Genomic DNA, 72,089 nt, shown 5'->3' with positions numbered 1-72,089 from the left:
TATCCTGCCAATGGATTTGCAGGATTTTGCGGAGGCAGCACTGGTGGTACTTCTCCAGTGCTTTGAGGTGTCTGCTGTACATAGTCCATGTCTCTGAGGCATATAGGAGGGCGGGTATCACTACTGTTCTGTAGACCATGAGCTTGGGGCCGGGTTTGAGATCCTGGTCTTTGAACACTCTTTTCCTCAGGTGGCCGACGGCTGCACTGACACACTGAAGGCAGTGTTGGACTTCATCATCGATGTTTGTCCTTGTTGACAGCAGGCTCCCAAGGTATGGAAAGTGGTCCATATTGTCCAAGGTCTCATCATGGATCTTGATAATCAGTGGGTAGTAGTGTGTGGCAGGACCATAGCTAATGTGCCTTGGATGACAAAGGAAATAAAAGTTAAAATAAAACAGAAAAAGGAGGCTCATGACAAATGTCAGGAGCAAGATTCAGTTAATAACCAGGAAGATTATGGAAAGTACAGGAGAAATTTAAAAAAGTTAATATGGGAGGCAAGGAGAGATTACGAGAAAAGATTAGCAGGCAACATTAAATTGAACCCTAAATCATTTAATAAACATATAAATTGTAAAAGGTTAGCGAGTGAAAAAGTTGTGCCTATTAAAGACCCAAAGGGAAATAGTCATGTAGAGGCAGAGGACTTGGCTAAAGTATTAAATGAGTACTTTGCACCTGTCTTCACAAAGGAAGCTGATGATGTGAAGGTTACACTAAGAGAGGGAAGTTATGGACAGGATAGTAATAGATAGAGAAGATATACTAAAAAGATTAGCATTAGTGAAAGCTAGTAAGTCACCTGGTCTAGATGGAATGCATCCTAGGTTACTGAAAGAAGGAAAGATTCTGTGCTGGGGCCCCAGCTGTTTACATTGTACATTAATGATTTAGACGAGGGGATTAAATGCAGTATCTCCAAATTTGCGGATGACACTAAGTTGGGTGGCAGTGTGAGCTGTGAGGAGGATGCTATTAGGCTGCAGAGTGACTTGGATAGGTTAGGTGAGTGGGCAAATGCATGGCAGATGAAGTATAATGTGGATAAATGTGAGGTTATCCACTTTGGTGGTAAAAACAGAGAGACAGACTATTATCTGAATGGTGACAGATTAGGAAAAGGGAAGGTGCAACGAGACCTGGGTGTCATGGTACATCAGTCATTGAAGGTTAGCATGCAGGTACAGCAGGCGGTTTTGAAAGCAAATGGCATGTTGGCCTTCATAGCGAGGGGATTTGAATACAGGGCAGGGAGGTGTTGCTACAGTTGTACAGGGCCTTGGTGAGGCCACACCTGGAGTATTGTGTACAGTTTTGGTCTCCTAACTTGAGGAAGGACATTCTTGCTATTGAGGGAGTGCAGCGAAGATTCACCAGACTGATTCCCGGGATGGTGGGACTGACCTATCAAGAAAGACTGGATCAATTGGGCTTGTATTCACTGGAGTTCAGAAGAATGAGAGGGGACCTCATAGAAATGTTTAAAATTCTGACGGGTTTAGACAGGTTAGATGCAGGAAGAATGTTCCCAATGTTGGGGAAGTCCAGAACCAGGGGTCACAGTCTGAGGATAAGGGGTAAGCCATTTAGGACCGAGATGAGGAGAAACTTCTTCACCCAGAGAGTGGTGAACCTGTGGAATTCTCTACCACAGAAAGTAGTTGAGGCCAATTCACTAAATATATTCAAAAGGGAGTTAGATGAAGTCCTTACTACTCGGGCGATCAAGGGTTATGGCGAGAAAGCAGGAAGTGGGTACTGAAGTTTCATGTTCAGCCATGAACTCATTGAATGGCGGTGCAGGCTAGAAGGGCTGAATGGCCTGCTCCTGCACCTATTTTCTATGTTTCTATGTTTCTATGTTTCTAGACATAGCAGAGGCATTGGTCACAATCTTTCAATCCTCATTGGATACAGGAGTAGTGCCAGCAGATTGGAGGATTGCTAATGTTATACCACTATTCAAGAAAGGGGAGAGAGATAAACCAGGAAACTACAAGCCAGTCAGCCTAACATTGGTGGTGGGGAAGTTATTGGAAACCATTAAGAGACAAAATAAACTGTCATTTGGAAAGGCATGGGTTAATCAAGGAGAATCAGCATGGATTTGTTAAAAGGAAATTTGTGTCTGACTAACTTGATTGAATTCTTTGATGAGGTAAAAGAGAAGGTTGATCAAGGTAGTGTAGTAGGTATTGTATATATGGACTTTCAGAAGGCATTCGACAAAATGCCACACAGGAGTCTTGTTAAGAAGATGGAAGCCCATGGGATTAAGGGGAAAGTGCCGATATGGATACAAAATTGGCTCAGTGACAGGAAGCAAAGCATGGTGGTGGATGTTTTTCAGACTGGAAGGTGATTTTGCAATGGTGTTCCCAAGGGTCGGCTTTGGGTCCATTTACTCTATTCAATTTTTATAAACTACCTGGACTCGGGTGTAGGAAGCAGCATTATAAAGTTTGCAGATGATACGAAACTTAGCAAAGTAGTAGATAGTGATGAGGGTAGTTATAGGCTTAAAGATGACAGGATGGTGAAATGGGCAGAAGCATGGCAGAGTTCAATGTGGAGAAGTGTGAGGTGATGCACTTTGGGTGGACTAACATGGAAAGACAGTACAGGGTAACTATAAACGGCCTGATATTGAAAAGTGTAGCTGATCAGAGAGACCTTGGTGTAGATATACACAAATCCTTAAAGGCAGCAGGGCAAATTGATAAAGTGGTTAACAAAGCATATGGGTTACTTGGGTTTAAGAATAGAGGAATAGAATATAAAAGCAAAGAGATCATGCTAAAACTTTATAAATCACTGGTTAGGCCTCAGTTGGAGTATTGTGGACAATTCTGGGCACACCAGGAAAGATGTGAAGACTTTAGAAGTGTACAAAAGAGGTTTATCAGGATGTTATCAGGGATGAGGGATATCAGTTATAAGGAGAGGTTAGAAAAGTTAGGACTATTCTCCTTGGAACAGAGGAGGCTAAAAGGTGATCTATTAGAAGTTTTCAAGATGATGAGAGATTTTGAAAGAGATAGAGTAGATAGAGAAAAACTATTCTCCATGGCGAGTGGGTCAATAACCAGAGGTCATAGATTTAAAATCATTGACAAGTCTAGAGGGGAGATAAAGAGAACTTTTCTCACTCCGAGTGGTTGGGATCTGGAATCCTCTACCTGAAAAGGTGGTGGAAACTGATTCCATAAATAATGTTAAAAGGGAATTGGACAGGTATTTGAGGAAGAAGAACTTACAGGGTTACAACAACAACAACTTTTATTTATATAGCACATTTAACTTAGTAAAACGTCCGAAGGTGTTTCACAGCAGTGTTATAAGGCAAAACAAATAAATTTGACACTGAGCCACATAAGAAGAAATGAAGGCAGATGACCAAAAGCTTGGTCAAAGAAGTAGGTCTTCCATATATTTAATTGGAGAAAATTTCTGCTCATCCAGTACTGGATGTCGGTCAAGCAGTCTGACAATTAAGAGACCATGGAGGGGTCGAGGGAAGTGGTGGAGAGGTAGATCTGGGTGACATCAGCGTACATGATGAAACTGACTCCCTGTTTTCAGATGATATCGCCAAGGGGCAGCAGATAGATGAGAAATAGGAGGGGGCCAAGGATAGATCCTTGGGGGACACCAGAGGTAACGATGCGGGAGTAGGAAGCGAAGCCACTGCAGGAGATTTTCTGGCTACGATTAGATGGATAAGAATGGAACCAGGCGAGTGCAGTCCCACCCAGCTAGACGATGGTGACGAGGTGTTGGAGGAGGATGGAGTGGTCAACCGTGTCAAAGGCTGCAGACAGGTCAGGGAGGGATAGTTTATCTTTGTCACAATCACAAAGGATGTCATTTGTGACTTTGATGAGAGCCTTTTCAGTACTGTGGCAGGGGCGGAAACCAGATTGAAGGGATTCAAACATGGAGTTCCGGGAAAGATGGGCAAGGATTTGGGAGACGACAACACGTTCTAGTACTTTGGAGAGGAAAGGGATGTTGGAAATGGGGTGGTAGCTAGCAAGCACAGTGGGGTCAAGGGTTTTTTTTTCGAGGAGAGGGGTGATGACCGCAGATTTGAAGGAGAGGGGAACAGTACCTGAGGAGAGAACCGTTAACAATGTCGGCTAACATGGGAGCCAGGAAAGGAAGTTGGGTGGTCAGCAGTTTAGTGGGAATAGAGACAAGAGAGCAGGAGGTGGGTCTCATGGACAGGATGAGCATGGAGAGGTCAAGAGGAGAGATTAGAGAGAGACTAGAGAAAGATGTGAGTTCAGGGCTAGGGCAGGGGTAGCCTCAGATGAAGTTTGGCCCTGTGGGCTAGGGGAAAGAAGGGAAGTGGCAGAGGCAGCTGATCGGATGGTCTCAATCTTTGAGACAAAGAAGTCCATGAGCTCCTCACAGTTGTTGTTTGAGGTGAGTGTGGTGGAGACAGGGGAGAGGAGTTTAAGGAGATGGTTAGCAGTAGATAATAGTAACCGGGGGTTATCTTTGCATTCCGAATGATCCTGGAATAGTGAGCAGTTTTGGCAGACAAGCGTTGGACCCGATAATGCTTTAAGTGGTCCAGCTAGATCTGGCTGTGAATGGGTAAACCAGTTATCCGCCACATGTGTTCAAGTCTGCACCCCTTGGACTTGAGGGAGTGACAATGAGGGCTGTACCAAGGGGGAACGATCAGGGTGAGAGAGAGAGTAATGGTTTTAATAGGGACTAGAGCATCAAAGGTGGTGGTGAGGATGTGGTTGAGCAGATCGGTAGTTGCAGAATGTCATGGTGAATGGAGGGCAGTTTGGAGTTGATAAATGCAGTTGCAGAGAGTTCGGAGATAATTTTTTTCCAGGGGTGGATGCAGAAGAAGTAGGGTTATTTGGGGGAAGAGGGATGTGGGTGGAGAGCGATACAAGGAAGTGGTCAGTGATGGCCTTATCTGTAATTGACACAGATGTAGTGAAACATCCCAAGGCGCTTCACAGGAGTGTTATAAGACAAAAAAAATTGACACCGAGTCCACATAAGAAGAAATTACGGCAGATGACTAAAAGCTTGGTCAATGAGGTAGGTTTTAAGGAGCAATCTTAAAGGAGGACGGAGAGATAGAGAGGCGGAGAGGTTTAGGGAGGGAGTTCCAAAGCTTAGGGCCCAGGCAGCTGAAGGTACAACCACCAATGGTTGAGCAGTTATAATCAGGGTTACAGACAAACGGTGGAAATGTGGGACTAAGCACGACTGCTCTTTCAAAGAACCAGCAGAGGAACGACGGGTCAAATGGCCTCTTTCTGTCCTGTAGCTTTCTATGATTCTATGACATGATTTCAGTTGTATTTAAAGGGACAGTCCATAAATGGTAATTGGAGGTGTTCCAATAGATGGTGGACATTACAACAGTGACTATACTTCAACAGTACTTCATTGGCTGTAAGTGCTATGTGACGTCCTGAAGTCATGCAAATCACTAAGAAATGCAAATTATTTCTTTCGTTCTGTAGAGCAAGGGCAGCACCCAGTTTTAATGATGCCTCAGTGGAATTATTGCTGGGTTCAGGCAGGAGCAGGAGGGCCATACATTTCCAAAGCAATGGGAGGGAGAAACCTGCTGCTCTCTCCAAAAAGGTGTAAATGAAGGTAGCTGAGGAGGTGAGCAGCAGGAGTGTTGTGCCCAAGTCATGGATGCAATGTAGGAAGTGGTTTAATGACCTCACCAGGTCAGGAAAAGTGAGTCCATTTTGCTGATTCAACTACATCCTGTGCATTATGCCCTCGTCTTTCACTCTGTCTTTTCTGGCGTGACATTTGCGATTTTCCAATCCACTGGGACCTCTCCAGAATCCAGGGAATTTTGGTAGATTACAACCAATGCATCCACTATTTCTGCAGACACTTCTTTTAAGACCTTAGGATGCAGGCCATTAGGTCCAAGGGACTTGTCCATCTTTAGTCCCATTAGTTTGCCTAGTACTTTTTCTCCAGTGATAGTGATTGGTTTAAGTTCACCCCTCCCAATAGCTCCTTGATTATCAATTATTGGGATACGTTTAGCGTCTTCTACCATGATAAAAAAATATTGTTCAAAGTTTTTGCCATTTCTCTATTTCCTATTATTAATTCCCCAGACTTATCCTCGAAGGGACCAATGTTTACTTTAGCTACTCTCTTCCTTTATGTGTACCTGTAGAAGCTGTTACTGTCTGTTTTTATATTTCTTGCAAGTTTACTCTCATAATCCATCTTCTCTCTCTTTATTTATTTTTTTGTTGTCCTTTGCTGGTCTCTAAAATTTTCCCAATCCTCTGGCCTACCACGAATCTTCACAACATTGTATGCCTTTGTTTTTAATTTGATACTATCCTTTACTTCCTTAGTTAGTCATGGATGGTTCATTCTCCTCTTAGAGTCTTTCCTACTCACTGGAATATATCTTTGCTGAGAGTTATGAAATATCTTCTCAAATGTTTGCCACTGCTTATCTATTGTCTTATCCTTTAATCTATTTTTCCAGTCCACTTTAGCAAACTCTGCTGTCTTACCTTTGTAATTGCCTTTATTTAAGTTCAGGACACTAGTTTGCGACCCAACTGCTTCACCCTCAAACTGAATTTGAAATTCGACCATGCTATGATCACTCTTCCCAAGAGGATCCTTTACTATGAGATTACTGATTAATCCAGTCTCATTACACATTACTTGGTTGGTTCCACAATGTATTGTTCTCAGAAACCATCCTGAATACACTCTATGGGCTAGAACCTCCACTTTTTTCCCATGCTTAACGCCCACTTAATGTCCATTTTACTGCTGAAATGACGTATGACGAACCAACTAGGGGGGAGGCCATCTTAGACTGGGTGTTGTGTAATGAGAGAGGATTAATTAGCAATCTCGTTGTGCGAGGCCCCTTGGGGAAGAGTGACCATAATATGGTGGAATTCTGCATTAGGATGGAGAATGAAACAGTTAATTCAGAGACCATGGTCCAGAACTTAAAGAAGGGTAACTTTGAAGGTATGAGGCGTGAATTGGCTAGGATAGATTGGCGAATGATACTTAAGGGGTTGACTGTGGATGGGCAATGGCAGACATTTAGAGACCGCATGGATGAACTACAACAATTGTACATTCCTGTCTGGCGTAAAAATAAAAAAGGGAAGGTGGCTCAACCGTGGCTATCAAGGGAAATCAGGGATAGTATTAAAGCCAAGGAAGTGGCATACAAATTGGCCAGAAATAGCAGCGAACCCGGGGACTGGGAGAAATTTAGAACTCAGCAGAGGAGGACAAAGGGTTTGATTAGGGCAGGGAAAATGGAGTACGAGAAGAGGCTTGCAGGGAACATTAAGACGGATTGCAAAAGTTTCTATAGGTATGTAAAGAGAAAAAGGTTAGTAAAGACAAACGTAGGTCCCCTGCAGTCAGAATCAGGGGAAGTCATAACGGGGAATGAAGAAATGGCAGACCAATTGAACAAGTACTTTGGTTCGGTATTCACTAAGGAGGACACAAACAACCTTCCGGATATAAAAGGGGTCAGAGGGTCTAGTAAGGAGGAGGAACTGAGGGAAATCTTTATTAGTCGGGAAATTGTGTTGGGGAAATTGATGGGATTGAAGGCTGATAAATCCCCAGGGCCTGATGGACTGCATCCCAGAATACTTAAGGAGGTGGCCTTGGATATAGCAGATGCATTGACAGTCATTTTCCAACATTCCATTGACTCTGGATCAGTTCCTATCGAGTGGAAGGTAGCCAATGTAACCCCACTTTTTAAAAAAGGAGGGAGAGAGAAAACAGGGAATTATAGACCGGTCAGCCTGACCTCAGTAGTGGGTAAAATGATGGAATCAATTATTAAGGATGTCATAGCAGCACATTTGGAAAGAGGTGACATGATAGGTCCAAGTCAGCATGGATTTGTGAAAGGGAAATCATGCTTGACAAATCTTCTGGAATTTTTTGAGGATGTTTCCAGTAGAGTGGACAAGGGAGAACCAGTTGATGTGGTATATTTGGACTTTCAGAAGGCTTTCAACAAGGTCCCACAAAAGAGATTAATGTGCAAAGTTAAAGCACATGGGATTGGGGGTAGTGTGCTGACGTGGATTGAGAACTGGTTGTCACACAGGAAGCAAAGAGTAGGAGTAAATGGGTACTTTTCAGAATGGCAGGCAGTGACTAGTGGGGTACCGCAAGGTTCTGTGCTGGGGCCCCAGCTGTTTACACTGTACATTAATGATTTAGACGAGGGGATTAAATGTAGTATCTTTAAATTTGCGGATGACACTAAGTTGGGTGGCAGTGTGAGCTGCGAGGAGGATGCTATGAGGCTGCAGAGTGACTTGGATAGGTTAGGTGAGTGGGCAAATGCGTGGCAGATGAAGTATAATGTGGATAAATGTGAGGTTATCCACTTTGGTGGTAAAAACAGAGAGACAGACTATTATCTGAATGGTGACAGATTAGGAAAAGGGGAGGTACAACGAGACCTGGGTGTCATGGTACATCAGTCATTGAAGGTTGGCATGCAGGTACAGCAGGCAGTTAAGAAAGCAAATGGCATGTTGGCCTTCATAGCGAGGGGATTTGAGTACAGGGGCAGGGAGGTGTTGCTACAGTTGTACAAGGCCTTGGTGAGGCCACAACTGGAGTATTGTGTACAGTTTTGGTTTCCTAACTTGAGGAAGGACATTCTTGCTATTGAGGGAGTGCAGCGAAGGTTCACCAGACTGATTCCCGGGATGGTGAGACTGACCTATCAAGAAAGACTGGATCAACTGGACTTGTATTCACTGGAGTTCAGAAGAATGAGAGGGTACCTCATAGAAACGTTTAAAATTCTGACGGGTTTAGACAGGTTAGATGCAGGAAGAATGTTCCCAATGTTGGGGAAGTCCAGAACCAGGGGTCACAGTCTAAGGATAAGGGGTAAGCCATTTAGGACCGAGATGAGGATAAACTTCTTCACCCAGAGAGTGGTGAACCTGTGGAATTCTCTACCACAGAAAGTAGTTGAGGCCAATTCACTAAATATATTCAAAAGGGAGTTAGATGAAGTCCTTACTACTTGGGGGACCAAGGGGTATGGCGAGAAAGCAGGAAAGAGGTACTGAAGTTTCATGTTCAGCCATGAACTCATTAAATGGCGGTGCAGGCTAGAAGGGCCGAATGGCCAATCCTGCACCTATTTTCTATTTTTCTATGTTTCTATGTTTCTATGTATAACGCCCATATATCGCCCATTTTAGCACAAAATGGAAACTGACGGGAATTTTTCGGAAACTTATCGGCAAGCGTTACTTTCCCCATGTGGTTAACGCCGGGAAAAAATATTACCACCCGCCCACTTTTTTTGGGCGAAATCAGCAGAACGGGCGAAATCAACACCCATAATATCGCCCAGCGTTAATTTCTGCACTGTTTTAACGTCCAAATTCAATAATCATGCCCGCCCACTTTTTTTTGTCGTAAAGAACATATTTACCGAAACTAGCGGCCATGAGATCGCCCAGTGCCAACTTCACCACCTTGCACACATTTCGCCCACAATATCGCTTGCCCCAAAAAAACGCCCAGAAAAAGTGTAACTAACTGGAACTAATCACAGCGTTATGGACGCCATGTTGTAGATCACATGTCGCATCCTTTAAAAGGCTGCTCTGCTTCAAGCTCGGCGGAGTTCGGATGTACTCTGCAGGTCGTTGGAGTTGATGTGAACATCTCTACAAACATCTTGACCATACTGTGACCGATTGGAATTGAATAGGTGTCTTCGTCGGGACATTCCTTATTTGTGACCAATCGGTGGAAAACAGAGAGCCACTGCAATGGGGCCTGTCCTTTCTCACCCTCTCTTGGTGACCAATTACATGCAGTAGACTCGAGGTTGCCGAAGGAACGCTCCACTGCATTATGTGCCCAATGTAAGACGTGACAGACTGATAAAGAGGACCAGACGTTACACCCCCCACAAGTACAAGGAGAAGCATTCTTACGTCGACTTGCCCGACACTACCTGCCTTCGGAGACTGCACTTCCACAAAAAGGTTATCACTGAGGTATGCCAGCTGATAAGGGCAGATCTGCAGCCTGCCAGCACCATCAGAACTGCACTGTCCGTCGAGGTCAAATCACCGCGGCATTGTCGTTCCACGCCTCGGGTTCTTTTCAGGCCACAGCTGGAGACATTTGTGGACTTTCTCAGCATGCCACACATCGCTGCATTAGACAGATCACTGAAGCCCTGTATACACGCAGGAGGGACTTAATCAGCTTCCCTATGACCAGGGAGGCACAGAGTGAGAGGGCTCTAGGATTCTTCAGAATTGCAACCTTCCCCAAGGCAGGGAGCAAGAGACTGTACGCACATCGCGATGCGGGTACCTTTTCAGGATGCAGAGGTTTTTAGGAACCGCAAGGAATTCCACTCCCTGAATGTCCAACTGATTGTCGACCACCAGCAAATTATACTGGCAGTGAATGCTAAATTTCCGTGCAGCGTCCATGATGCTCTCATCCTGCATGAGATCACTGTATCTGACTTGTTTAACAATCATCCACAAGGTCAATGCAGGATGCTTGGTGACAAAGGATATGGCCTCGCCACCTGGCTGATGACCCCCCTGTGTGACACCCACACCGAAGCCGAGAGGCGATACAATGAAAGCCACAGAGCCACTCGCAATATCGTGGAGAAAAACATTGGAGTGCTGAAGCAGCGCTTTAAATGCCTGGACCACTCAGAAGGTGAGCTCCAATACCACCCTGAGCAGGTAGCTCAATTCATGGTGGTGTGCTCCATGCTGCACAATTTGGCTATCAGGAAGGGACAAGAATTGCCTGATGAGTCTGACAGTCCACCTCACCAGAGAGAGGAAGAGGAGGATGAGGAGGCAGACGCTGACATCGGCCCAGACAATCAGGCTGACGCTGAAGCCATGCGCCCCCCCCCCCTGTAGGCCACATGATAGGGCCCATGGTGGCATGATAGCTGCAAGAGCCTTATGTCAGGAGCTCATCAATGATCAATTTGCCTGAAAGAACGTTGCTGTTATTTACAAGGCTGACACAATGTGCAGGTGATCCATCAATGGTGGGCATCACCTTGGTGACAGTTAAAGTTTAAGTTGATTGAAGTTTAGTGTAATTATACCCTTTGATTTTAAAGAATCACCAGCGTGTAATGGTGCAGCTATCTGAGCCACAAGGTTTTGTTAAATAAAAAAAACATTTAAACCGAACATTAGTCTGAAATCATCAGTATTTCTGTACAAACCAACCCTTCACCCCCCCCCCCGCCCCCCACTGCTTCTCTTCCCCACCTCTACCCCTTCCCCTTCCCCTCCTGACTCCAAGCCGCCTGGCCGAGGTTCTAGCCCTATGACTTCTTCGTCAAGGCTATGTTTGCCAGTTTGATTTGTCCAATCTATATGAAGATTAAAATCACCCATGATTATTGCCGTACCCTTCTTACAAGCATCCATTATTTCTTGATTTATACTCTGTCCTATAGTATAGCCAGTATTAAGGGGTACATGTGCAGTAGACACCTCAAGTCGCTGGAGAAATACCACCAACGATGTCTCCGCAAGATCCTACAAATCCCCTGGGAGGACAGACGCACCAACGTTAGCGTCCTTGGCCAGGCCAACATCCCCAGCATTGAAGCACTGACCACACTTGATCAGCTCCACTAGGCAGGCCACAACGTTCGCATGCCAGACGTGAGGCTCCCAAGCAAGCGCTCTACTCAGAACTCCTTCACGGCAAGCGAGCCAAAGGTGGGCAGAGGAAACATTACAAGGACACCCTCAAAGCCTCCCTGATAAAGTGCAACATCCCCATTGACACCTCGGAGTCCCTGGCCAAAGATCCCCCTAAGTGGAGGAAGTGCTGAACACTTCGAGTCTCATCGCCGAGAGCATGCAGAAATCAAGCGCAGGCAGTGGAAAGAGCATGCGGCAGATCAGTCCCACCCACCCCTTCCCTCAACGACGATCTGTCCCACCTGTGACAGGGATTGTGGTTCTCGTATTAGACAGTTCAGCCACCTAAGGACTCATTTTTAGAGTGGAAGCAAGTCTTCCTCGATTCGGAGGGACTGCCTATGATGATGATGATAGAAACATAGAAAATAGGTGCAGGAGTAGGCCATTCGCCCTTCGAGCCTGCACCACCATTCAAGAAGATCATGGCTGATCATTCACCTCAGTACCCCTTTCCTGCTTTCTCTCCGTACCCCTTGATCCCTTTAGCCGTAAGGACCATAACTAACTCCTTCTTGAATATATCCAATGAATTGGCATCAACAACTCACTGCGGTAGGGAATTTCACTGAGTGAACAAGTTTCTCCTCATCTCAGTCCTAAATGGCTTACCCCTTATCCTAAGACTATGTCTCCTGGTTCTGGACTTCCCCAACATCAGGAAAATTTTTCCTGCATCTAACCTGTCCAGTCCCGTCAGAATCTTGTTTCTATGAGATCCCCTCTCATCCTTCTAAACTCCAATGAATACAGGCCCAGTCGATCCAGTCTCTCCTCATATGTCAGTCCTGCCATCCCGGGAATCAGTCTGGTGAATGTTCGCTGCACTCCCTCAATAGCAAGAACGTCCTTCCTCAGATCCAAGGAAGAGGCAATAAATTGGCCAGAAAAAGCAGCAAACCTGAAGACTGGGAGAAATTTAGAATTCAGCAGAGGAGGACAAAGGATTTAATTAGGAGGGGGGAAATAGAGTATGAGAGGAAGCTTGCCGGGAACATAAAAACTGACTGCAAAAGCTTCTATAGATATGTGAAGAGAAAAAGATTAGTGAAGACAAACGTAGGTTCCTTGCAGTCAGATTCAGGTGAATTTATAATGGGGAACAAAGAAATGGCAGACCAGTTGAACAAATACTTTGGTTCTATCTTCACGAAGGAAGACACAAATAACCTTCCGGAAGTACAAGGGAACCGAGGGTCTAGTGAGAAGGAGGAATTGAAGGATATCCTTAGCAGGCGGGAAATTGTGTTAGAGAAATTGATGGGATTGAAGGCCGATAAATCCCCGGGGCCTGATAGTCTGCATCCCAGAGTACTTAAGGAAGTGGCCCAAGAAATAGTGGATGCATTGGTGATCATTTTCCAACAACCTATCGACTGGATCAGTTCCTATGGACTGGAGGGTAGCTAATGTAATGCCACTTTTCAAAAAGGGAGGGAGAGAGAAAACGGGTAATTATAGACCGATTAGCCTGACATTGGTTAGTGGGGAAATTGTTGGAATCAATTATTAAAGATGAAATAACAGCGCATTTGGAAAGCAGTGATAGGATCAGTCCAAGTCATAGAAAATAGGTGCAGGAGTAGGCCATTCGGCCCTTCGAATCTGCACCGCCATTCAATAAGATCATGGCTGATCATTTGCTCAGTATCCATTTCCTGCTTTCTCTTCATGGCCCTTGATCCCCTTAGCCGTAAGAACATAATAAGAACATAAGAATTAGGAACAGGAGTAGGCCATCCAGCCCCTCGAGCCTGCTCCGCCATTCAACAAAATCATGGCTGATCTGGCCGTGGACTCAGCTCCACTTACCCGCCCGCTCCCCATAACCCTTAATTCCCTTATTGGTTAAAAATCTATCCATCTGTGATTTGAATACATTCAATGAGCTAGCCTCAACTGCTTCCTTGGGCAGAGAATTCCACAGATTCACAACCCTCTGGGAGAAGAAATTTCCTCTCAACTCAGTTTTAAATTGGCTCCCCCATATTTTGAGGCTGTGTCCCCTAGTTCTAGTCTCCCTGACCAGTGGAAACAACCTCTCTGCCTCTATCTTGTCTATCCCTTTCATTATTTTAAATGTTTCTATAAGATCGCCCCTCATCCTTCTGAACTCCAACGAGTAAAGACCCAGTCTACTCAATCTATCATCATAAGGTAACCCCCTCATCTCCGGAATCAGCCTAGTGAATCGTCTCTGTACCCCCTCCAAAGCTAGTATATCCTTCCTTAAGTAAGGTGACCAAAACTGCACGCAGTACTCCAGGTGTGGCCTCACCAATACCCTGTACAGTTGCAGCAGGACCTCCCTGCTTTTGTATTCCATCCCTCTCGCAATGAAGGCCAACATTCCATTCACCTTCCTGATTACCTGCTGCACCTGCAAACTAACTTTTTGGGATTCATGCACAAGGACCCCCAGGTCCCTCTGCACCGCAGCATGTTGTAATATCTCCCCATTCAAATAATATTCCCTTTTAATGTTTTTTTCCAAGGTGGATGACCTCACATTTTCTGACATTGTATTCCATCTGCCAAACATTAGCCCATTCGCTTAACCTATCTAAATCTCTTTGCAGCCTCTCTGTGTCCTCTACACAACCTGCTTTCCCACTAATCTTTGTGTCATCTGCAAATTTTGTTACACTACACTCTGTCCCCTCTTCCAGGTCATCTATGTATATTGTAAATAGTTGTGGTCCCAGCACCGATCCTTGTGGCACACCACTAACCACCGATTTCTAACCCGAAAAGGACCCATTTATCCCGACTCTCTGCTTTCTGCTAGCCAGCCAATTCTCTATCCATGCTAATACATTTCCTCTGACTCCGCGTATCTTTATCTTCTACAGTAACCTTTTGTGTGGCACCTTATTGAATTTGGAAATCTAAATACACCACATCCATCGGTACACCTCTATCCACCATGCTGGTTATATCCTCAAAGAATTCCAGTAAATTAATTACATCTGATTTCCCCTTCATGAATCCATGTTGCGTCTGCTTGATTGCACTATTCCTATCTAGATGTCCCGCTATTTCTTCCTTAATGATAGCTTCAAGCATTTTCCCCACTACAGATGTTAAACTAACCGGCCTATAGTTACCTGCCCTTTGTCTGCCCCCTTTTTTAAATAGAGGCATTACATTAGCTGCTTTCCAATCCGATGGTACCTCCCCAGAGTCCAGAGAATTTTGGTAGATTATAACGAATGCATCTGCTATAACTTCCGCCCTTTTAATACCCTGGGATGCATTTCATCAGGACCAGGGGACTTGTCTACCTTGAGTCCCATTAGCCTGTCCAGCACTACCCCCCTAGTGATAGTGATTGTCTCAAGGTCCTCCCTTCCCACATTCCCGTGACCAGCAATTTTTGGCATGGTTTTTGTGTCTTCCACTGTGAAGATCGAAGCAAAATAATTGTTTAAGGTCTCAGCCATTTCCACATTTCCCATTATTAAATCCCCTTCTCATCTTCTAAGGGACCAACATTTACTTTAGTCACTCTTTTCCGTTTTATATATCGGTAAAAGCTTTTATTATCTGTTTTTATGTTTTGCGCAAGTTTACTTTCGTAATCTATCTTTCCTTTCTTTATTGCTTTCTTTGTCATTCTTTGCTGTCGTTTAAAATTTTCCCAATCTTCTAGTTTCCCACTAACCTTGGCCACCTTATACACATTGATTTTTAATTTGATACTCTCCTTTATTTCCTTGGTTATCCACGGTTGGTTCTCCCTTCTATTACCGCCCTTCTTTTTCACTGGAATATATTTTTGTTGAGCACTTATGAAAGAGCTCCTTAAAAGTCCCCCACTGTTCCTCAATTGTGCCACCGTTTAGTCTGTGTTCCCAGCCTACTTTAGCCCATTCTGCCCTCATCCCACTGTAGTTATCTTTGTTTAAGCATAGTACGCTCGTTTGAGACACTACTTCCTCACCCTCAATCTGTATTACAAATTCAACCATACTGTGATCACTCATTCCGAGAGGATCTTTTACTCGGACTTCGTTTATTATTCCTGTCTCATTACACAGGACCAGATCTAAGATAGCTTGCTCCCTTGGAGGTTCTGTAACATACTGTTCTAAGAAACAATCCCGTATGCATTCTATGAATTCCTGCTCAAGGCTACCCCGTGCGATTTGATTTGACCAATCGATATGTAGGTTAAAATCCCCCATGATTACTGCCGTTCCTTTTTCACATGCCTCCATTATTCCCCTGACTATTGTCCGCCCCACCGTGAAGTTATTATTTGGGGGCTTTATCTCCTCCTGCATTCCCACTGGGACACTGAACCAGCTCTCGTGAAGCACACAGCTTTTTGACTAGAGATAATAAGGGGTCCTGGCTTGTCCAGATTTTGATCTGCCGGGCAGTGACAGGTGATTGCTCATTCTCAAATGCTTCCATAACCATGGCTAGATCTTCGGGCTGCGCCATTTCCACCCCCGTGGTGGGCAATGGCAGCTTTTTGAGAGCATCGGCGCAGTTTCTGTGTCTGGCCTGTGGCGAATGGTGTAGTTGTATGCAGACAACGTGAGTGCCCATCTCTGGATGCGGGCCGATGCATTGCTATTTATCCCTTTACTCTCGGAAAACAGGGATATAAGTGGCTTATGGTCAGTTTCCAATTCGAATTTTAGCCCAAACAGGTATTGATGCATTTTCTTTACCCCATAGACACACTCTAACGCTTCTTTTTCAATCATGCTGTAGGTTATCTCAGCCTTAGACAGATTCCTGGATGCATAAGCAACCGGTTGCAGTTTCCCGACATCATTAACTTGTTGCAATACACACCCGACGCCATATGACGACGCAACACATGCTAGTACCAAATGCTTACATGGATCATACAACACAAACAATTTGTTTGAGCATAATAATTTTCTCGCTTTTACAAAGGCATTTTCTTGGCTTTTGCCCCAAACCCAATCGCCCCCTTTTCGTAGTAAGACATGCAGTGGTTCTAGCAGTGTGCTGAGACCCGGTAAGAAGTTACCAAAGTAGTTCAAGAGTCCCAGAAATGACTGCAGCTCCGTCACGTTCTGTGGCCTCGGTGCGTTCTCATTGCCTTCGTTTTCGCATTGGTGGGTCAGATGCCATCCGCCGCAAACCTCCTTCCCAAGAACTCCACTTCACATGCCAGGAAAACGCACTTTGCGTTTTAATCTGAGCCCCACGCGGTTGAGTCGACTAAGAACCTCCTCCAAGTTCTGCAGGTGCTCGACTGTGTTCCAACCTGTGACCAAGATGTTGTCCTGGAAGACCACCGTGTGTGGGACCGACTTCAAGTAAACTTTCCATGTTTCTCTGGAATATTGCTGCCGCTGATCAGATTCCAAATGGGCATCTGTTATAAACAAAAATACCCTTGTGCGTATCCCAGGAACAACATCAAGGTGTTGTAGTCGGAGGAAAATACATGTGCTCAAGTACTGAGCAAGTTCCCCTCGCTGTTCGAACCAGTGGGGCATCTCCAGCGCAAGTGTCTGCCGATGAGGAAGCGTGCTGTGACACACCACGTGGGGGATGATGGTCAGACTAGCACGGATCCAGATACGCAATCCGAGATACCAGAAGAGGAAGTGTATAGACTGTACTCATTCCTAACTAAGAGCAAACCGATAATGATCAACGTGAAATTTAATGGGGTGCCGGTATCGATGGAACTGGACACGGGGGCGAGTCAATTGATAATGAGCCAGAGGGCATTCGACAAGCTAAGGCTGTGAGGCCCAGGCAAAGCCAAGTTGTGCACGTACATCAAAGAACTCATAACGGTGACTGGCATTGCCACAATTAAAGTGTCATATGACGGTGCGGTTCACGAGTTACCGCAATGGATTGTTCCAGGCAGTGGCCCAATGCTGTTCGGCAGGAACTGGCTTGAAATAAATCAAATGCGACTGGAACAACATCAAGGTGTTGTTGTCGGAGGAAGATACATGTGCCCAAGTACTGAGCAAGTTCTCTTCGCTGTTCGAACCAGGCATCGGCAACTTCATGGGAGCCAAGGTGCAGATCCACGTGGACTCGGATGCAAGACCCATCCATCATAAAGCTCGGGCAGTTCCGTAGATGATGAGAGAGAAGGTCGAAATCGAACTAGACAGACTCCAGCATGAAGGGATCATATCACCGGTTGAATTTAATGAATGGGCCAGCCCCTTTGTTCCTGTGCTGAAATGTGATGGCACAATCAGAATCTGTGGCGAGTACAAGGCTACGATCAACAGGGTTTCAAAACAGGATCCATTACTGAAGGTTGATGACTTGTTTGCAATGCTAGCCGGGGGGAAGTTGTTCACCAAACTTGACTTGACGTCGGCCTACATGGCACAGGAGCTGGTGGAGATGTTGAAGAGGCTTACGTGCATTAACACGCATAAAGTATTGTTTATTTATCACAGGTGCCTTTTTGGAATTCGTTCGGCTGCAGCAATATTTCAGAAGAACATGGAGAGTCTACTGAAATCCGTTCCCAGAACCGCTGTATTCCAAGATGACATCCTGATCACAGGTCGGGATGTCAAGGAACATCTGAACAACCTGGAAGAGGTTCTTCATCGTCTGGACAAAGTGGGACTCAGACCGAAATGCTCGAAGTGCATCATCATGGCACCGGAAGTCGAATTCCTGGGGAGGAAAATTGCTGCTGACGGCATCAGGCCCACAGACGCGAAAACCAAGGCCATCAAGAATGCACCCAAGTCGCAGAATGTGACAGAGCTGCGTTCGTTCCTGGGTCTACTCAACTACCGGTAACTTCCTACCAAAAGTGAGCATCTTATTAGAACCACTGCACATGCTGCTAAGAAAAGGTGACAACTGGGTGTAGGGTGCGTCTCAAGACAGAGCTTTTGAGAAAGCCACTGATCTGCTTTGCTCTAACAAGCTGCTGGTACATTATGACCAATGTAAACATTTAGTATTGGCCTGTGATGCTTCGTCATATGGAATTGGCTGCGTACTCCAACAAGCTAATGAGTCAGGTAAACTTCAACCAGTCGCGTATGCTTCAAAAAGTTTGTCTAAAGCGGAAAGAGCCTACAGCATGGTAGAGAAAGAAGCACTGGCCTGTGTGTATGGGGTTAAAAAGATGCATCAGTACCTGTTTGGTCTTCGGTTTGAACTGGAGACAGATCACAAGCCGCTCATTTCACTGTTCTCTGAAAACAAAGTTATCAATACCAATGCTTCATCCCACATCCAGAGGTGGGCGCTGACATTATCCGCTTATGATTATGTCATTCGCCATAGACCTGACACCGAGAATTGTGCCGATGCTTTGAGCTGTCTGCTGTTGCCCACGCCGGAGGTGGAAACGCCATAACTGGCAGACCTATTGTTAGTTATGGATGCTTTTGAGAGTGAAGGAAATCCTGTCACGGCTCAACAAGTTAAGACCTGGACCAGCCAGGACCTGATTTTATCGGTGGTGAAGAGTTGCATCCTCAAAGGTGATTGGTCTGCCATACCCAAGCAAATGTGCGAGGAGACCAAATCTTACATTCATCGCAAGGACGAACTATTTATTCAGTCGGATTGTATACTGTGGGGAAATCATGTTGTTATGCCCAAGAAAGGAAGAGAGAAATTTGTACTGGAGCTACATAGCACACATCCTGGCATTGTAATGATGAAAGCCATCGCCAAGTCTCATGTATGGTGGCCAGGAATTGACTCTGAGCTGGAATCATGTGTGCATCAGTGCAACACTTGAATGTAGCTCAGCAAAGCACAAGCGGAATCGCCACTGAGTCTGTGGTCGTGGCCGTACAAACCATGGTCCAGGATCCACATAGACTTTGCAGGTCCCTTCCTGGGGAAGATGTTTTTAGTTGTGGTGGATGCATATTCGAAGTGGATAGAGTGTATAATCATGTCATCCAGCACATCCACAGCTACCATTGAGAATCTCAGTGTCATGTTCCCGACACATGGTCTGCCTGACATCGTTGTTAGCGACAACGGATCGTGCTTCACCAGTCAGGAATTTCAAGAGTTCATGAAACTCAATGGTATCAAACATGTAAGGTCAGCACCGTTCAAACCTACATCCAATAGGCAAGCAGAACGTGCTGTCCAAATCATAAAGCAGAGTATGAAGCGAGTAACCCAAGGGTCACTGCAGACCCACCTGTCATGCATACTGCTTAGTTACAGGACAAGACCACACACGCTTACCGGGGTCTTGCCTGCTGAACTAATGATGAAGAGAGGTCTTAAGACCAAGCTATCTCTTGTACACCCTGACTTGAATAATCATGTTGAGTATAGAAGGCAAAGTCAGAAAGGATATCACGATCACGCAGCTGTGTCACGCAATATTTCTGTAAATGATCCTGTATGTGTTCTGAATTATGGCCAGGGTCCCAAGTGGATCGCTGGTACTGTCATGGCCAAGGAGGGCAACAGAGTATTTATTGTCAAGCTCAAAAATGGGCAAACATGCAGGAAACATATGGATCAGACAAAGCTGCGGCACACAGACGAACCAGAAGTCGGAGGAAGAGACAATCGACGACCAACCAACCTACCCCCAGTCATCAGAGGACTCAGTGGCCATCATTGAATCGGGACTTTCAATCACTGACATGTTCAATGAAAATGGACTTTCAATCCCTGACATGGCCATTGCCAGTCCCACCAGGTCAACCACCAAGCCACCAATCACAACAGACTCTGAACACTCACCCAAGTCAACCTGGGAGCGTAAACCACCGGACCGTCTCAATTTGTAAAAGACTGTGTTAATATCTCAGAGAAGGATATTGTCATGTATGTACTTCTGAGGTCACTAGCCACGAGATGGCGTCACTGTTGGAGGCCATTGGGCTGCACGCACATGTGTGCAGCCCAAGTATAAAAGGCCAGCCATTTTGTATATTAGTCATTTTGGGCCTTAATAAAGCAGAGCCAAGTTTATACCTCTTGGAGTTAAACAGTACTCAGTCTAACAGTTATTGCATACACAACACATCCCTAGTCATGAACAACCCCACCCACCAGTGCTTTTTAAAGAGATTACAAACTACTTACAGGTTAGTTGCTGGATTATTTCTTCTGGCTGCTGGTACAATTTTATGTGTTTTTGGTCACATGCGCCGCTCCTGGGCCACGACCCCGCTGATATTAAATACTGTGCTACCCCTCACTGGGCTTGAACACTGCCCCCTGCTGGGCTCGAACACTGCCCCCTGCTGGGCTTGAACACTGCCCCCTGCTGGGCTCGAACGCCACCCTTTTCTGGGCTCGAATGTCGCCCCCCATTGGGCTCGACCTCTGCCCCCTGCTGGGATCGAACGCCACCCTTCGCTTGGTTTGACCTCCGCCCCCGCCCCCCCCCCTCGCTGGGCTCAAATGCCGCCCTCTCGCTGGGATTGACCCCTGCCCCTTACTGGTATCAAACACCGCTCCTTGCTAGGCTCGAACACCGGCCCTCGCTGGGCTCAACCTCCAAATGGAAAAGGAGGTGGGGTAGCTCTGTTAATAAAGGATGAGATCAGTGCAGCAGTGAGAAATGAGATTGGCTCAGAAGATCAAGATGTAGAATCAGTTTGGGTGGAGATAAAGAATAATAAGGGGAAGAAGTCACTGGTGGGAGTAGACTATAGGCCCACTAACAGTAGCTATATTGTTGAACGGAGTATAAATCAAGAAATAATGGAGGCTTGTAAAAAAGGAACGGCAATAATCATGGGTGATTTTAATCTTCATATTGATTGGACAAATCAAATTGGTAGCCTTGAGGAAGAGTTCAAAGAGTGTATCCGGGATAATTTCCTTGACCAGTACATTGCAGAACCAACCAGGGAGCAGGCTACCTTAGATCTGGTACTGTGTAATGAGACAGGATTAATAAACAATCTCCAAGTAAAGGATCCTCTCGGAAAGAGTGATCATAGTTGAATTTCAAATTCAGTTGGAGGGTGGAAAGTTGGATCTCAAACCAGTGTCCTAAGCTTAATTAAAGGAAACCGTAGACCTTGAGCTTGGTGCCAGATTTGAGGGCCTGATTTTTGAAAACTCTCTTCCTCAGGCGGCCGAAGGCTGCGCTGGTGCACTGGAGGTGGTGTTGAACTTCGTTGTCGATGTCTGGCCTTGTTGATAATAGGCTCCCAAGGTATGAAAAGTGGTCCACGTTGTCCAGGGCCATGCCGTGGATCTTGATGACTGGGGGACGGTGCTGTGTGGTGGGGTCAGGTTGGTGGAGGACCTTTGTCTTATGTCACCGTGAGCATGCAGAAAGCAAGCACAGGCAGCGGAAAGAGTATGCGGCAAACCAGACTCCCCACCCATCCTTTCCTTCGGCGACTGTCTGTCCCACCTGTGGTGGGGACTGTGGTTCTCGTATTGGACTGTTCAGTCACCTAAGAACTCACTTTTAGAGTGGAAGGAAGTCTTCCGCGATTTTGAGGGACTGCCGAGGATGAATGACATAAAAAGGAAAAGATTGACTAAAGTAAATGTTGGTCCCCTGGAGGATGAGACTGGAGAATTAATAATGGAGAACAGGGAAATGGCAGAGACATTGAACAAATATTTTGTTTCGGTTTTCACACTAGAAGACACTAAAAACATCCCAGTAGTGGATAATCAAGGGGCTATAGGGAGGGAGGAACGTAATACAATCTCTATCACTAAAGATGTAGTACTCAGTAAAATACTGGGACTAAAGGCAGACAAGTCCCCTAGACCTGATGGCTGACACCCTAGGTTCTTAAAAGAAGTGACTGCAGAGATAGTGGATGCATTGGTCGAAATCTACCAAAATTCCCTGGATTCTGGGGCAGTCCCAGCGGATTGGAAAACTACAAATGTAACGCCCCTATTTAAAAAAGGAGGCAGACAAAAAGCAGGAAACCTTAGACCAGTTAGCCTAACATCTGTCATTGGGAAAATGCTGGAGTCCATTATTAAGGAAGCACAAGCAGGACATTTGGAAAAGCATAATTCAATCAAGCAGAGTCAGCATGATTTTATTAAAGGGAAATCATGTTTGACAAATTTGCTGGAGTTCTTTGATGATGTAACGATCAGGGTGGATAAGGGGGAACCAGTGGATGTGGTGTATTTGGATTTCCAGAAGGCATTCGATAAGGTGCCACATAAAAGGTTATTGCACAAGATAAAAGTTCACGAAGTTGGGGATAATATACTAGCATGGATAGAGGATTGGCTAACTAATAGAAAACAGAGAATCGGGATAAATGGGTAATTTTCTGGGTGGGGTGCCGTGGAGATCGGGGCTGGGGCCTCAACTATTTACAATCTATGGGCTAGATTTTGCCTTCATTTTCGGCGATTTTCTGGGCGGTACAGCTGTTTGTCCGCCCGGCGAAAGTTTCCCCTTAAGTTTTTTCATGGTATCGCCCACATTTGAAGTCGCTCGCCGGGACCAAACCAACCCACATACAACGCCGAGAACAACCGCCAAGGCGTAAGTTTGGCCTCAACCGCCGACGTCCGGATCGCCCAGAGATCCGCCCTGTAAAAGCTGCTTAAACAGGGTGGTAGGTGAGTACACTGCAAAGAAAGGTAAGTTAAAGGTTCTTTATTTTTTTTTTAATTGTAAAACGCGATTAGGTAAAAGTGTCTTCGGAATGCTTTGTACGTTTTTATTTTTTTTATAGAAATTTTTTTTTAGGTTTTCCACCCTCCCTCGGCCCAACCGTAGCCTCGGACTAAATTTTAGTACTTACCGTCCATTCCGATAACGACCGCGCATGTTGCTAACTTTCCACTTTACTGCCGAGAAAACCGCTGACAATGAATGTGCAATGCCCATTTTCTCACCAGGTGATTAGATTTCATTACTTTAAACATAAAAATGGAAATTCTCGTCAGCGTTACTCACTGAACGTTAGCAGTTCTTCTCAGCGGGCAATCGGGCGTTGTGGGGCTTTAGGGAAAGCCTAGCCCTATATTAATGAATTGGATGGAGGGACCGAGTGTAATGTAGCCAAGTTTGCTGATGATACAAAGATGGGTGGGAAGGGAAATTGTGAGGAGGACACAAAAAATCTGCAAAGGGATATAGGCAGGCTAATTGAGTAGGCAAAAATTTGGCAGATGGAGTATAATGTGGGAAAATGTGAGATTATCCTCATTGGCAGAATAAATCAAAAAGCAAATTATAATTTAATTGGAGAAAAATTGCAAAGTGCTACAGTACAGAGGGACCTGGGAGGTCCTTGTGCATGAAACACAAAAAGTTAGTATGCAGGTACAGCAAATAATCAGGAAGGCAAATGGAATGTTGGCCTTTATTACAAGGGGGATATAAAGTATAAAAGCAGAGAAGTCCTGCTAAAACTGTACAGGGTATTGGCGAGGCCACACCTGGAATATTGCGTACAGTTTTGGTCTCCGTATTTAAGGAAGGATATACTTGTATTGGAGGCTGTTCAGAGAAGGTTCACTAGGTTGATTCCGGAGATGAGGGGGTTGACTTATGAGGAAATGTTGAGTAGGTTGGGCCTATACTCATTGGAGTTCAGAAGAATGAGAGGTGATCTTATCGAAACATAAGATAATGAGGGGGCTCGCCAAAGTGGATGCAGAGAGGATATTTCCAATCATCGAGGAAACTAAAACTAAGGGACATAGTCTCAGAATAAGGGGCTGCCCATTTAAAACTGAGTTGAGGAGGAATAAAGGGGTATGGGGAGTGGGCAGGAAAGTGGAGCTGAGTCCATGATCAGATCAGCCATGATCTTATTAAATGGCGGAACAGGCTCGAGGGGCCAAATGGACTACTCCTGCTCCTATTTCTTATGTTCTTATGTAACTGTCATGATTGAATAGCTGTCAGTATTTGCGAGCTGTGAGTTGTGGGTGTGATGCTTGCAACAGTGCTACGTGTATGAGGGTGAGGTAAAGCTCATGAATGTTAGGGTTGAGTACTGATTGACAAAGCGTGTTGGTAGGTGGGTGATGGGGGTGTAGTGAATTGAACACTGGATCAGGCTAGTGGTGCAGTTGGTAGGTTGTGTCATTTGAAGATGAACTCAATCACCTTGACAACTTGTGTCAGACTGTTAAACTTCAACCTGCACTCCATCCATGTTCTTGGAGCAACATTCCTGGCGTTGACTTCCATCACTTCTTGTTACCACTGCCTCCTGAGCATGTATTTGGAGGGCCTCCTGCCCCTTTGTGGATACAGGATGCCAAACCTTCTTTCAATCTTTTCCACCAAGACCTTCAGTGAATTGTCTGAAAATCGCAGTGCTCACTCTCTCACATGTTCAGTCATTGCTCAAAATATCGCAGCACAGATTGACTTTTGAAAATATTCCCACCACTTCTTGCAGCCCCAATGCACCTCCCCCTTAAGAAGTGCAGGCTCCCTTTGAGTAGCGTTCGCCACTCACAATATTGTGTCCCCTGCTGATGTGTGCGCAGGGAGCGCTGGTTGCACACAGCAATTATTTAAAAGAGTAGGCAGCATCAATTAATATGTTGCCTGCAATGCAATGAACAGGCATGGGTTAATCATGTACCCCAATCCCCATGTTTATTTCTAGGGGTTAGCCAATATTTCCCCCAGTGTATATATGCAGGTTAAAAAAAAAAGTCTGCAGTGATAGTTATTTAAGATGTTAATGAGCTGATTTTGATGTTATCTCTTCATGTACTGTAACTAATAAGCAATTTTATTAGCTTGTCTCAGTAATCAATAAACTCCTCACCCATTGGGGAGTTACTGGCTCTGGGCACTCAGCAGGTAGTCTGGCTGTGAGCGGCAAGAGATAAATAGGGAGAGAAAGAGAAAGAGAGAGAGACACACAGATAGAATAACACAAACAACAGAGGAAGATTTTTGAGGCAGAAAACTATATGGCACTAAGACCCAGATAAAGGCTGCATATTAGGATATAATTCAGGGAACTTAGAAATGAGTTTGTTTAAGTCACTAATGTGGAGAAGCATAATGTGTTCATTATTTTATATTGTAATGTGAATACAAGTTATATCCATTAAACTAAGTGAATCTAATCATTACTGTTGCTCTGTATGCTCACTTGCTAGGAAATAAAGCAGTTTAATGATTTGTATCAAACTTCGTCTCACCAAATGATTGCTCAGTCTGCCTTCAGATTTAAAAAGTACACATGTGAAAGATACAAATATCTCGCTCAGGTGACAAAGGATACAATTGTTACAATCATCGGTTATGCTACTGTGCAAGTAGATACAGGGTAGTGTGAGTCAACTCCTCTAAAAATAACAGGGAAATCTTATGAAGATAACGTTGCCAATCTGCAGTGTTACATGTGGTTATGATATAACGGCTATAATTGAAACCTGGCCTAAACATGGGTAGGAATGGGCACTAAACATTCCTGGCTACAATGTATTCAGGATAGATAAGGAAGGAAAAAAGGAAAGATGGCGGTGGGAGGGGGAGAAGAGTGGCAGTATTGATCAAGGATAACATTACGGTTCTACAGAGGGACGATATGCTAGAGGGTTCAAAGACTGAATCTATTTGGTTAGAGTTAATAGAAACATAGAAACATAGAAAATAGGTGCAGGAGTAGGCCATTCGGCCCTTCGAGCCTGCACCGCCATTCAACAAGATCATGGCTGATCACCTCCCCCCCATGCCCCCTCCCCACCCCCGACCCCCCCAGCCGCAAGGACCACATCCAATTCCCTCCCGAACACATCCATTGAACTGGCATCAACAACTCTCCGCGGCAGGGAATCCCACAGGCCAACAACTCCCCGAGTGAAGAAGTCTCCCAATCCCAGCCCCAAACAGCCCACCCCCATCCCAAGAGTGTGCCAAGTAAGAGAAAGAGCTGTTACATTGTTGGGTAATTATTATAAACCCTCAAATTGTGAGAAAGAGAAAAAGCGGCAAATCTGTCAGCAAATTTCAGAGAAATGTAAAAATAATAGCACAGTAATAATAAAGGACTTAATTACCTTAATATAGACTGGGGGGGGGGGGGAAACAGAGTAAAGGGCATGGAGGGGGAAGAATTCCTAAAATGTGTACAGGAAAACTTCCTTAATCCATATGTTTCTACCCCAAGGAAGGAAGCAGTGCTGGATCTAGTTCTAGGGAATGAAGTTGGGCAAGTGTAGTATGGTGCAGTGGGAGAGCATCTGGGCAATAGTGATCATAATATAATTAGGTTTAAAATAGTTATGGAAAGGGACAAAGAAAATCAAAGTTGGAAATACCCAACTGGAAGAGAGACAATTTCAGTGATTTGCAAAGGGATGTAGACAGGTGGGCGGGAAACTAAGATTGTTCAGGAAACAGTCAATGAGGAAAGACAGGCCTTCAAGTGTGAGAGAGTTCAAGTACGAACCAAGTATATTCCCATGAGGAGGAAACTCGAGCTCCCTGGATGATAAAGGAAATAGAGGTTAAAATAAAACAGAAAAAGGAGCTTTATGACAATTGTCAGGTACAGAATACAATAGAAAAAGAGACAGAATAGTGAGCGGGATTTGAAAAAGGTTATAAGAAAGGCAAAGAGAGAACATAAAAGGGAACCCAAAAATCTTTTATAAACATATACAAAAGGGAGTTAGATGTGGCCCTTACGGCTAAAGGGATCAAGGGGTATGGAGAGAAAGCAGGAAAGGGGTACTGAAGTTGCATGATCAGCCATGATCATATTGAATGGTGGTGTAGGCTCGAAGGGCAGAATGGCCTACTCCTGCACCTATTTTCTATGTTTCTATGTCTATGTTTCTACAAAGTAAAAGGATAGTTTAAGGAATGGTTGGGTCGATTCGGGACAATAAAGGAAATCTTGTAGTGTCAGAGGGCATGACTGAGTTACTGAATGAGTACTTTGCATCTGTCTTCACAAAAGAAGATGAAGTTAATGTTGCAGTAGAGGAGGGACGAGTAGCGATATTGGTTAGAATAAAAGTCGATAGAAAAAGGTGCCAAATAGGTTTATATGATTCAAAGTTAACATGTCACCTGTTCCAGGTGAGATGCATCATAGGTTGTTGAGGCAGCTACGATGGAGATAACAGAAACTCTGATCACAATCTTTTAATCCTCCTTGGATATGGGAGTGGTGCCAGAGGACTGCAAATGTTGCACCCCTGTTCAAATGGGAAGTGGGATAAACCTGGTAACAATAGGGCAATCAGTGATAGGAAAACTTCGAGACTATTCTCAAGGACAAAATTAATTCTCACTTGGAGAAGCATGGGTTAATAAGGGACAGCTTGCATGGATTTGTTAAAAGTAACTCGTGTCTGACTAGCATGATTGAGTTCTTTGATGAAGTAACAGAGAGGGTTGATGAAGGTAGTGCAGTAGATGTTGTATATATGGACTTTCAAAAGGTATTTATAAAATACCTCATAATAGACTTATTTGGAAAATAGAAGCACACAGTACTAAAGGCACAGTGGTAACTTGGGTATGTAATTGGCTAAGGGATGGGAGGCAGAGACTAGTGGAGAATGTCTGTTTTTCTGACTGGAGAGAAATATGCAGTGGGGTCTCCCAGAGGGTCGGTATTATGATAATTGCTTTTCTTGTTATATATGAGTGACCTGGACGTGGGAATAGCATCATATATTGGTTATCTATGGCTCAGTTGGCAAGGTTCTCACCTCTGTATCAGAAGGGGGTTTGAGTTAAAGTCCCATTCCAGCGACTTAAGCACAAAAATCTAGACTGACATTGCAGTACACTGAGGGCGTGCTGCACTGCCGGAGGTGCTGTCTGTTGGATGAGACGTTAAACTGAGGCCACGTCTGCTCTTGCAGGTGGATGAAAAAGATCCCATGGTGTGCCTTATAATTTCCCTCGTGGGCAAATCTTTGAGATAGTTGAGATCAGGAGATTATCATGCAGCGAAAACCTAGCAATCTATGACAACACATTTTAAAACTTTTAACTACAGTCAGAAAATTAATTTTCTTCCTTTCTCAGTTTTCAGTGGTGCTGACTCTTGGTAGACATTCCTTCCATAGCAGATGCTCCAGGAATGATGATCTCCTGCATTACCACTGAAACTGCCCTATCCAAGAATTGACAGCGTGCATTACAGAGGACCTCATGGCTTATCTGATCCTAGGCTTGACAAAAGTCATTCACAACCAGGCAGAACGCCTCAGTTGGAGTTGTTCAGATTCCAAACTTTGGTATATACTCAGTAGATTCAGAATATAACTACACAGCATTTACTAGCTAGTTTGCTGGAACCTTTGCAATGGATGGGTGCCATAGGAGATTGACTATTTCACTAGAGCTTGACCTTACCATGGTGATCCAATTTGTTTTACTGTGGATGGTTGCTGGGCAGGGCTGGGGGCGGGGTGGGGGGGGGGGGGAGCGGGGAGGGGGCGGGTCTCGTAAAGAGGTGAATAAAATAGATCAGTTTGAACAGGTCACAAGTTGCTGAACTTTTAGTTGTGCCCTGCAGATGGTGCAAAACTGCATAGTGCTGCTGAAAAACCAACTTTGCCAAAAACAAAGTCTAGTAGAACCAGTTGTTCTGCTATGCCTCAACTTTAGGAATTCGTTGTGGCTGATTTAGTGCAGAAATTATTGGATAGAGTTGGCCACAAAGAATCTTCTTGGGGTAACCATTCATTGTTAATGGACAGACTCTCTAGCCCTGGTGTTCTCACACACATGCAGTTGTCCTCATCAATTGGTACAAAACTGAGAATAGTCAAGATATGTTTGGATTGCGAATACTTGCAATCAATTACAGGAAGCAAACCTATTAGGTTATAGGACAAATGGTGAATGATTACAAATGAAAGGCTAGATTTTCCACTAGGTGGCCATCGCCCCAAAAAATGGGCTTTGTTCCAACGATGTACGATGTCTCAGCCTTACTGATCGCTCGGCGATAGGCCAGCGATGTGAAATGGGTGATCGGAAAGGTTAGCAATGTGACGTTCGCCCACCGAACGTCCAGCGATGTGGAAGGCAAAAGCTTCCCTAGCAACGGGCCTCGGCGCATGTGTGGGGTTTTTTTTCCGGCCGACTGGCTTACCTGCGTTTCGGGAGGTCAGAGGTCATCCACACATGTGCAGAAGACACAGGGAGGGGCAGAAAGAGAGAGAGAGAGAGAGAGGAGGAAGCCAGCGAGGAAAGCGCAAGTAAAGAATCATATAAATGTAAAAATAAATGTAAAAATAATATAATATAATATTAAAAATGTCTCTGGAAGGAAAAGGGGAGAGGAAAAGGGCGAAGCCCTTCAGTGACGAGGCCAATGAGGCATTGGCAAAAGAGGTGCATTCCCGGTGGGGCGAATTGACTCTGGGTGTGCACAGGCAACCCCCACCCCAAGTTTACCAGAAAATCTGGGCGCCGATCGATGTGGTGGTGTCCTCGGCATCCCATGAGGCGAAGGGATCGGACCAGTGCCGAAAACGCTGGAATAGTTTGGTAGCGGCAGCAAGAGTAAGTTGCATTTTATATTTTACTGATGCAAACTTTTATTATAACAATGAATGTCCGGTATTGAATCTAAGTTTGTCATTCATAAATGTATTACGTAAACCATGTTAAGATATGGACAGTGTTCTGAACCAGCAGCATGTAACATTTTAAACTGTTGTGACTTCATGATACTACCTAGTCAATTAGCTTATGCTATGCTATGCTCTTTTCTCGTTTGCAGAAGAAGATATCTATCAACCGGGCCGAGCAAAGGCGGACGGGGGGCAGGGGGAGGCTCCGCTCACCTTCAGCCCCTAACTGAAATTGAGGAGCGTGCGGCCGCGCTGATTGGCCATGAGAGCCGTTCGGCCACCGCCCGTAGTTCTGGCGGAGCCCAGCCGTGCGCCTCGTGAGTAATGTGTAATATGTCGAACAGTATTAAAAACGGTATTAAAAACTGAAGTAACTAATCTAATGCCCTGTAATTATAATGCAATATGCAATATACTTGTAATGTACTTATGATATACTAATGATGTCATGCATGTCATGCATGCAGCCCTTGTGCATAAGAAGCAGGGGATGCAGCCGCTACAGCTTTCTGGGGTAATGAAAACTTTGATATGTACTGTCTCTTGTTAATGTTCACTGTTATGTTCCAATAAGCTCTGTAAAAAGGTCATGTGTTTTTAAGGTCAACCTGAGATGCTCGTGCAGGTCCAAACGACACCAGCACCAGCACCTGCAATGTCACCCTCTGAGGAGGAAGAGGAGGAGCAGGAGGAAGCGGGGCAGGAGAAAGAGGAGCACTTTCCTCACCTCGAGGAGGAAGATAAGCTCGAGCTCCAGCAGGAGCCATCAATTGCTGAGGGGGTGGGGGGGTGATGAACCTGCGGTCATCTCTATTGAGATTGTGGATGCACCGGGACCAAGTGGTGTGCAGCTGGCAACGCCAAGGCGCAATATATTGCGCACGCCGACCCCACGGAGGCCGGTCAGCGAGGCCAGCAAATGCCTCCTTAGGATGATCAGTTGGTGGGCCTGATGTCCCTGTGTCCGGAGATGGTCGCGAGCGGTCACGAGCTGATCCAGGGCTTCACTCGATTTGCGCAAAACTTCTCCAAGGTGTCTGCAGTGCAAGTCGAGCTACTGGAGGTAGCGCGGCAGACTCTCGATGTAACACGGCAGACTCTTGAAGGGGTGTGTGAACAGACCGCCGCAACAATGCCCCTAAGTATGCGCTGCTGGTGGAACACAGCGCTGCACCCCAAGGTGTCGTGTTGTTAACGAGTCAAACCCCGAGCACTCAGGCGAGTATGGAGGATACAGTTCCTTTTGACTCGGAGGTTGAGCAGCCTGCTTCGTCTCCCATGCCAACAACTCCACCACGGCAGGAAGTCTTTCTATCACCCGCTGCGTGCCAGCTTCATCTCCCACACCAACATCTCCACCACGGCAGGAAGTCTTTCCGTTGCTCGCTGCACGCCAGCTTCATCTCGGATTGTGGGGACCAAGACGGGCGGGTGGTGCTACTACGCCGGGGGCAGGGGGGGGGGGGTAAATGACCTGGGGGGAAACGTGGCCGCAGGTAGGGAGGGTGGGATTGATTTTTACTGTTAATGTTAATGTTCGTTCATAGTTGGGGGTGGGTGGGCGGGTGGGGAGTAGGGTGTTGAAAAATATTTTATTACAAAATTTGTTGGCAATACATTTTTTTATTGATTTTAATAATTGTTATGCATTCTCTGATTAATAAGGTTAGTCAGCTTAGGCATTTTGCACAATTTAACACGTGTTCTTCATTCTCTTGTAATAACATTACTTGAGTCAAGCATCAATTCAAATGTAGAACTACAATGGTCCAGCCAGTGCAGGCAAGGCTAAAACGTAACTCAAACAAAGCTCAACGCAAATGCAACTTTTGTTTAAGTGTAATTATGACTATCCCCAATGTAAGTTCATGCAAAGCATTCATTTATGAGCTGCTGATGCAACACCTTTGCAGCCACGTAACTCCCATGGGGTACTGTTCTTCTGGGGAGGGGGGTGGGGGCTGGTGGACGGCATGGCTACACCAGGCTGGTCCTCCCCAAGGTCCTCACCAGCCTCCTTTCCCACCTCCACCTCCTCCTCCTGCTCCTTGCTGGCTGGCTCTTCCTTCTGGAGGTGGACCTGCAGCCCCATCAGGCTTTTGCTGTCCTCTCCTTATTGTTAGGTTGTGTAGCATGCAACATACCACAATAAACTCAGCGACCTGGTCAGGGTGGTACTGTAGGCTGCCACCAGAGTAGTCCAGGCCTTGGATTGCTGCTTTAGGATTCCAATTGTTTTCTCGACAATGTTGCGTGTCGCTATGTGGCTTTCGTTGTAACTTTTTCTGTTTCAGTGAGGGGATTATGCAGTGGAGTCATCAGCCAGCTGGCAAGGCCTTTTCCCTTATTCCCCAGCATCCAACCATGACCTTTTGGCTGATTGACAAACAGGTCAGGGATAGCGCTCTCCTGTAGGATGTGCGCTTCATGCATGCTGCCAGGAAATGTAGCATTTACTGTCAGAATGGGTTGACTGTGGTCAACAAGCTGCACATTTAGGGAATGGAATCCCTTTCTGTTACGAAACACCTCCACGCTCTGTAAAGGCACTTTCAGGGCGATGTGTATGCAGTCTATTGTTCCCTGCACTTTGGGGAAGTCTGCTATTCTAGAGAAACCCAAAGCCCTCCTGGTCTGCGCCTCCCTGGTCATCGGGAAGCTTACAAAGTTCATTCTGTGAGCGTAAATGGCTTCAGTCACCTGCCGAATGCAGCAGTGTGTGGCGTGCTGAGAGATACGACAGATGTTGCCAGTTAAAGCCTGAAAGGATCCCGATGTGTAGAAGGCTAGTGCTGCAGTAACTTTTACCTCAACGGACAGTGCCATTCTGATGGTGCTGGAAGGCTGCAAATCCCCCTCGACAAGCTCACAAATCTCATCGAAGACGCCTTCTGGAAGCACAGCCTCTTCAGACACGTGTTTTCAGACAAGTTGAGGTAAGATTGCTTTTCCAAGTACCTTCGTTGGCTGTATGCTCACCTCCTCTGTCTGTCTATGCATTACTCTGCCATCTCTTTGATTGATCCTTTCAGAAAGCATAGGCCCCATCACTATCAATAATTATTTTCACTTTCTATTAGACACTTTTCACTAAAAAAATGCCTAATCTATTAGTGCAATTAAATATAATTTTTGAGTAGATCTATCTATAAAGGACCCTTAACTCAACTATCTTAGATTTTTTTTTTAAAGCTGTCCCCACCCTTCAAAATGGCATCTGTAATGCCCAGTTTGTTCAGTAAAGCCCGGGAAAAGCAACTACTTTGCAGCGATGTTCTCGGCAAGCGATCAGCCAAAACTTTAAATGGGCCATGTGTGGCCGATCAGGTTGGCTGAGTGAGCTGAAACTTAGGGGCTTATTTTTCCCCGGCGATGTTTCTGGCCTAGTTTCCATTTTTTTGCTCAAAATGGGTGATAGAAGTCTGTTTTGGGTGATGCAAAGTGGAAAGTCTAGCCCCAAGTATCTTAGAAAAAATGCAATGGGTAGCAGTCTTTTGGTCATACAATGGTAAGTTTGATAATTCTATTTTTTTTTAAAGTTCAAATACACATGTTGGAAATCTGAAATTGAAACAAAATTGCAGAGCTAGAGATCAGTGAGCATTGATTGAATAACATCCAGTTAGAACCCTCCAGGATATACATTGGTTCAGCTGAGAAAACTATACAAAATGCAAATCCACTATCAAGTATTTCCAATATTTTGTTTCAAAAAAGGTTCATCTTTAGATTATGCCTAGAAGTTTGCTAAGGGTATTAAAAGTAGGGGAGGAAATTGCAGATGTTTTAGTTATTATCTTCCATTTCAGGAATTGTCAAATTACCAGTGGTCATACCAAGAAAGGTGAGCACATCCAGGCAGTGATGGTCAATTAATTGACCATCTGTTGTGGGGAAGTTACTAGATATTAGGGAGGAGAATGCCTGAGCATTTGGACATATGAGCTGGGTAGAGACCCAGCATGGATTTGTAAATGCAAGTCATGTCTAACTGAGTAGGTCATTAAAGGTGACAGTTAACAGTTTCTGTGGATGTTATTTATACAGACTTCTAGGCATTTGATAAGGTTCCACACAAAAGTGACAGCTAGCAAAAATGAAAGCACAGAATCCCTGGAAACCTATTGACATCAAATTGTTGTTAGGATGAGGTAGGGATAAAGGGTATGTACTCCAATGCACACTACTATATTTATCAGTGAAGGAAGAGAGCTGTATACCAAGTTAGGTGGCCATGAGCTAACTGAATAGGGGGGGAAACAGGCTTAAGGGGCTGAAAGGAAGAGTATGCCAATGTTCAAATGAGTGTTGGGTATAGTGCTCAATGACATGCAGTCCAAACACACTAGTTTAGCCCTGGTCAGAACCTTGTGCCTCCACACTCGGCTCAAGAGAGTGCACATTTCCATACTAATCCAAACCAGAGGTTGAATCATCAACTTTTATTCAGTAAAACAATGCCACTTACTGTACTAATTTTACAGTTACAAAACTTGAACATGTAAAGTTGCTTCATATGCCAATTCACATTAGGTGGCACTCTATTCTGTTATTAGTGCAGGAAAATATTAATTCAAATTTCTGGATGGTTAGAAGCGAGGTCACTGGAAGTGCATTTTAAATCAGTGTTAGTGACTTGTTATCCAGAGTTCCCTTGTGCAAGTTAGAAAGAAGGTCATCCATTTTAACTAGGACTAATCCAGCTCCTTTTAGATACTGTCAGAGAACACAAGCTTTGTGGAAAAAAGTCAAGTTCTTTGTTACCAATACAAACTGAAATGAAACAGAACACTTTCAAAAAAGCTCCTGCTGTCCAGGGTATAAACAGAATAAATGCTTGTGCTGAAAACATTCAGTTTACAACTAGGGCAAGTGAGCCATTACAGCAAAGAGCAAGTAGTGTTACAGCCCCCATGGTATTGACTTGATCCTTACAAGTTTCCATCTTTTGGGGAATTTGAGCAAATTGCTCGAAGGGCTGCAGCTGACCTACTGGACTCTGATGTGTCAAACTAGATTAGCATTTTATCCATTTCTTGGACAGGAATTGGGCTACACACAAGACTGAGACAAAAATACACTCTTCCCTTTCCCCATTAATTACTGGATTTGTGTTAAAACTCAGTGCTACAAGAGTTTACAGCCCATCATTAGTGTGGCAATACAATGGGATGATGATTATAACTTGCATGTGTGGTCATTGTTCTCATTACTTAGATGTGTAATGAGAGACTCCATATACACACACACACACAATACAATCACTGGTGGAAGGTAGTGATCTAGGACAGCAAAACTAGAAATACAAGTGGATAGTGCACATCACCTCAAACGGTTTCTTTTGCTCCAATCTCAAGACATTATAGATGAATATGCTGAACATTTGGATAGTTGTGGGGTCAGGGGTGGAATCAGTATTGAAAAAAAATCTAATTTAGACTAGAAATTGAGTTTACATTCCAGTTCAGCTTAACATGGTTGACAAAAATTCACACCAATGTCAAAGGCATAGTTCAACATTGTGAACTTTAGCTTGGCTGCAACATTCGGTGCATACAAACCAAAGATGGTGGCAAAACTTCTTGTGGCTACAGCAGTAGGTGTTTGAATAGGATTTACTACAATAAAGTTACATTTCTGCCAATGAAATTCTAGCAAAAGTACTCTTGGATTTGCAGGTCTCCAAGTTTCAACTCACTGGACATGTTAACTTCTGCTCATGAAACACAAGGGCTGGTGTCTCTTCAAATTCAGAAGGAGTGCATGTGTGAATGCAATTAGAATATTAATTGGAAAAGTGAAGGCAAGTAGTTTTAGTTTAAAAAATTCCAACACTGGCACAATATGGCAACAAGAGTATGGCACAATCCAAATAAGGAAAAAAATCAAGCAGCTTTTACAGGGAAAGTTTGCTGGGTACAGCAATTACTCAAGACTGAAGTCAAGTGACAGGATAATATTGCTTATTCATGGACATGCCATAGCTTTCAGAAATAGGGTCATATTTTCATTGAACCAATCTAAATCTGATGCATGTTTAACAGTGGACCAACCATCCACCTGGCATAGTCAGACAGGTTGTATTTATTCTTGAACTTTATCCATTGCAATCATCTCCTGTGACTGAGGACACTCAGTCAGCCGTGGGACAAAAGGACCCACCAACCAATTGAGAGGAGTGTTGTGAAGCACATATTCCACCACCCCATCCATGGACTCCCGAATCTTCAGCATTTGCTCTCTGCTTTGCGCCAGGAGCTGCCCCGAGAGATCGCTGAAGGAACTGGCAGAGGAGAAAGAGGTGTGGATGGTTTCTGCAGTGTTGCGGATCTGCTGAACTGTATCTTGAATGTGCTGAGGGAGACCGTGGACGTTTGAAACAAAGGTCAGGCAGGTAGTCTGCAGTTGCTGGGTGAGGCTGCGAGTCATCGTTAGAGTTTGGGATTCGACCTGCTGCAATACAAATAAAGACACCATTAGAATGTGGTCACTTTTGGCCTCATTTCAAAGCCATCCAAGTTAAACCTCCAACCCACAATTGCAGAAATAAGATTTATTTTGAATAAAGGCAATGTATTGTGGTAGGAAAGTCATAAACCCTGGTTACTCTTGCCAAGTACAGCTGACCAGTCAGGCAGCAATTGGTGGGGGGGGGGGGGGGGGGGGGGGGGAGGGGGAAGAGGAGGGGAGCTGGGAGTGTAGGAGGAAAGACCAGTGATCCAACACATGATCACTATCCATCTAGCAACTCCTGCTGGACCATCCAGTTGCAAGCAACAGCCACACCATGGAGGTGTTAAGTAAATGATCACCTCCCCTCAACAGCACCACATGCTAAAGAGAGATGCACAATAACCCACTCAACAAGGAATACAATTATACCACTAGCATATGAAAAACCTATTTGACTTTGAATGAAGCCAAATTTTGCAGCCATACTAGGTTCTGGTCTAAATAAATTGACCAGGCTGGTTACATTTCAAGAAAACACTCCCATTACAGGGACAGAATTGCAACTTTTTAAATGTGTGTCACTATAATGGCACTTATTAGGTGAATTGGTACCTAGATTAGAGTCACATTGCCATTGCCTGGACTCGCTGGGTAGATTACAAGTGCTCAATTTTCTAATAGCATTGAAGTGAAGGGATTTATCCAAACACACTGAACTCAAAAAGGTTCGGTGGTCATTTGACTGCAAAGATATTCAGCAGGCTGGATTGATTTGCCCTTCCTTGGAAGGAGGGTTCTGTTCAATAGCTGAAACAGTTTAAGGCCCAGATCTTCATCCTTCATGGTGCTCCCTGATGGCTCCTCTCCCACCAAACCCAGATTGTTAAATGTCAGTACTTACTTCAGGTTTCTGAGCCCCTTCTTCCTCCACTTGACCTTCTGGCTGTTTCTTCCGCCAATCAACCCAGGTCTGATGTAGTTTCTCCTGAGCACTCTGCAGCTTCTGATTTGCCAAATCAACTCCTTTCTTTGCCAGTTCAATCTGCAAATACAGAGCTGGCTATAAAATGCTGAAAAATTGAACTGGCAAACAAACTGCTCCCACTGCAGGGTCTATACCCCATTTTCAAGTGCAGGTGACTACAAATGCCTAATTGGTCTTAGAACTGAACTAATTAGCAAAAATATAGTATAGCATTTTAGAGCAGCCTAGAAGAACCTTTACTCAACAGTAAACACAAGTTCAGATTAAGTTAAATATTAGTTAAGTGTTAGGCAGTGATAACACCTATGCCTAGAAGAAGCTGGAGAAAGTGGCAAATTCAAAAGTGGAACACTCCAGTGCAAGCAATATTCTGCTTTAGTTCTCCATTACTGAAATAATTTTAACCCACCCTATATAGATACCATGGAATACTCTACAGCCCTACCAATTGCTAGATCAACTATTCAACTGGCTACTGGGGACTACCAATGGTTAAGAATGAATGGGCTATTTTACTATCCAATCACAGGATTTGGTCCTTGGTCATATTTGGAGTAAAACATACATCATAGGTGGTTCCCCATAGTCAAGGATGACTTGCTTCCACTAAAAAGTTCAGGTGGCTGAAGAGTCCAATGTGAGACCAAGTCTCAGTCATGGGGGCCGGGGGGGGGGGCAGAAAAAAGAGCCTGGATTGACACGTTCCTTCCGCTGCCTGCGCTTGGCAATGAGACTCTAGGTGCTCAGTGCCCTCCTGGATGATCATCCACTTTGGGCAGACTTGGGCCCAGGATCCCCAGATGCTGGCAGGGATGCTGCACTTGATCAAAGAGGCTTTAAAGGGTGTCCTTGAAGCCCACCTGGGGCTCACTTGCCATGACAAAGCTCAGTAGAGCGCTTGCTTTGAGTTTCATGTCAGACATGCAAGATGACATGGCCTGCTCAGTGTTTCGATGCTGGCTTGAGAGAAAGAACACACATTGGCAAGTCTATCCTCCCAATGGATTTGCAGGATCTTGGAGGCAGTGCTGTGGTACTGAGTGTTGAGATTTTGCTGTATGTAGTCCACAAATGAGCCATATAGGAGGGTGTATCACTACTGCCCTGTAGACCACAAGCTTGGTGCCAGATTGGAGGTCCTGGTCTTCAAACTCACGCAGGCGACCGAAGGTTGAGCTGGCACACTGGAGGTGGTGTTGGACCTAGTCAGAGATGTCTGCCCTTGATAGTGGGCTCCAGAGGTATGGAAAATGGTCTATTTTGTCCAAGGCCTCACTGGATTTTGATGACCTGGCGGGGGGGGGGAGGGGGCAGTGCTGTGTGGCAGGGTCAGGTTGGTGGAGGACCTTGGTCACAGATGTTTAGTGCAAGGCCTATGCTTTTGTACGTGGTGAAAGTGTTGATGATGGCTTGGAGTTCGGCCTCCAAGTGTACGCAGGTGCAAATGTCGTTTGCATACTGTAGTACAATGACAGGATGGGACGACCTTGGATCTAGCCTGGATGCAGCGAAGGTTGAACAGATTCCCATTAGTCCTACAGTTTAGTTCCACTCCAGCAGGGAGCTTGCTGAGGGAGATAAAGCATTGCAGCAAGGAAGATCGAGAAGAGCGTTGGTGCGATGATGCAGCCTTGCTTGACACCGGTCTGGATGTGGATTGGATCACAGCTTGCATATCATGGAGCAGGCAGAGGGTGGCGACAAACTTGAGGGCAGCCGAAACAGAGGCCCCTTCATTACGTCCTAAAACACTTCAATGAAGTACTAACTGTAGTAACGTAGGAAACAGTAACCAAGTTACATACAGCAAGGTCCCACAAACAGCAATGTGATAATGACCAGATAATCAGTTTTCACGATGTTGGTCGAGGGGGTAAATGTTTCTAGGACCCCAGGAGGTGAACTCTCCTGCTCTGAGAAAGGTGGCATTAACATCTCATCCAAATGACAGCACAGCACTCCCTCAGCACTGCACCAAAGTATCAACCTAGATGGGCTCAAGTGTCTGGAGTGCAGCTCAAACCCACATCTTGACTCTGGCATGACATTATTGCCATATTGGACATCCAAGTGAAGTGTTTACAAGCTTGAATGACAATTATAGGTTTGGACCAACCACTATTGCACCACTCAAGGTCAAAGCATCTTTTCTGAAAAGATGCAGCTCCGAACACTCAAGTTGTCTGAAGGATTCAGCATGCAAACTTTCCAAATTGGCACACCAATCAAGCAGAGTCAGCATGGTTTTATGAAAGGGAAATCACATTTGACAAATTTGCTGGAGTTCTTGGAGGATGTAACAAGCAGGGTGGATAAGGGGGGGAACCAATGGATGTGGTGTATTTGGATTTCCAGAAGGCATTTGATAAGGTGCCACATAAAAAAAGGTTACTGCAGAAGATAAGAGCTCATGGAGTTGGTTAATGTATTAGCATCGAGAGGATTGGCTAACAGAATGCAGAGTCAGGATAAATGGGTTATTTTCCAGTTGGAAAACAGTAATTAGTGGGGTGCTGCAGGGATCAGTGCTGGGGCCTCAACTACTTACAATCTATATTAATGACCTTGGATGAAGGGACAGTGTAATGTAACCAAGTTTGCTGTGGATACAAAGATGGGTGGGAAAGCAAATTGTGACAAGGACAACAAATCTGCAAAGGGATAAAGACAGGCCAAGAGAGTGTGCAAACATTGGCAGATGAAGTATAATGTGGGAAAATGAGAATCCATTTTGGCAGAAGTAAAGATTATAATTTAAGTGGAGAAAAGTTGCAAATTGCTGCAGTACTGAGGGACCTGGGGGTCCTGGTGTATGAAACACAAAAAGTTAGTATGCAAGTAATCAGGAAGGCAAATGGAATATTGGCCTTTATTGCAAGGGGAATGGAGTGCAAAAGCAGAAGAGTCCTGCTACAGCTGTACAGGGTATTGGTGAGGCCACTCCTAGAGTATGGTGTACAGTTTTGGTCTCTGTCTTTAAGGATATACTTGCATTGGAGGCTGCTCAGAGAAGGTTCACTTCGGTGATTCTGGAGATGAGGGGTTTGACTTTAGGCTGAGCCTATACTCATGGGAATTAAGAATGTGGTGTGATCTTATTGAAACCTGAGATAATGAGGGGCTTAACAAGGTGGACACAGGATATTTCCACTCAGAAGGAAACTAAAGCTAAGGGGCAGAGTCTCAATGGGGGGTGGGGGGCACCCATTTAAAAACAGGAAGAATTTCTTCAGGGTTGTAAATCTCTGCCCCAGAGCTGCAGAGGCTGGGTCATTGAATATATTGAAGGCAAAGATACAGATTTTTTAAAGGGAATAAAGGGTTATGGGGAGCATGCAGAGAAGTGGAGCAGAGTCCATGATCAGACCAGCCATGATCTTATTAAATGGCAGAGCAGGTTCAAGGGGCCAGGTGGCCTACTCCTATGTTATGTAATGGGTTATTTAAACCCTGGGAAATTTGCAATTGAACACATGGTCATTTCAAAGATTGTATATAATGAATATGGAATGAGAACATGTAGTTTGGGATTGGCAAGATCAGATCCTTCATCAAAACACCTGTGAATACATCCCTTTATGGCATGGAAGCAAGTCATCCTTGATATGAGGAACCTCCCAAGATTACTACATTTGACTAGGGTAATCTGCAAACTTTGAAATTATGCCCTGTATATCAAGGCCAGGTTGTAATATATTAAAAAAAAGTGTAATCTGAATACCAGCCCCTGTATATTTCCTTCCAGTCTGAAACACTTCAGCTATCTGTCCCTTAACCAATTTTGTATCCACACTGCAACAGTCCCTTTAATCCCATGGATTGGAGTTGTGTCAACAAGTCCATTATGTGGTACTGTATCAAACACTTGCCCCTTTCTACCCTGCTGGATGGCCATCCACTATTCTGAACTCTACTGCAGGGTGACCACCTTCTGGAATGTACACTCCAGGAAATTCAGTCTCTTGTATGCCCTGCAGTTACCCCAGCTCAGAAACAGAGCTTGAATAGGAGACATTTCGTGAACATATGGTTATCCAGGATACATGAATTGCCCAGGAGTTCCCACATGGCACAGGAATTGCAGGTCTCAGCTGTACATTTTTCTAAAGTTCTACATATACTTTAGAATCCCTTACTCCTATTTTGTGTATGTATATTTATATACAAATATTGTTTATTCATCTGTCCTGTGAATAAAATCACAAAACCAGCATCACAATTTGAGAAGCAAGAGCAGCCCATTCCCTTCCAGTAATTGATGTAGAGCAATGATCCGGTCACAAGTCTAGACTCCAGCTACAGGGCATGAAAAGGTGCACACCGTCAGCCAATAGAAGGGACTGGTCACATTGAACAAATATCTATTGTAATGTAAAATCCAAACAACAAGTCTACAAGATTTATTGGAGCTGCACATAATTTTGCTGTGAAGGTAGTTTCTGGCAAGGAAGAGATTCCAGCCCATGTCAAAACAACCCAGCAGCAAGTGTATTCTTACCAGATCCATGGTGTTGTGAAGCTGAGACATGATGTCTTGACTGCTTTGCCTGGCCTTCTGCATCTTGGATGTGGAGTGCTGGTACGCTCGATGACGAACTTTTGAAGATAAAGATCCCAAGCGCACGTAGTAACTCTGCTCCTGTGTTGGGGCCACCTCAAAGCCTTCAACAGAAGTGGCCAGATTTGCTGAAGCAAAGAGGATTTACAATTAAAGGCTGTTATTCAAGAAAAATGTATGCAACAAAGGTTCAAACTGTGCACTGTAACTAAACAAAGTACAACCTTGCTTCTGCTTTATTTAGGCCCAAAGTGCTTGACAACATGGCTGGCCTTTTATACTTGAGCAGCACCATGTGCATGCTGCTCAGTGGCCTCCAACAATGCTGTCATCTGGTGGCTACATACAATTACATTCAAGTTTGGTGACATTACTGTTCAATTTCCTTACGTCCCCAAATCTGACCAAGATTCTCAGTTATAAACTTGTCAAATTTGCATTTTTAGGTTGTTTGAAATTTCTAATCGGAGGATTACACCAGGCAGAGCATGCAGTTGTGGCTTTCTGGTACTCGCTTTCTCAAGCTTCCTATACTGTGTCTGGTGTTTCTGGCCACAAGTACAATGCCCTCAAAGTATAACTATGCAAGAGGGCCATGAACAAACATTCCAATGTTAACTAACAGGGAACATTAACAAGGCCCAGTGTTTAGGTTGAATGCTTGAAACAAAGATAGATCAATCTTTTCTGAAAGAAGCATTTTAATCTGGAACAGCTAGGCTAACCTATTTGACTAGATATGGAGAGGGAAGAGAGCAGAAATTGGAGTTAGCTAATAAGTAAACGGTAAAAGTTTAAAGATGTGCTGCTTGTAGTTTAATTAGCAGTTCCCGTGAACAATGTTCTGCATTTCTGAAGTACTTTCATATTTCTCAAGTGCACAAGTCTGAGGAATAACTTAAATTCAGAGAGTGCAACCACTGATCTGTACTGGATGCAACCTCTCTGCTCAAGTAAGTGTACCCAGCATGAAGGGCCACTGAAGCCAATACAAAATCAAAGACAATTTGAGGTAGTAAAATAGATTGGTTCTTACTCAGTTCCTCCTCAGTCATAGGAAGAAAGTGATCAACCATCTCTTCAGATTTATTGAGTGCACTGTCTACACCCGTGACCACCATCTGGCCTACTCTGGATGAAATGACTGTGTTTACTCCTTCAACCATCACTGTTTTAGTTTTCTCAATGCCATCATGCACTGCCCCTTTGGCCATGTCCACTACACCAGTCATTGTGTTGGAGACCACATCTTTGGCTCCAGTTATTGTGGATGAAACTAGCTCTCTGGTACCAGCAACAACCTGTAAAAGAGAACAATTTAATACATTGAAAGACAAAATCATTCTAGTGCAGAGTCAGAGTGCAAACATTCAAGACAATTTCAACTTTGGTTTGAGATGAGAATGGGCTTGTCCAGAAGGACAGACTTGTGTTTATATAGCACCTTGGGACATCCCAAAAGTGCTTCACAGCCAAGCCCCCACACAACAGCAGGAGACAATAACCAGATAATCTATTTTATGATATTGGTGGTTGGTTGAGGGATAAATGTTGGCCAGGGCAAACTTCCCAGCTTTCAAAACAGAGTGCCTGGAATCTTTTACATCCACCAGAGGAGGCCTTGGTTGGATGGCTCATTTGAAAAGGCAGCACAGGACTGTCAGCTAGATTCTGTGCTCAATTTGCATGGGACTTGAACCCACAATCAGAGGCAAGCATGCTTCCAACACCACAGTGGTTACTTCAGCATCACTGGAGACTGCCACAATTTCACGTGTGCAGTCACATGCACTTGACAAATGGATGATCCAACCATCGGCTGATTTTTGGGTTGAGTGAATGGCTACAAAAGTTACAATGAAATAATGTTTAGTGACCAACCACTATAGAAATCAGCCAATTCTGCCCACTTCTAATGTTTCAATTTGGATAGAAGACAAAGTTGTTACAGGTTAGTAGGAAAAGACAATTGAACTTTCTACAAAAGGGAACTTCAAAGACTAGGCTTTAATTTAGTTTGGCATATCCAGGAGAGACATGGGAAATCAGTCTGGCATCTTTGCATTGATAACACCATCCACAGATGTAACAGAATTAGAACTTGCAAGTTAGTGGCTTCATGAGTTCAGTGTAAAGGTGGCTTCAGTGGATTGAAAGTACTGCTCCTGTAGCCATTACAAGCTTTCTGAAGGCCAATGTGCCATCTACAAGTCATTGGTAGATAATCCCCTTACCTGGGGTGTGAACTGTTGAAGGATTGGCAGCTTCTCTTCCAGTTTATTCAAGCCTATACAGGCATATTCATTAACTGCTGAAACTGAGCAAAGAAAGTTCACTTAGACAAAGTGCCCATATTGCCTTTACACATTAAGCTCCAGTTTAACAAACAAAAGGTCACCACGAAGCCTCAATTGGTTTTGTTAGCACTGAACCAGATCTTATGGCAGTTCTTACATTTTACTTCCTGTACTGACATATGCAATAGTTAACATCCATAAACATGGCAATGATCCCATGCTGTCCAGACATGAATGGAAGCTGGAATTGGACCTCCACATACCAAAAGGAAACAAGTTATAAATACTACTTTTATTTAAAAGAAAGTTAATTTAGTAGGCTGCTGGCCAATGTGATATTTCATACCAATGTATTTGTAACAATGAATAATCTGAAGTCAAGTGCAACTTGCCAAGTTAGGTTGCAATTAACACTGCAGGTCAACAGTAATCTTGTTAATATATTGTACTAATTAAAATGCAAGCTGGGCTGGTTTCACTCAGCAACTGGTTGTCAACTGATTTGATTGTCATGTCTCTGATATATTTCACACTGCAAGGCCTCCCAAAGCAGCAGAGATAAATGATCTGAATTGGTTTTGTGATGCAAGACACCAGGACATCCCAGAATAGTGCCATCTTTTACAGGCGCTCAAACAGGGCAGATGGGAGCTCAATATAATGGTTTGTTCTCTGGTTGGCAACCAGTAACTAGGGATCAGTACTGCAACCTCAACTATTTACAATCTATATTAATGACTTGGAAGAAGGGACTGTAATGTAACCAAGTTTGCTGACGATACAAAGATGGGAGGAAAAACAATGAGAGACACCACAAAAAAAAAATCTGCAAAAGGACATAGACAGGCTAAGTGAGTGGGCAAAAATTTGGCAGATGGAGTATAATGTGGGAAAGTGAGGAGTCATGCACTTTGGAAAAATATCAGAGCAAGTTATTATTTAAATGGAGAAAGATTGCAAAGTGCCATAGTACTGCAGGACCTGGGGGTACTTGTGCATAAAACACAAGGATAGTATGCAGGTACAGCAAGTGATCAGGAAGGCCAATGGTATCTTGGTCTTTATTGCAAAGGGGTAGAGTATAAAAGCAGGGAAGTCTTACATATATAGTATCAGTGAGGTCACACCTGGAATACTGCATGCAGTTTTGGTTTCCATATTTACAAAGGATATACTTGCTTTGGAAGCAGTTCAGAGAAGGTTCACTAGGTTGATTCTGGGAATGAGGGGGTTGATGTGAGGAAAGGTTGAATTTCTACTCATTGGAATTCAGATGAATGAGAGGATATCTTAAAACATACAAGATTGAGTGGGCTTGACAAGGTGGATGCAGAGAGGATGTTTCCACTGTTGGGGGACACTAGAAATAGAGGGCATGATCTTAGAATAAAGGGCTCCCCATTTAAAAACAGATGAGGAGGAGAAATTTCCTCTGAGGGTTGTAAATCTGTGGAATTCACTGCCTCAGCTGTGGAAGCTGGGATAATGAATAAATTTAAGACAAAAAGACAGTTGCTGAAATAATAAGGGGATAAGGGGTTTATGGGGAAAGGGCGGGTAAGTGGAGCCTAGTCAATGATCAGATCAGCCACGATCTTATTGAATGGCGGAGCAGGTGAGGGGCTGTATGGACTACTCTGGTTTCTATTATGTTCTGATGTTTCTATCCAAACAAGAGCAGCATTCCTCTAGTACTGCACTGAAGTCTCAACCTAGATTATGTGCTCAAGTTTTGGGAGTACCTGGATTTCCAGCAAACCCCACCATCACTGTACCTCAAGGGATAGATAGATCTACAATCTAAACCATTTGGGACACCAAGATTCTAGGTCTCTAGAGGGGAATTAACACAAACCCAAGGTAGAACTATGTGGTAGAGTTAGAATCTTTTAGCTTAATCATTTGGTAAAATTGCTGCCATAGCTGGTTTTGAAGAGCTAAGGGCATCTTAATACATATTATACTGTTTTCTATTTACTGGAGAGAATTCTAGTTCCTTTTAATTATTGCTGGATACTAAGCTTAGCCTTCTTCAGCCCAATAGACAGGCTGGAACACATACATTTTATTAAAAGTATCTCAGTGCAGGGGGTTCTGAAGCAATACATTGTTGCTTTATTGCATGTGCAGTCACCATTATGGAGGTGAACATTTGCCTTTCACTCCAAATATCACCCAATTTTATTTGGCCAAGTATCGTCCAATCTTACTTTGAGGCTCCAGCTTGTCCATAATTGGTTTGGCACCACCAACAGCCACAGCAGAGATGGTCTTCACGCCCTGCTCCGCCATATCACAGACAGTCTTCACATATGGGTGGTTCTCCTTGGTGCTGTTGTATACAGCAGACACCATGTCACAGACAGAGCTCACAAGAGGCAGGCTTGTCACCCTATTCACCACATTCTGAAACACAAGTCATGGAACAGGTCACTGCACAGTAATTCATGCCAATGACTCAAGGGCCAAGGGGAACACCTCAGTCCAGTTCTAAAGAGATGTTGAATTTTGCAGCAACTGCCCATATAGGTGTTGAGATACTTTGCCAAGAAAGATTGAGTAACCATCCTAAAGATGGATACTCAAGGATTTTTTTAGTAAGTCAGGCCAGATATGTAGTATAAAAAAGGTCTCTACTGTAGAAGTGTCCAGTTTCTAGTGGAAGAACAGCAGATATCTCCTTCAAGACTAGTCTGCAATTTACAGCAGCCAGAGTCATCATTCTCATTAGGGTCGCCCTGCACCACAGCCTCCAATTCCCATGCAAGCACCGGTCAGCAAAGATGAATTCCGAGAGAGCACTCAAGGCTGCACAGAACAAGAAGTGTTCAAAGCACAATTGGAAGACCCCTACCATCTTGTGTTTTGGATAGCCTAGAAATGTCTGCTTGTACTTTGCTTGCATTCTTTATGATCTAATCAGCTAGGTGTTTCAACATTTAGCAATGCATGTATCTATTCAGATCAGACACCCTCCCCCTTTAGTTTATCTTTCTAATGTCCAACCACCTCACACTTGCCATAATGTAACTGAATTTGCCACTTATCCATCCACTTTGCAATCTTGTTATTGCATCCTGCATGTTGGTGCAGTCCTCCACATTATTAGCTTATAGCCCTCAATTTGACAGCTTCCACCTCTAAACATTCAAAACTTAAATAAAATTTAGAGTTGGCAGGACAAGCAATGTGTTGCAGCATGTGGGAGCCGATGAACACTAGTGTGATCCATGGCGACCACATCTGCAGCAAGTGTTGGAGGCTTGAGGAATGTGGCTCAGTTGATGAGCTAGAATCGAGCTACCTGGACACTGCGTTCCAGGAGGCAGTTGCACCCCTTAGGTTAAATAATTCAAATTTGGTCTGTGGTCAGGGACAGGAGGGTGTGTGACTATGAGTGAGGCAGGTATGGGGATCCAGAATGTAGCATTGGAGGAGCCTCAGCCCTTACACTTGTCCAACAGGTACAAGGTTCTTACTCCATGGGGCCAAGAGCAGGGAGGATGAGCAAACAGACCACAGCACTGTGGTACAGGGGCCCATTCAAGTGGGGGGGGGGGGGGGGGAGTAAAAAGTAGTGTGGTAGTAGTATGGGACAGTATAGTTAGGGGGATAGATACTGTTTTCTGCAGCAGAGTGCGCAAGTTCTGATGGCTGTGTTGCCTGCCTGGTGCCAGGGTTAAGGACATCTCTGGGCTGGAGGAACTTAGAGCAAGAGGGGGAAGATAGTGGTCATGGTCCACATTAGGTAGGACAGAGGCTCTGCTGAGGGAGTATGAGCAGCTAGGGGTTAAATTAAAAAAGCAGAACCACAAAGGTAATCTCTGGATTATTACCAGAGCCACGAGCAAATTTGCATAAGGTAGATAAGATCAGAGATGAATGCGTGGCTCAAAGATTAGTATGGGAGAATGGGTTTCGATTCATGGGACACTGGCATCAGAACTGGGATAAAAGGGAGCTGTTCTGTCAGGATGGGCTTCACTTAAATTATACAGTGACCAATGTCCTGGCGATAAACTAGGAAGGGGGGGGGGGGGGGGGGGAAGGGAGGGAGAAGGAAAGAAAGAAAATGAATCAGGTGAGCAGAAATTTTGAAAGTCAGAAAGGAGAAGGCAATAGTAGAGGGTAGCGATACAGATAACAACCAGAGTGTGACAGGAAAGGACAGAACATAAAGAGTGCATCAGAAAGTGGTGGTCAGAGAAAGGAAAAATGGTTAGACAAAATTAAATGCTCTGAATGCACACAGCATTCATCACTAGAGGAGTTGACATTACAAATAGAAATAATGGGTATGATCTGATTGCCATTAGAGATGCGGTTGCAAGGTGACCAAGGTTGGGAACTGAATATTTAGCTACACTGTAGGACAGTAAGTAAAGAAATAATGGGGGCTTGTAAGAAAGGTATGGCAATAAGTGTGAGATTTTAATCTTCATATTGATTTTGTCCAAATTGGCAAAGGTAGCCTTAAGAGTTCATAGTTTTAAGAAACCACACTGAATACACCAACCAGGGAGCAGACAATTTTAGATCTGGTAATGTGTAATGAGACAGGATGAATAAATGATCTCATAGTAAAAGGGTCTTCTCGGGAAGAGTGATCATAGGTGGTAGAATTTCAAATTCAGTTTGAGGGCGAGAAGCTAGGTCTCAAACCAGTGCCCTGAATTTAAATAAAAAGGCAATTATAAAAAGGTATGAAGGCAGAGTTGGCTAAAGTGGACTGGAAAAATAGATGAAAAAGGGCAAGACAGGAGATAGGCAGTGGCAAATATTGAGATATTTCATAACTCATATTCCAGTGAGAAAGATGAACCATCTGTGGCTAAGGAAAAGATGGTATCAAATTGAAAACAAAGGCAGACAATGTTGCAAAGAATAGTGGAAGGCCAGAGGATTGTGAAATTTTTAGAAACCAGCAAAGGACGAGAGAATATTGGGGCAGAATTTCCGATGTCCTGAGCCCGCAAGTTTTTACGAACCCAGGAAGGCATCGGAAAAGCTGGTTTTCAGCATGTTAAAATTTACTAAAATTCCCTGGATTCTGGGGTGGTCATAGAAATGTAGAATATAAGTGCAGGAGTAGGTCATTCAAGCCTGCACCACCATTCAATAAAATCATGGCTGATCATTCCCTCAGTACCCCTTTCCTGCTTTCTCTCCATACCCCTTGATCCTTTAGCCATAAGGGTCACATTTAAGTCCCTCTTGAATATATCCAATGAACGGGCAACAACTCTGCGGTAGGGAATTCCACAGGTTAACAACAGAGTGAAGAAGTTTCTCCTCATCAGTTCTAAATGGCTTACCCCTTATCCTTAGACTATGTCCCCTGGTTCTGGACTTCCCCATCAGCAGGAACATTCTTCCTACATCTAACTTGTCTAGTCCCGTCAGAATCAAATTTCTACGAGATCCCCTATCATCCTTCTAAACTCCAGTGTATAAAGGCCCAGTTGATCCAGTTTCTCATATGTCAGTCCAGCCATCCCAGGAATCAGTCTAGTGAACGTTTGCTGCATTCCCTCAATAGCAAGAACATCCTTTTTCAGATTAAGAGATCAAAAAACTTAATATTCCAGGTGAGGCCTCACCAAGGCCCTGTACAACTGCACTAAGACCTCCCGGCTCCTATACTCAAATCCTCTAGCCATGAAGGCCAACATACCATTTGCCTTCACTACCTGCATGCCAACTTTCAATGACTGATGTACCATGAAACCCAGGTCTCATTGCACCTCCCCTTTTCCTAATCTGCCACCATTGATAATATTCTGCCTTCGTGTTTTTGCCCCCAAAGTGGATAACCTCACATTTATCCACATTATACTGCATCTGCCATGCATTTGCCCAACTTGTCCAAGTCACCCTGCAGCCTTTTAGCATCCTCCTCACAGCTCACCACCACCCAGTTTAGTGTCATCTGCAAACTTGGATATTACTCAATTCCTTCATCTAAAATTATTAATGTATATTGTAAAGAGCTGGGGTCCCAGCACAGAGCTCTGCAGTACTCCACTAGTCACTGCCTGCCATTCTGAAAAGGACCCATTTATCCCAACTCTGCTTCCTGTCTGCCAACCAGTTCTATCTAAATCATTACATTAATCCCAATACCATGTGCTTTGATTTTGCACACCAATCTCATGTGGGACCTTGTATTTGGACTTTCAAAAGGCTTTTGACAGTCCAAATACACCACATCCATTGGTTCTCCCTTATCCACTACTAGTTACATCCTCAAAATTCCAGAAGATTGGTCAAGCATGATTTGCCTTTCATAAATCCATGCTGACTTGGACCAATCCAGTCACTGCTTTCCAAATGTGCTGCTAGATCATTAATAATTGATTCCAACATTTTCCCCACTACTGATGTCAGGCTAACTGGTCTATAATTACCTATTTTCTCTCCCTCCTTTAAAACAGTGGCATTACATTAGCTACCCTCCAATCCATAGGAACTAATTGAGTCCATGGAATGTTGGAAAATGACCACCAATGCATCAACTATTTCTAGGGCCACTGCCTTAAGTACTCTGGGATGCAGACTATCAGCCTTCAATCCCATCAATTTCCCCTAACACAATTTCCCACTTTATAAGGATATCCTTCAGTTCCTCCTCACTAGACCCTCAGTCCCCTAGTATTTCCAATTATGTGTCTTCCTTCACAAAAACAGAATCAAAGTATTTGTTTAACTGGTCTGCCATTTCTTTGTTCCATTATAAATTCACCTGAATCTGACTGCAAGGGACCTACATTTGTCTTCACTAATCTTTTTCTCTTCACATCTATAGAAGCTTTTGCAGTCAGTCAGTTTTTAATGTTCCCAGCAAGCTTCCTAATACTCTATTTTCCCCCTCCTAATTAAACCCTTTGTCCTCCTCTGCTGTATTACAAAATTCTCCCAGTCCTCAGTTTTGCTGCTTTTTCTGGACAATTTATATGCCTCTTCCTTGGATTTAAACCTATCCTTAATTTCCAGCAGATTGGAAGACTACAGATGGAATGCCCCTAAAGAAAGGAGGGACACAGAAAGCAGGAAACTATAAATCAGTTAGCCCAACATCTGACATTGGGAAATTACCACAGGGATCAGTCCTGGGGCCTCAACTATTTACAATCTATATTAATGACTTAGATAAAAAAAGGACCTAGTGTAATGTAGCCAAGTTTGTTGATACAAAGATAGGTGGGAAAGCAAATTGTGTGGAGGATGCAAAGAATTGGCTAACTGATAGACAGACTAAGTGAGTGGGCAAAAATTTGTCAGATAGAGTATAATGTGGAAAAATGTGAGGTTATCCACTCTAGCAGAAAAAAAAGCCAATTTTTTTTTTAATTAAAAAAAGATTAAATGCTGCAGGAGAGATGTATCTGGGATCCTTGTACATGAAACAAAGCTAGCATGCAGGTACAGCAATTAGGAAGGCAAATGGAATGCTATGGGATTTTTTTTATAACCACCCAAGCACAGACAGGGCCTCGGTTTAACATCTCATCTAAAAGATGGCACCTCTGACAGTGCATCACTTCTTCAGCACTGAAGTGTCAGTCTAGATTTGGGTGTTCAAGTCCCTGGAGTGGGATTTGAACCAACAACCTTCTGACTCAGGATGGAGTGCTACCCACTGAGCCACAGCATCTATACTATTCAACTCAACTACTCCTTGTGGTAGCAAATTCCACATTCTCACCACTATGGATAAAGACTTGGCCTCTGAATTCCCTATTTAATTGCCTCTAGTTTTGCTCTACTAGTACAAGTGGAAACACTGTCGACTCATCAATCTTGAAGAAAGGCAGAATTTGCTCTTTATATCCTTAAAGTTTTAAATGTCGCATTAGAAGCGGTTATACACACACGTTTTGTGGCTTTATATTTTAAGACAATGAAAATGATAGTATATTGCAATATAGGTCAAAGATTACAACACTAAGGTGATTGAGTCAGCGCCACATTTCTCAGAACAGTAAGTGCTCCCGGACTGCTGACCCCGAACTCGTGCCAAATGATTATCTCAACAATTAGATGTCGTCTCTGGTCACCGCTTAGATTAGTGGTCAGTAAACAATCCACAGGTTACTAGGGGATACAAGTGTCTTCCACCAGGACTAGTTCAGTACCTGCTGCTCCCCACTCTCCTGGTCCTCGCTTTTGTTGGACACTTCAACGTTTTCGGCCGCTTCTGACGCCATAACAAATAGCCAAAAGTCTGTGGAAAATAAATTGGGATTAGAGCAGGCGGTCTAACTCTCACCCACCCGGCAGCTGCCTAGGGTGGGACAGAACCGGGGTAAAGTCACGGTACAGAGTGAAGAAAGCACAGCAAGTTTATTAACCAGTTTACTAAAGTTGGGTGAAAACTTAATAAAAAGTTCAAGTCTACCTGTGGCAAGGATTTAAAAGACAAAATACACCAGAAATGAATATTCTGATAATGGTAAAAGTTACATCAAACGTTTTGGAACAAAAACGCCTCTGAAAGCGGCAAAGCAAACAGGCTAAAAGTTTCTGAACTTACCAACTCGTCTAAGAAACTTGCCCTGCTCCTCTCCTCCCTCTGCACACTTTAACCACTGGTCCAGAGCAACGGATTTAAGTAACTCTCCGGGTGGGGCACACTTTATGATCTGAGCAATCCGCACTGAAAGAGGGAAAGTGAATGAGGCGCCGACCAACCAAACAGTATAGAGGTGTGTCTTGGTTCATGTCAGTCAAGCTCCTGGGTGAAGTGCAAACACAACACCACAAAGTGCGGGGGAATGACTTCGAATTAGCCTGCAAGAATTTGACAGATAGGATGGACACACAAAAGACTTTGTGTAACAAATCACCAAGGCTTTTAGCAGCTTACCTCACAGTCCCCAAGATGTGTCAAAATCTCAGGAGATACTTATGGACGAGGAAAACGATTTGAACATCAACCACTCCACCCTCATCAACCCTTTCCTTACTTCATTAAAGAGCTCAATCAAGTTAGTCAAACACAATTTGCCTTTAATAAATCCGTGCTGACTCTCATTTATTAGCCCATACTTTACCAAATGCCGATTCATTTTGTCCCATATTTGGCCCAGAAATTCCTGCCTCCTGGGTCCGTACGGAGTGTGTACAGACGGGGGAAGGCATCGCAAAAGCTGCTTTTCAGCAAACAATACGCATCCGCTGAAAACCGGATTTTCCGATTTGTCAAGCTGGAGCTTGACAGATCCTCCGTATCTCGGCAGACAGGACATTCGCATGGGCATGATTGCAGTATTTACCCATATCTTGCTCAGCGGATGTCCTGAAAACAATTGCGCCTGATAAAAGCAGGCGCATAGCCAACTTTGACAGGCGTAAGAATTTTAAAATACACAAAACATTATATGATAAAATGTAATTTTTTTAATTGTTAACAACCCTCCCCACTGCGGTAAGTTTATTTTAAACCATAATTGTAAAAACTTTTTTAAAAATCGGAAAAGTATTTTTTTAATATAGTACATAAACAACTTTAATTTAAATTATTAAAAATATGTGGTGTATTTTTTCTATTTTTATTAGAGTTTTGTGTGTTTGGGGGGGCAGGTTCTCATTCATAATAACTTAAGAGTTTCCAATCTCCTGGTTTGGCTGCCTAGAGCCATGTGACTGCAGCTCCAGCCCTGTGCACGTCCTGACGTGCACACGCTCCGACACGCAGTCAGTGGAGGCCTCAGGACTGGGAACTCGCATGGGCGCAGCAGGAACAGGTAGGTGCGCTTCTTTTTGAACTTTTTTCTTCGATCGCCCATGGGAAGCGGCCGACTGGGATTTCTGGGCCGTTGTCTCTAAATGTTGCCCTGCCACTGCCGTTAAGCCGGCTTGCAGTTGCTGGGTTTATCCCTCTCCCTCTTTTTAAACAGGGGTGCAATGTTCGCAATCCTCAAGTCCTTTCGCACCACCCCCATATCTAAGGAGAATTGGAAGATTGTGGCCCGAGCCTCTGCAATTTTAACCCTTACTTACCTCAGTAACCTCAGGTTAATTTTCTATTTTGAAGACTGCCAACCTCTTAAGTACCTTTTCTTAGGGCTGGCCCTTGGAAAAATGACACCCTGGGCCAACTTGTATTTTGGCAGCCTATCTTTGAGTTTAAGTATTAGCGAAAGTTTCAGAACTAAAGCTGTAATCTAAACGTTTTTTTATAATTTAAATAATAAATGATATGTCATAAAAAATAAACGTTATAGCTAAGTACAAATAAACGAAACATTAAATTGAACACGAAACTGATAAATAACAATAACAAATAAAAATACTTTGTTCACCAAGATATTTTGAGCCACATTATTATCGATGGACAGGATGGCTAGCGAAGATAGCCTGTCATCTCCCTTGGTTGATTGAAAATATGTTTTTATGAGCTTCAACTTCAAGAAGCATTGTTCACTGCACGCCACCAATAAAGGCACGGTTTACTGAGAACCTGAGCGCTATCTATCACTACCAATACAGGCACGGTTAATGGGATCCTGAGCGCTATTCATCGTCCTCGATATGGGTACGGTTAATGGGATCCTGAGCGCTATCCATCGTCCTCGATGTGGGCACAGTTAATGGGATCCTGAGCGCTATCCATCATCCTCGATATGGGTACGGTTAATGGGATCCTGAGCGCTATCCATCGTCCTCGATATGGGCACGGTTAATGGGATCCTGAGCGCTATCCATCATCCTCGATATGGGTACGGTTAATGGGATCCTGAGCGCTATCCATCGTCCTCGATATGGGCACGGTTAATGGGATCCTGAGCGCTATCCATCGTCCTCGATATGGGTACGGTTAATGGGATCCTGAGCGCTATCCATCATCCTCGATATGGGTACGGTTAATGGGATCCTGAGTGCTATCCATCGTCCTCGATACGGACATAGTTAATGGGATCCTGAGCGCTATCCATCGTCCTCGATATGGGTACGGTTAATGGGATCCTGAGCGCTATCCATCATCCTCGATATGGGTACGGTTAATGGGATCCTGAGCGCAATCCATCGTCCTCGATATAGGTACGGTTAATGGGATCCTGAGCGCTATCCATCATCCTCGATATGGGTACGGTTAATGGGATCCTGAGTGCTATCCATCGTCCTCGATACGGACATAGTTAATGGGATCCTGAGCGTTATCCATCGTCCTCGATACGGGTACGGTTAATGGGATCCTGAGCACTATCCATCGTCCTCGATACGGACATGGTTAATGGGATCCTGAGTGCTATCCATCGTCGTTGATACGGACATGGTTAATGGGATCCTGAGCGCTATCCATCGTCCTCGATACGGACATGGTTAATGGGATCCTGAGTGCTATCCATCATCCTCGATACGGACATGGTTAATGGGATCCTGAGCGCTATCCATCGTCCTCGATACGGACATGGTTAATGGGATCCTGAGTGCTATCCATCGTCCTCGATACAGGTACGGTTAACGGGATCCTGAGCGCTATCCATCGTCCTCGATATGGGCACGGTTAATGGGATCCTGAGTGCTATCCATCGTCCACGATACGGGCACGGTTAATGGGATCCTGAGCGCTATCCATCGTCCTCGATACGGGCACGGTTAATGGGATCCTGAGCGCTATCCATCGTCCACGATACGGGCACGGTTAATGGGATCCTGAGCGCTATCCATCGTCCTCGATACGGACATGGTTAATGGGATCCTGAACGCTATCCATCGTCCTCGATACGGACATGGTTAATGGGATCCTGAGCGCTATCCATCGTCCTCGATACGGACATGGTTAATGGGATCCTGAGCGCTATCCATCGTCCTCGATACGGACATGGTTAATGGGATCCTGAGTGCTATCCATTGTCCTCGATATGGGTACGGTTAATGGGATCCTGAGTGCTATCCATTGTCCTCGATACGGACATGGTTAATGGGATCCTGAGTGCTATCCATTGTCCTCGATATGGGCACGGTTAATGGGATCCTGAGTGCTATCCATCGTCCTCGATACGGGCACGGTTAATGGGATCCTGAGCGCAATCCATCGTCCTCGATACGGACATAGTTAATGGGATTCTGAGCGCTATCCATCGTCCTCGATACGGACATGGTTAATGGGATCCTGAGTGCTATCTATCGTCCTCGATACGGGCACGGTTAATGGGATCCTGAGCGCTATCCATCGCCCTCGATACAGACATGGTTAATGGGATCCTGAGTGCGATCCATCGTCCTCGATACGGACATGGTTAATGGGATCCTGAGCGCTATCCATCGTCCTTGATATGGGTACGGTTAATGGGATCCTGAGCGCTATCCATCGTCCTCGATATGGGCACGGTTAATGGGATCCTGAGCGCTATCCATCGTCCTCGATACAGGCACGGTTAATGGGATCCTGAACGCTATCCATCGCCCTCGATACGGACATGGTTAATGGGATCCTGAGTGCTATCCATCGTCCTCGATACAGGCACGGTTAATGGGATCCTGAACGCTATCCATCGCCCTCGATACGGACACGGTTAATGGGATCCTGAGTGCTATCCATGTGTTTGGGAATGCTCTTGAAACTTGAAGTTTGCTCTTCTTGAGGAGTGCAACAGTCCATTGGAAGTAGACTTGTTTGTAGAGTTCTACATCGTTAATGTCAGATCCTCTTGACCATGGCACCCCCTGACCACAGCACCCTTGACCATGGCACCTCCCTTACCACAGCACCCTTGACCATGGCACCCCCCTGACCACAGCACCCTTGACCACATCTCCTCCCTGACCACAGCACCCTTGGCCTCGGTGCCTCCCTGACCACAGCACCCGTGACCACATCTCCTCCCTGACCACAGCACCCTTGACTACGGTGCCTCCCTGACCACAGCACCCTTGACCACATCTCCTCCCTGACCACAGCACCCTGACCACGGTGCCTCCCTGACCACAGCCCACCCATAAGGCCGGCTCTGCCTGCTCTTTATGTATTTTTATCCTATCCAATGTTGCTACTGTCTGCTCCTTTACTGTGATATTGGAAGCAGACCCTTCTCTAATGAAGACAAATGCAAATAGCTCATTTAGTACCTCAGCCATGCCCTCCCTGCCTCCACAAGAATATCTCTTATTCTGACTCTTTTACCATTTATATGTTTATTAAAAACTTTTGGGTTCCCTTTTATGTTCGCCACTAATCTATTCTTATACTCTCTCTTTGAACGTCTTATTCTCTGATTTAGATCTCCACTGTACTTTCTATATTCAGCTTGGTTCAGCTGTATTATAGAGCTGACATTTGTCATAAGTCTCCTTTTTCTGCCTCATTTTAATGCTATCTACCTCTGTAAGATCACCTCTCGGATGTTCCCTTTCAAGGCTAAAAAGCCCAAGTTTCTCCAATCTTTCCTCATAACTCAGACCTTTAACACCAGGGAACTGTCTCATGACTCTACTTTTTACTGGCTTGAACCCTTGTGTCTGAATGACCAGAGCTGTATTCAAGGGCCTGGAAATTATTCTGAGGCCGTTTCTGGGCCAAATGTCAGCACTGTGCAAGCAGTGCGCCCGAACCAAGAGACCCGAGGATCAATGGAAATCAGACCTCGGGCTTCCTCAATATACTGTACTCGGTGAGCACGGGCTCTCTCCTTCTCAAGCAGCTTCTCTAAGCGAAGATATCAATATCAGACTGCCTGCCTCACCGGCAGCGGCCCCCAGGTAAGTACAGAGGGGGAACAGAACAGCTACGGGTGGATGGGAACGGGGGCGGGGGGGGGGGGGGCTTTAATTGCGACTCCTGTGAAATTGGGGGAACATTCATAGAAACATAGACATAGAAACATAGAAACATAGAAAATAGGTGCAGGAGTAGGCCATTCGGCCCTTCTAGCCTGCACCGCCATTCAATGAGTTCATGGCTGAACATTCAACTTCAGTACCCCATTCCTGCTTTCTCGCCATACCCCTTGATCCCCCTAGCAGTAAGGACCTCATCTAACTCCTTTTTGAATACATCATGTTCCACAGGATAGATTTTATTTAACAAAAACATATTTAATCGCTTACCTGGAGTTGGCGGCCGCAGAGGTTGATGCAGACTCATCACTAACGCATTTCTCAATGGGGTCCTTCAACAGGCATTAGGCCCCTAAGTTCCATATTTATGTATGGACACTGTATTGAGATGAAAGAAAGAAAAAAAAAACTTGCATTTATATAGCACCTTTCACGACCACCAGTCATCTCAAAGCGCTTTACAGCCAATGAAGTTCTTTTGGAGTGTAGTCACTGTTGTAATGTGGGAAACGTGGCAGCCAATTTGCGCACAGCAAGCTCCCACAAACAGCAACGTGATAATGATCAGATAATCTGTTTTTTGTTATGTTGATTGAGGGCTAAATATTGGTCAGGACACCGGGGATAATTCCCCTGCTCTTCTTCGGAGTAGTGCCTTGGGATCTTTTACGTCCACCTGAGAGGGCAGACGGTATCTCGGTTTAACAGCTTATCCAAAAATGTCACCAATTGTAATCTAACAAGTTGGTTTATTATTAAATGTAATACATGAGTGAACAGAGTAACATTTATGAGTTTCAGTCTATTTTATGATGCTCCCAATAACATTGATAATAACAAAGTATGACCCACTGTCCTTGGTAGTGCTGAATTCACTATACTGACTAGCAAATCTCTGAAACTAGTCAGTGCTAACTTTTGGTAGGAAGCTTTCTATCTTCCACTTCAGATTTCTGCAGACTGTCAGCTCTTCCTTAGTTGGACAAGAATCCAAAGATTTGACCTCTGACCCACCCCCACTCTGTGTTAGTTGAGCTGCCAATCAAACCAGCCACCTCAAGTCAGATCTCTCACCTACATGGCTTGTTCAGCTAAGACCCCACACTGTCATCATCATCATCATAGGCAGTCCCTCGAAATCGATGAAGACTTACTTCCACTCTAAAAGTGAGTTCTTAGGTGGCTGTACAGTCCAATACGGGAATTGTAGCCTCTGTCACAGGTAGGACAGACAGTCATTGAAGGAAAGGGTGGGTGGGGAGCCTGGTTTGCCGCACGCTCCTTCCGCTGTCTGCGCTTGATTTCTGCGTGCTCTCAGCGATGAGACTCGAGGTGCTCAGCGCCCTCCCAGATGTTCTTCCTCTGCTTAGGGCAGTCTTTGGCCAGGGATTTCCAGGTACCCATGGGGATGTTGTATTTTATCAAGGAGGCTTCGAGGGTGTCCTTGAAACGTTTCCTCTGCCCAACTGGGGCTCACTTGCCATGTCGGAGCTCCGAGTAGAGCACTTGCTTAGGGAGTCTTGTGTCGGACATGCGGACGATGTGGACCGCCCAACGGAGCTGGTCAAGCGTGGTCAGCGCTTCGATGCTGGGGATGTTGGCCTGATCAAAAACACTGACGTTGGTGCACCTGTCTTCCCAGTGGATTTGCAGGATCTTGTGGAGGCAGCGCTGGTGGTACTTCTCTAGCGCTTTGAGATGTCTGCTGTATATGGTCCACGTCTCTGAGCCATATAGGAGGGCGGGCATCACTACTGCCCTGTAGACCACAAGCTTGGTGCCAGATTTGAGATCAAACACTCTCTTCCTCAGGCGACCAAAAGGCTGCACTGGCACACTGGAGACAGTGTAGGACCTCGTCATCGATGTCTGCCCTTGCTGATAGTAGGCACCCGAGGTATGGAAAATCGGCCACATTGTCCAAGGCCGCACCGTGGAATTTGATAACCGGGGGGCAGTGCTGTGTAGCGGAGTCAGGTTGGTGGAGGACCTTTGTCTTACGGATGTTTAGTGGTAAGGCCCATGCTTTCGTATGCCTCGGTGAAGGTGTTGACGATGGCTTGGGGTTCTGCCTTTGAGTGTGAGCAGATGCAGGCGTCATCCGCGTACTGTAGTTCGATGACAGAGGATGGGACGACCTTGGATCTAGCCTGGAGACATCGAAGGTTGAACGGGTTCCCATTGGTTCTATAGTTTAGAGGAGAGGGGAGAGGAAAGGGTAAGGGAGGAGGGAAGGGAAGGGAGGGGAGGGATGTGAAGGAGAAGAGTGAACGGAGGAGAGGAGCAGGGAGAGGAGAGAAGAGTGTAGGGGAGAGGATATGAGGGGAGGGATGGGAGGTAGGGGAGGGAAAGAGAAGAGAGGAGAGCGGAGGAGAGGAACGGGGAGAGGAGAGAGGAGGGGAAGAACAGGAGGGGAGAGGAGGGAAGGAGAGGAGAGGAGAGGGTAGGGCAGAGGAGAAAATAGGAGAGTGGGGAGAGGAATGGAGGGAAGGAGAGGAGAGGAGGGAAGGAGAGATGAGGAGATAACAATAATTCACAAGAATGACATAGGCAAAGATTTATTAAAAAGCTGCAAATGTGAAAATCCGAAATAGAAACAGAATATGCAGTAAATATACAGCGGGCTGATCAGCATTGGTAAAGAGAAAGGAAGGTTAATATTTTGGTTGGGGATCATTCATCGGAACCCTTCTGTGAAGGGTCGCTAGCCAAAATGTTAGTCTATGCTTTCTCTTTCAGCGGTCGATGGACCTGTTGCAGGGCCGGCCCAGTTAGCTTGAATTGTGAATATTGCAGAATCATATACAGGATCCTGCTTCATACAGGCACCAGTCCAAGGAGCAAGCAAATTTCAAAAATGTTTATAGTAGAGGACTTTCATACAGCTGACTCAGTAATGTCTTTATCTATGCCCTGTGGACTTATTCCTTTCGGAGTATGTTTTAATACCTATGTTATTTCCCCCCACGCCCCCACCCCCTCATGCCACCCCCCCCCCACGTCCCCCCCTCCCGTCCCACCTGCACGCACCCCCCATGACCCCCCCGCCTCCCCCGCCCGTCCCCCCCATGCCCCCCCACGTCCCCCCACCCGTGTCCCCCTCATGCCCCCCCAGCCCGTCCCCAATGCCTGCACCCTCCCATGCCCACCCCTGTCCATCCCCCCACACTTGTTTATCCCGGTGAATTGACCTACAAAGCTGTGGGTGTCACATATTGGGAACTGAAAGGTAGTAAACATCAGCAGATGTTGCATCACCGATCATTGTGTAACTGTCCGATATCCACCAATGATAATTGCTTTGCTAATCATTCATAATAGCACATCGGATGTTCTAATCTGTACATACTGCTTGCTGTTTGCATAATGCTTAAACTCTTGCTGTATCAGTCTATCTTTTTATCATTGCGGCAATTTTCACTCTGGGTTCAAGTGAGGAGAGTGGTGGGGGTGGGGCGGGGGTTGAGGGGTGTGGGGGTAGGTGTGTGAGGGGTGAGGGAGTGAGGAGTGTGGGGGTGAGGGAGTGTGGGAGTGAGGGGTGTGAGGGGTGTGGGGTAAGGGGCAGGGGGATGAGGGGTGTGGGGGGGTGAGGGGCATGGGGTAGGTGTATGGGGGGTGACGGAATGAGGGTTGTGGGGGTGAGGGGGTGAGGGAGTGTGGGAGTGAGGGGTGTGAGGGGTGTGGGGGTGTGGGGGTGAGGGGCAGGGGGATGAGGGACATGGGGCGAGGGGATGAGGGGCGAGGGGGTAACCGGTATGTGGGGTGAGGGGTGTGGGAGGGGGTGAGGGGCGTGGGAGTAGGTGTGTGGGGGGTGAGGGGTGTGGGTGTAGGGGTGAGGGGCAGCGGGAAATGCGGGGCGAGGGGTTGAGTGTTGTGGGGGTGAGGGGGTGAGGGGTGTAGCAGTGAGGGGATGAGGGCTGAGGGGCAAAGTGGTGAGGGATGAGCGAGTGAGGAGTGTGAGGTGTGTGGGAGTGAGGGGTGTGGGTTTGAGGGGTGTGGGGATAGGGGCAGGGGGGATGCAGGGTGAGGGAGTGAGGGATGTGGGGGTGAGGTGGTGAGGGGATGAGGGGGTGTGGGAGTGAGGGGTTGAGGAATGAGGGGTAATGTGATGAGGGGCGAGGGAATGAGGGGTGTGAGGAGTGTGGGGGTGATGATGTGAAGTTAAAGCTGGTGAGGGGTAAAGTGGTGAGGGGTGTGGGGATGCAGGATGTGGGGTGAGAATTGAGGGGGTGAGGGGTGAGGGGAGTGGGAGGTGAGCGTGAGGGGGTTGAGGGGCGGGGGGGATGTGGGGCGAGGGGATGACGGAATGAGGGGGTGAGGGGCGGGGCTGAGGCGCTGCAGGGTTGAGGGGCAAGTGACAAGCGTGGGACCTGGGGCCATTTTAACCCTTAGCACAATACGCCCGGACTGTTTCCCACTCAAAAAGAGTTGTTTGTTACAGGAGTAACTGGTCATCCTGTGGCTCAGTGAGTAGCACCCTTGTCTGTGAGTCAGGAGGTTGTGGGTTCAAGTCTCACTCCAGAGACTTGAGCATAGATATTCATACTGACACTCCAGTGCAGTGCTGAGGGAGTGCTGCACTGTCGGAGATGTTGTCGTTCAGATGCAAAGTTAAACCTAGGCCCTGTCTGCTCTCTCAGGTGGATGTAAAAGATCCCCTGGCACTATTTTAGCCAATGGCTCAGTTGATAGCACCCTCACCTCTGAGTCAGAAGGTTGTGGGTTCAAGTCCCACTTGTGGATCTGAGTGTAAAAATCTAGGCTGACATTCCATTGCAGTACCAGGGGAGTGCTATACCATCAGAAGTGCTGTCTTTTGGATGTAAATGTTAAAGAGAGGCTCTGTCTACATTACAACAAGGGTTACATGTCAAAATGTACTGTAAAGTATTTTGGGATGTCCAATGGTTGTGAAAGGTGCTGTATAAATGCATGTCTTTCTTGGGACCTGCTCGATTGCGGAGGAGCGGGCTGGATGGCGCCAGACACGCTGGCACGGCGCCTAAACTCAGCCGACGTCCGCCGCGCGGCCGATGCCATCGAGTCGCTAAAAACAGCTTTGGGCCCTGACTCCATTAGGTGTGTCGAGGAGGCTCAAGCACGTGGGGAGATCCCGTCCGAACTGACCCCCGTCCGGACGGAATTCCTCATCGGTGCCAAACCCCGGAACCTCCCTCGGGAGCCGGCGCCTCACAACTTGAGCCGCCTCGGGGAAATCCTGTACGGGCTGCTCCTGCACACTCTCAACCTTGCCATCCTCATCTGCCGTCCGGACACGCCATGGCGTACCATCTTGCCGTCCGGAGGAGGCGGGGGTCCCCGATGGAGTGCACTCTACGCGGGAGTCCTCCCACTATTTATCGGGGACTTGGCCTGGAGGGTGGTGCACGGAGCAGTCCCGTGCAATAAATTTTTAAGTCGGTTCACGGGGTCACAGGGCGCCTGCAATTTCTGCGGTCTGGAAAAGTCCGTGTTCCATGTTTTATGGAGTGTGCGAGGTTGCAGCCCCTGTTCCATTATTTAAAGGGGCTGCTCCTCAATTTCTGGTTGCACTTCAGTCCCACACTCCTGATCTTTGGGCACCCTGTGCGGAGGGGAGCGGGTAGGTCCGAGGGCCTCCTCGTTGGACTGCTCCTGGGCACGGCCAAGGGTGCCATCAGCCGGTCCAGGCAGCGGGCGGTTGAGAGGGTCGTTCAGCCTGACTGCCTGCCTCTCTTCCGCGCCTACATCCGGGCCAGGGTGTCCTTGGAGATGGAGCACGCGGTGTCCACCGGTACACTCGCGGCCTTCCGCGAGAGGTGGGCGCCGGAGGGACTGGAGTGCATCGTCACCCCCGGCAACCAAATTTTAATTTGATTTTATATGTTTTAAAGTTTAATTTGTTTTAATTGCCGGGTTCTTAGTGTCCCCCTCCCCTTTTATAGGAGGCACTTGTAAAATATATAATTTTAATGCCCCCAAAAAAAACCTAAAAAAACCCCCCACAAAAATCCCCCCCAAAAAAACAAAAAAAATATGAAAAAAGAGGGCAGTTAAAAGTGTCTGGAGTGTCCCCCAGATTGGGGGGGCACTTGATCTAATGTTTATTTTGTTCCCCACCTCAAAAGAGTTGTTTATTACAGGAGTTCCCGATCTGTAGTTGTGAGGCAGAGGTGACCAGCGTTCAAACTCCCCAGCGCTACTTAGGCAGAAGCTGTTTATGAAACTGTCATTTCAAAGTCTTTTTCCTGCCAGTTTAAGCTGTGGAGCAGGTGCAGGCTAAACGTTCCGTCGACTAGTGCGATAGACAACCATTTAAGCATTTAACACTGGTTCAATGGCTTATATTAACCCTGGCATGGGGGAGCGAAGGAGGGAGGGGGGTCGGAGGGTTGATGGATAACAGAGGTATAACGCTTTATTTATTTTATAAAGAATGGCTATTTACGCCGTGAACTCAACACGGCAGGCTTGTCCAATTATTCCCAATGACCTTTATTATTTATATATTGATTCTCAGGATGTGGGTGCCACTGAAAAGGCTGGCAGTTTGAAAACTTATTTATTGCTCATCCCTAGTTGCCTTGACAACTGAATGGCTTGCTAGGTCACTTCAGAGGAAAGTTAAGAGTCAACCATGTTTGTATGGGACTGGAGTCACATATAGGCCAGACCATGTATGGGAGGTTTCCTTCGTGATCCAGTTGGATTATAACTACAATGCAACAGCTTCATGATCACTTTTACTGATACCAACTTTTTATTTCCAGATTTTTTTTAACTTAAATTTAAATTCTTAAACTGTCATGGTGAGGTTTGAACTTTTGATCTCATGTTCTCTGGATTATTAGTCCAGGTCAACTGGATCACTATTCCAGTCACGCAACCACTACAACTATTTTTGTATAACAGTAAATCAAGTGCCCCCTTTTGTAAGGGCACCAAAACCCACAAATTAACAATACAACCGTGTCAACTCAAATTAAAATTTGGTTGTCAGGGGCGATGATGCATTCCGGTCCCTCCGGTACCCAGCTCTCGCGGAAGGCCGCGAGTGTACCGATGGACACCGCGTGCTCCATCTCCAGGGACACCCTGGCACGAACGTAGCTGCGGAAGAGAGGCAGGCAGTCGGGCTGAATGACCCCATCGACCGCCTGCTGCCTGGACTGGCTGATGATCACCTTGGCCAGGAGCAGCCACTACCCATTGGCCAGCTGCTTTGAACTATCCTTGACATCGAGGGTAGATGCTTGCTGCCAATGAGATCTCAATGAGTACTCAAAGTGACCAAGACTAAGATTAGACAGGCAGTGCCATGGGGGACATTACAAGCAAGTTCAAACCTGTTCTCGTCCAACATTCACACACACACATACAGCCTCCTCCAAATCTGGGTTTCCAGTAGGGATCGTTGGGTAGTGATCAGGAGTAGGAACCCGAGGTATTTTCCCCCCACCTTGGCCCAGCGATACTGAGGCTCACTGCAGCACCTAAGCTGCCACCTCAGTTGAGGTCAGCTAATCAGTACAGACTGAAAATTGAACGTGGACCTTCCAGTTCTGGACAGTTCAGAATTATACCGGGCAACGCACTTGCCAAATTACAAAAATGTGTTCATATAAGGATCAAGAACCATGTAACTTGGTGCATCTGAGGTCCTGTCATATGTTAATCAAGTAATACAGTGATAGGAATATTGCCCTGGTGTTCGCTGTTATTACCTTTGAAACTGACTGCCAGGTCAGGATGTAGCGCACGCGCAGACTAACGCGGAAATCCTGAAATTGCAGTCTGTCACTCACTTCTCCGACACTGGCCGTGCTGTTGCCCTCTCAGGACATAAAAAATCAATGGCACTGACCTAAGTTGTACACCGTGAGAACATTGACCACTAGGTGGTGAACTTGTGGGAGACACTCCTAACCTGGACTTTCAGGTATAAAAGGGGAAACTCCACCCACCTTCATCACTTCAGTGCTGGCTAATAAAGGTTACTGGTCTCAGAGTGACCTTCTCTCAAGTATGGGCCTCGTGTGCATTTATACTGTATAGTAAGGATATATCACTGGCCACTATTTATATACCAATCAATATCACATTGCTGTTTGTGGGAGCTTGCTGTGTGCAAATTGGCTGCCGTGTTTCCTACATTATAACAATGACTACACTCCAAAAGTGCTTCATTGGCTGTAAAGCGCTTGGGGCACTGTGAGGTTGTGAAAGGCACTATTTAAATACAAGTTCTTTCTTTTACCGCCATATCCCCACCCTTGCAGTAGGGGCTGCTATATAGTGATCAGAATTCTGGCTGATCTTCATTTCTTTAAGTCAGGGAGATTGTGCCAGTTCTGGTGTCCTCTGCCACGATGAACTAATGGATTACTGAAGCCGGGACTTTCCTGGCTCGGAGATGGGGAGACTTTACTCTGAGCCATCAGGCCAGGTTGTTGGTTGAAACTTTGGAATTTGAACCGACACCTCATACCTGTGAAGTTACTTAGTGCATGGCACAGCAAGATTTATCAGTCTCACTGATAACACAGACAGTTAAATCACCAGAGGCAGAGCGATTGTGCAAGGTAATACTATACATGCACCATCTCCTATCTGTAAACACACAATGCAACAATATTAAATGACTGAGTAATGCTGGACCACGTAACTAATGTGGTATGGTGATGACTGGATTGGTGAATGCTTCCACATGTGCCATGTAAGAGGTTATTGCACAAAATTAGGGCTCATGTGATTGGGGATAATATATAAGCAGTGATTGAGGAATGGTTAATAGATAAGAAACAGAGAGTAGGAATAAACAGGTCATTTTGGGGTTGGCAAGCTGTAACTAATGGAGTACTGCAAGGATCAGTGCTTAGGTCTCAGATATTTACAATCTATATCAATGACTTAGGTGAGGGGAAGGAGTGTAATATATCCAAGTTTGCTGACAATAAAAAGCTAGGTGGGAAAGTAAATTGTGAGGAGAACACAAAGTGGATAAAGACCGGTTAAGTGATTGGGCAAGAACAAAGCAGATGGAATATAGTGCTGGATTTTCAGGATCTTTGCTCTCCGGAGCGGCGTGAAATGGGGCGGCGAGGTCTCCCGCGTCTGGTCGCGAGCTTCGGGTTGGGTTTTGTGGCAGCGTCAGCAGCACCGCTGGGAAGAGCTACGCCGGGTGTGCAACGCCTCTCGTTGCGACGCCGTCCACGTTTTGGCTCGAACCCGACCCGTACGTCCGGAATCGCGCCTCGCAATAACTGCCTGGGAAACCAGAGCGGTCCAGCCATGCCGGCAGCGGTGAGGAAGGTCAAGTGCTGTAAAGGTAAGTGCGACTGTTTGTTCTTTTAATGTTTTTAGCGATTTGTGCTGTGGTGGCGTGGGCAATGTTTTGGGAATGCATTTTGTAAAGGTTTTTTACCCCCCCCCCACCCCAGGCCTCTCTCGGAGCGCACTCGGCCCAGCACTTTAGTTCGCGAGTTTCCCATTTTAGCGTCTCAAAAGTTGTACAACGCCTCCCTTCGCGCTGCGTACCCTGGCGCAGGGACAGATGGCGAAAATTCCTTACTAAAGTGCAACCTATTCCCGGCTGGTAACTTTCCCGCCCCGCCTCCATTTTCCCCCCGAAAACAGGAAAGCCTAAAATCCAACCCATAACGTGGAGAAATGTGAAGTTATCCACTTTGGTAGGAAAAATAGAAAAGCAGAGTATTTTTTCAATGGTGTGAGAGATTGGGAACTATTGGTGTTCAGAGGGACCTGGGTGTCCTTGTACACGAATCACTGAAAGTTAACATGCAGGTACAGCAAGCAATTAAGAAAGCAAATGGTGTGTTGGCCTTTATTACAAAGGGATTGGAGTATAAGAGTAAAGACGTCTTAATGCAATTATATATGGCTAGAATTTGCACTCTTTCACCGCCCGGTTTCTCGGTGCTATTGGCCGTTTTGGGCGAGAACTAGGTTGGCGAAAAATTCCTCAGCTGAGGCACGCTGGCGGTTTTGAAGTCCCGCTGGCAGGCACCGTCCACAGATCGCCCTGGCTGAGCCGGGACCCGTAGGTAAGTATATCTAAAAAAAATGCCCTCGAGGATCAGCGGAGCTGGGCAGTAGGTAAGCAGGTCTGCAAGAAAAAGGTAAGTGATTGGTTTTTTACTATTTTCAAAATCTGTTGGGGTGACTTAAAATGTCTTGGGAATGTTTTGGGGATTTTTTTAGTTAGGTTTTTTAAAAAAATGGCCCTGAAATTCCATTCGACATCTGCCCGCGGGGAAACGACCTAAAAAAGCAAAACGATACGCACTTACCTGCTGCTGCTGCGATTGTCCGAACTTCCAAGCCTGAGGCCCAGAGATGACTGCGCGTGCAGCTCGTGCACGTGGGAACGTGCGCAGGCCGGGATCTAGTGTCAGCAGCCAATCAGGTACAGTATAGTTTCTCATTCAAAGCTATAGAACTCCTATTGCTATGAATGAGAACCCCCCCCCCCAAACACTTAAAAACTAATAAAAAATAGAAAATAAAGTACACAATTAACATGCATTTAAATTAAAGTTGTTATAAAAAAAAAATAGGTTTCCGACTTAATAAAAACATTTTTATTAACACTTAAAATACATTTACCATAGTGGGGAGGGTTTTTAAACAAAAAAAGTGCTTTTATACCGTTACTATTTATTTGTATGTCTATTTTTAACCACTTGTGCGTGTAAAAGTAGGCTATACGCCTGCTTTTTCAGGCGCAGGATTTGAAAGGACATTTGCAGGGGAAGATATTCGTAAATATCGGAAATCTTAACCTGCAAGTGTCCTCGCTCCTGTCAAGGCCAAAAATTAACAGATCGGAAATGTCGGTTTCAAGCGCGTGCACAACTGGAAAATGGCTTTTTCGATGCCTTCCCGGGTCCGTAGGAACTTTTTACGAACCCGGGACATCGGAATTTCAGGGCCATTATTTTAATTCTTTTTTTGGTATTTGGCCCAACATGCAACCTTGGTGTAAATTTTGAACGAATTCTTTATTTTTCGCCCATTTTCTTTAGGCACCGCCCAATCTAGCCGAAATTGCACTTATCCGCCCACATTGGGGGTGCAAGGCCCATATCCGCTGGGCGGATTTTTTTTTGGGGGGCGGGAAGTTTCTGCCGGCGATTATCTTCCCAGTCGTAGCGGTTTTTTGGGCGTCAATCGGGCGCTGGAGGACTTTGGGGATATTCTAGCCCATAGGGCTTTGGTGAGACCACACCTGGAGTACTGTGTATAGTTTTGGTCTCCTTACCAAAGGAAGGATATATTTGTCTTCGAGGGAATGCAACAAAGGTTCACTGGACTGATTCCTGGGATGAGGGAATTATCCTATGAGGAGAGTTGGAGTAGACTAGGCCTATATTCCCAAGAGTTAGAAGAATGAGAGGTGGTTTCATTGAAACATGCAAAATTCTTACAGGGCTTGACAGGATAGATGCAGGTAGCTTGGAACTAGGGGGGGGTCACAGTTTCAGAATAAGGACTGAGATGAGGAGACATTTCTTCACTCAAAGACTTGTGAATCTTTGGAATTCAGAGAGCTTTGGATGCTCACTTGTTGAGTATATTCAAGGCTGAGATCGATAGATTTTTGGATAGAAACATAGAAACATGGAAAATAGGTGCAGGAGCAGGCCATTCAGCCCTTCGAGTCTGCACCACCATTCAATATGATCATGGCTGATCATGCAACTTCAGTTCCCCATTCCTGCTTTCTCTCCATACCTCCTGATCCCTTTAGCCGTAAGGGCCACATCTAACTCCCTCTTGAATATATCCAACGAACTGGACTCAACAACTTTCTGTGGTAGAGAATTCCACAGGTTCACAATCCTCTGGGTGAAAAAGTTTCTCTTCATCTCGGTCCTAGATGGCTTACCCCTTATCCTTAAACTGTGGCCCCTGGTTCTGGATTTCCCCAACATTGGGAACATTCTTCCTGCAACTAACCTGTCCAATCCCATCAGAATTTTATATGTTTCTATGAGATCCCCTCTCATTCTTCTAAATTCCAGTGAATATAAGCTGAGTCGATCTAGTCTTTCTTCATATGTCAGTCCTGCCATCCCAGGAATCAGTCTGGTGAACCTTCGCTGCACTCCCTCAAAAGCACGAATGTCCTTCCTCAGATTAGGTGACCAAAACTGCACACAATACTCAAGGTGTGGTCTCACCAAGGCCCTGTATAACTGCAATAAGACCTCCCTGCCCCTCCTATACTCAAATCTTCTCAGAATGAAGGCCAACATGCCATTTGCCTTCTTCACCGCCTGTTCTACCTGTATGCCAACTTTCAATGACTGGTGTACCATGACACCCAGGTCTCGTTGCACCTCCCCTTTTACTAATCTGTCACATAGAAAATAGGTGCAGGAGTAGGCTATTCGGCCCTTCGAGCCTGCACCACCATTCAATTTGATCATAGCTGATCATGCAACTTCAGTGCCCTATTCCTGCTTTCTCTCCATACTCCTTGATCCCTTTAGCTGTAAGGGCCACATCTAATTCTCTTTTGAAGATATCTAATGAACTGGCCTCAACAACGCTCTGTGGTAGAGAATTCCACAGGTTCGCAATTCTCTGATGAAGAAGTTTCTCCTCATCTCAGTCCAAAATGGCTTACCCCTTATCCTTAGACTGTGACCCCTGGTTCTGGACTTCCCCAACATCGGGAACATTCTTCCTGCAGCTAACCTGTCCAATCCCGCCAGAATTTTATAAGAATGAGATCCCCTCTCATTCTTCTAAATTCCAGTGAATATAAGCCTAGTCGATCCAATCTTTCTTTATATGTCAGTCCTGTCATCCCGGGAATTAGTCTGGCAAGCCTTCGGTGCACTCCCTCTGTAGCAAGAATGTCCTTCCTCAGATTAGGAGACCAAAACTCCACACAATACTTAAGGTGTGGTTGCACCAAGGCCCTGTACAACTGCAGTAAGACCTCCCTGCTCCTACACTCAAATACCCTTGCTATGAAGGCCAGCATGCAATTTGCCTTCTTTACTGCCTGCTGTACCTGCATGCCTACCTTCAATGATTGATGTACCATGACACCCAGGTCTTGTTGCACCTCCCCTTTTCCTAATCTGTCACCATTCAAATAATAATCTGCCTTCCTGTTTTTTCCACCAAAGTGGATAACCTCACATTTATCCACATTATACTGCATCTGCCATGCATTTGCCCACTCACCTAACCTGTCCAAGTCAACCTGCAGCCTCTTAGCATCCTCCTCACAGCTCACACCGCCACCCAGCTTAGTGTCATCTGCAAACTTGTAGATATTACATTCAAGTCCTTCATCTAAATCATTAATCTATATTGTAAATAGCTGGGGTTCCAGCACTGAACCTTGCGGTACTCCACTAGTCACTGCCTGCCATTCTGAAAAGAACCCGTTTATTCCCACTCTTTGCTTCCTGTCTACCAACCAGTTCTCTATCCACGTCAATACATTACCCCCAATATCATGTGCCTTAATTTTGCATACTAATCTCTTGCGTGGGACCTTGTCAAAAGCCTTTTGAAAGTCCAAATACACCACATCCAATGGTTCTCCCTTATCTACTCTACTAGTTACATCTTCAAAAAATTCCAGAAGATTTGTCAAGCATGATTTCACTTTCATAAATCCATGCTGACTTGGACCGATTCTGTCACTGCTTTCCAAATGCGCTGCTATTACATCTTTAATAAATTGATTCCAGCATTTTCCTCACTACCAATGTCAGGCTA

The 72,089-nt window shown here is 45.3% G+C and overlaps 1 protein-coding gene across 1 annotated transcript; it reads right to left on the bottom strand.

Moving 5' to 3' along the window:
* Positions 1-34,698: 34,698 nt before the first annotated feature.
* LOC139228676 (perilipin-3-like) lies at positions 34,699-53,186 on the bottom strand. The gene is made up of 8 exons (XM_070859912.1): positions 53,098-53,186; positions 52,700-52,788; positions 46,775-46,970; positions 44,502-44,584; positions 43,304-43,568; positions 42,208-42,395; positions 37,626-37,766; positions 34,699-36,724 (listed from the first exon to the last, which is right to left on the bottom strand). Exons 2-8 carry the CDS (start codon positions 52,769-52,771, stop codon positions 36,356-36,358), a joined length of 1,314 nt encoding a protein of 437 aa, XP_070716013.1. The 5' UTR covers positions 52,772-52,788; positions 53,098-53,186; the 3' UTR covers positions 34,699-36,355.
* Between the last annotated feature and the right edge of the window lie 18,903 nt (positions 53,187-72,089).

The sequence above is a fragment of the Pristiophorus japonicus genome, chromosome 18, assembly GCF_044704955.1.
Source record: "Pristiophorus japonicus isolate sPriJap1 chromosome 18, sPriJap1.hap1, whole genome shotgun sequence".
Classification (NCBI taxonomy): domain Eukaryota; kingdom Metazoa; phylum Chordata; class Chondrichthyes; family Pristiophoridae; genus Pristiophorus; species Pristiophorus japonicus.
This window is presented reverse-complemented; position numbering and strand designations above follow the sequence as displayed.

Bases quoted from the DNA above. Each gene is read 5' to 3' on its own strand.
- LOC139228676 (XM_070859912.1), bottom strand. From the start codon at position 52,771: ATGGCGTCAGAAGCGGCCGAAAACGTTGAAGTGTCCAACAAAAGCGAG. The intron at 46,971-52,699 runs GTACTGAACTAG...CTTGTGTTTCAG, and splicing joins AGGAGAGTGGGGAGCAGCAG to AATGTGGTGAATAGGGTGAC. The intron at 37,767-42,207 runs GTAAGAATACAC...CTGTATTTGCAG, and splicing joins TTCACAACACCATGGATCTG to ATTGAACTGGCAAAGAAAGG.